At 36.9% G+C, this 72089-nt stretch overlaps 4 protein-coding genes and 1 pseudogene across 5 annotated transcripts in view; 1 reads left to right on the plus strand and 4 right to left on the minus strand.

Moving 5' to 3' along the window:
- Positions 1–3007: 3007 nt before the first annotated feature.
- On the minus strand, positions 3008–7612 carry LOC103933390 (cyclin-A1-4-like). Its single transcript, XM_009343077.3, has 10 exons — positions 7219–7612; positions 6187–6610; positions 5854–5990; positions 4917–5009; positions 4673–4806; positions 4484–4559; positions 4267–4377; positions 3883–4032; positions 3636–3770; positions 3008–3380 (listed from the first exon to the last, which is right to left on the minus strand). Exons 1-10 carry the CDS (start codon positions 7450–7452, stop codon positions 3309–3311), a joined length of 1566 nt encoding a protein of 521 aa, XP_009341352.2. The 5' UTR covers positions 7453–7612; the 3' UTR covers positions 3008–3308.
- Positions 7613–30829: 23217 nt separating this feature from the next.
- On the plus strand, positions 30830–36120 carry LOC103933389 (metal transporter Nramp5-like). The gene is made up of 13 exons (XM_048569372.1): positions 30830–30986; positions 31117–31195; positions 31477–31517; positions 31703–31781; positions 32108–32212; positions 32436–32545; positions 32897–33078; positions 33261–33330; positions 34034–34207; positions 34646–34750; positions 34876–35007; positions 35141–35236; positions 35766–36120. Exons 1-13 carry the CDS (start codon positions 30834–30836, stop codon positions 36090–36092), a joined length of 1653 nt encoding a protein of 550 aa, XP_048425329.1. The 5' UTR covers positions 30830–30833; the 3' UTR covers positions 36093–36120.
- Positions 36121–36711: 591 nt separating this feature from the next.
- LOC103933388 (SWI/SNF complex subunit SWI3C-like) lies at positions 36712–44544 on the minus strand. Of its 2 annotated transcripts, none has more exons than XM_048569515.1 (9): positions 44373–44544; positions 43709–44224; positions 42398–42936; positions 40136–40487; positions 39957–40030; positions 38986–39113; positions 38600–38673; positions 38324–38508; positions 36712–37410 (listed from the first exon to the last, which is right to left on the minus strand). In XM_048569515.1, exons 1-9 carry the CDS (start codon positions 44389–44391, stop codon positions 36949–36951), a joined length of 2349 nt encoding a protein of 782 aa, XP_048425472.1. In that variant the 5' UTR covers positions 44392–44544; the 3' UTR covers positions 36712–36948. The 2 variants fall into 2 exon arrangements, with proteins under 2 accessions (XP_048425472.1, XP_048425461.1); XM_048569504.1 differs by having other exon boundaries at positions 40124–40487.
- Positions 44545–57518: 12974 nt separating this feature from the next.
- LOC125470563 lies at positions 57519–57629 on the minus strand (annotated as a pseudogene).
- Positions 57630–70313: 12684 nt separating this feature from the next.
- LOC103938947 overlaps positions 70314–72089 on the minus strand; it is a 2547-nt gene continuing 771 nt past the window's right edge. The window contains exons 3-7 of the mRNA XM_048569414.1: positions 71887–71911; positions 71484–71769; positions 71291–71364; positions 71118–71209; positions 70314–70354 (exon numbers count right to left, since the gene is read on the minus strand). Of these exons, the coding sequence (XP_048425371.1) occupies positions 70329–70354; positions 71118–71209; positions 71291–71364; positions 71484–71769; positions 71887–71911 (503 nt within the window). The 3' untranslated portion in view covers positions 70314–70328. The remainder of the gene's footprint in view (positions 70355–71117; positions 71210–71290; positions 71365–71483; positions 71770–71886; positions 71912–72089) is intronic.

The raw sequence follows: 72089 nt of genomic DNA on the forward strand, positions 1-72089 counted from the left end.
AACTCATCTCACTGTCTTATTTCCCCACCCATCTTTTAATAAAAAATTTCATACCAAATTTATTCTCTTGTAAAATGACATCTAAGACAAAAGGAAAGAAAAACTCTGCTCTCTAGGTTGACATGTTTGTTCTTCCCCATCTTCTAGAACAACCCACCTCTCCAAATCTTCAAAAAATCAAGTCCCCATTACCTTTGGCCATTTTAATTTGATCTGTTTGTTTTTGTTGTCAATACCAGCAAACAACCTTGAAAACTAGGATAAAGACTTGTCTGTCCACAATCCACATGCCGATTGTTGTGGGAGGTGTAGATGAAGTGGAACACGGTGTTCTCAGGGCGGGTGGCGTGGTGGAGGATGGAAAAAATGCTGGGAATTGTGTAAAATGTACTTTATAGATGCGATCCTCGTTGTGCATCTTGATCAATTGAATCATGTCTTTGTAGATTTTGTTTTACTCAATAAAAATAAAAATAAAATGAATTTCAATACAAAGGTTATTTTAGGAATAATAGTTGGTGGGAAGATAACATTTCAAGTTTTTAACATTTTGTGGTGGGTGAGATTATAACGTGGGTGAGACTAACAGCACTCTAAAAAAATATGTAAATTGTGACATCCCACATCACCCAAGGGAGTGGATCCTCTATGCCTTATATGTATATTCCCAACTCCATCATCGCACGATATTGTCCATTTTAGGCCCCGACCACGCCCTCACGGTTTTGTTTCTAGGAACTCACACGAGAACTTCTCAATAAGTCACCTATCCTGGGAATGCTTTTGCCTGAACTCGCTTAACTTCGGAGTGAACTCCGAAGCTAGTGAACTCTCAAAAGGCCTCGTGCTAGGTAGAGATGGAAATATATAAGGCATAAAGGATCCACTCTCGTGGATGATGTGGGATATCACATAAATGGTGATCCATAGAATGATTATCAAAAGCACATAAAACATAAAAAATAAAAATAAAAAAATAAAATTAGACCTATTAAAAATTAGCCGTTACACATAAAGAAAAATAATACATGTAAACAAAAGTAGCCAAATTGTTTAACACACAAAATTAGTTAAAAGCAGTAAAAAAAATTAAATCCTAATAAATACCTATCGATGATTCCCCTGCTTGCTTTACGTTCCAACTAAATTCTGCATTCAACAACAATAAGAAAACAGAAAACAGAAAACAATAAGAAAACAAATTGAAAAAAAAATTGTAAAAAAAACTGAAAAACAAATCGAAAAAAAAAAAAACCAAATGGAGTTCCTGGAGTTCTCCACCGCTTCCCCTAACAGCAAGATGCTGACGTGGGTTGTAGTGGGAGAGAAAGATGCTGTGATTTAGATAACCAACCATGTAAATTGAGTAGGATCAAAAGCTACCTGTTTGTAGGCGACTTGATGTACCAGATAGGAAGAAATTTGATCAGAAAATGGGGAATAGAAGATAGACTTGGGTTATTAATGAATAGATGACACAAAATTAGCGATTTTTTTGGAGAATAATTTGTTTCGAAAGATGTGATCCTCACCAATTTCTGTCCCTCATTTTCGGAGGATTCAAATGTATTAATTGTATTGGAATGTGGAAATCCACTTACTGAAACTTAGGTGAAACCCAATTACTCAAACAATCTAATAATCTAGGCACAAAAAAATGCATATAAACTGATAGATACATACACACACACGACACATTTATGTAAACAGATTAGGCTTTGATATGCAACCCACTGCCAAAAAGGTTCACATCATATATAGCTTTGTAAGAAGCTAGTGAGCACAACAGTAATGGAAACATATCAAAATGAATGCCAATACTAAATAGAAAATTATGTTCATTTGGGAACACGTCAAATTGAAAAAATAACAATTAGGTTTGTATGCTAGCATAGATAGGTTACATTTTCACATCGAGTTGGTTCTCCGAGAAGATTAACATTGGCAATGGGGAGGCGTATTACTATTAAATATATATATGAATGCGCCTAACCTTGGACACAGTATCACCTTTTAATTATGTAGTTTGGTCTTTGGTGCATTTACTTCGACATTTACTCGTATATGGGATTTTAAACAATTTGTGCATACTTTTGGTATGTTGAAAGCAATCCACAATGTGCTGAATCTAGTGTTTACCTGCTCAAATTTTCGACATGTGCAGGTATGATTTGCAAGAGCGTTGATTAAGTGAATATTATAGAACCGAAACTGTCTTCTAGTAAGATTAATTTTGACCTTCAGTTTGGGTTCCAAGACGGCGTCCCCAGGTCTGGGTTCTGAAAATTGGCCTCTTTCCGATTATCCATCTGTAAATAGCGGCCTTATGTGGGCAGTTATTGTTGAACCACCAATGAACTCCGATCATGGCTCGTTAAACTGCTCTCTGGTTTAAATCGTGGCAAGTTGGAGCAAGACTGATAACTGAATTGGCAACTATCTATTCTTTTTCTTTTCCTCCCACGTTTCAAATTCTGTACTTAGGTTTTTACCTCTTCATCCCCCTTCAGTATCAAATCCTTGTTTTGCTATTGCCAATTTAGTCACTGAATTATCATCTAAGTAAAAATTAGGTTCCTAAACTATTATTTCAGAAAGACCAGTCCTTAAATTATAAAAATCTACCAATTACATCTCTAATATTAGATTTGAAGCTACTACATTCAATATTCCTTCAATTTAAGTCACGTTATTTGTACGTAACACGCACTGGAGAGTAAATTGGTAATTTTACGTAAATAAATAGTGTATGGAGTTAACTTTATAGGGTAAATTAGACATTAGATTCACAACCTATATGAAATGTTAAGAGCTTATATGCGAGAAAATGATGGTGTTACACTTTAAAGTGTGACTTAGTTGACGAAAAATTAGATAAAATAGCTTAATATAATTGTAGATTCAGCAATTAACAATTTTTAATGAATTTAGGCTCTTATTTTACCGAAAAAATAATTCAAGAACTTAAATTTTCACTGAGGTGAAAGCTTAGAAACTAAATCGGCACTTAAATATAAAATATATGTATATATATAACTATTGATGGTTCCATATCCAGCTTAGTATACAAATTCATTGAAGAAATCCACCGATAAAATGACTACGTGGGCAGAGTAATTCTCTATCCAGTCCAGAGTCCAGACCAACTATCTTTTCGTTCTACCTTGCAAGCAAAACATCATACAAACAAATACACAGCAAAGGTAGACTACAAAAATGAAGTAGACCAAAGTAGCAAAAAATCATCAAGATTCTAACACTATTAGAGAAAAGGTCTCACAACTCATCAACACACGTCATGTGAGCTTCTAGTCACTGAAATCCTGGAACAACTCTGGAGGTATTGACAGAGGACAGTACTTCTTCGCCACGAATTTATACTGAAACAGAAAGAAATGTCAAAGATTGAACCCAGATACCGACTATCAGACTTGAAGATATTATGAGGCCATAAAACTATTAAGTTATCCCCACTTAAAATTGTTTTCATCCAACCTATAAATGCGATCATCAAAGGAAATCTAAGTTAAAAAAATAGGGTTGGGAAGCAATCACAACTCACGTTCTAAACTTCACCCGGACGGTTAGAAAAAAGGGGGGAGAGAGAGAGAGAGAGAGAGAGGGTTTCTTCATACCTTATGTTGACTGTACTTCTCCCTAACTGCAGGTAAGTTCGAACCACAGCCATTACAACACAGATGATGCAGTGCTTTGACACAATCACTCAAATCTGAGGCTTGGTAAAGGGTGTAGCGTCTCAGCGTAGAATTCTGGAACAGATAGAGAAATTATGCTCTATACTATACGTTTATAAGACACTTAAAAAATGAAGCAAAAATATAAAGTAAAATATTTCAAATACTCTCACACATAACAACATACCCAAGGTTTCTTCAAAGGGGAAAGAATATACTTTGCCAAGAAGGCAGCAGAAGCAGCTATTAGAGATGGGGCATAACAAAGCATGCTATATTCTACAAGAGACAACTCCGCGATGTAAGAGGCCAAGCACCAGAAATGCTCTGATGGAACCTAGGAAAAGTTGCAGGTTAGTAAAACTAGATTTATGAACCACAATAACATCAAAAGACATCAGCAGACAAAACATTCAATTATCCTGCCTACATTCAAGTAAAATTCAGATTAGAAGGCAACTTCAATTTTCAATGCATAACGATTTGTAACAAACTTCATAACAGAAAGCATGTTCGGACATCTTATAAGTGGAGGAAATTAAACCAAAAGGCGCTAGTCGAAGACAAATACCTCACTGGTCTTTTGAGCAGCAAAACAAAATCGCCTTAAAAAGCACATGGGCGTTGGAGATGTCATTTCAAACTTCAAGTGATTCAGGACAGAGGATTCCATTTGCAAAACCTGCATCCACGTATTGATAATTTTTTTTTTTTTTAGAAGAATTAAAAAGCCAACTCAAACAAGCACCTATCACTCCATCTAAAATTAGCAAAAATAAAATCCTGACCTCCTCTTTAACGTATGTGTTGTCCGTAAAGTAACAGAACTGTTCCACCTCAGGAGCAATAATCTCCTCGTATTTACTGGAAAGATTATCATTCACTACGTTAAAATGCATCCTTCAAATACTTATATATTTATAAAGTCAAACATATCCACATGCCCAAAGACAATATGAAGCAAATGAAAATCTTACGCTGCAATCATCATGCATGCAAGACCCAGCAACTGCAATTGTTTCCTATGCATCACATTGCCAGAAAGATAACGGTCTACATAGTTGATAGTTAGATATAGTGTTTCTGGTACCAGCCTGAACTCTTCAGCAACCTATAGATTGAAGTTATAAGTCACGATAACCACCAATCAAACAGAATTTTAAACATCATTGATCTGTAATGGTTGTTAAACATTAAACAAAATTCAGACAGTGGATTCACCTCTACTAGCCAATCAATCAGAATAGCACGCATGTCAGCATTGATGTCTTTCTGGATTGTTTCCATAAAGTCCATGAAGGGCCTTCTATTTTCCTGAAACCCAATAAATCAAACAAATCGCATGACACAAGTGGATGGAAGAAAGGGGAAGTTATAAGATAACTCGTTAAGATAGTTGCAAGAACTCATTGTATAGGCAAATTTGTACATAAAACTTGTTGAATAATATCCAATTTGAGGATGGGGTTCAATTTTAACAAGTAAGCTAATTCAGTAATTGGATATTAATTCTACATTTTATGAATTTCTTGTCCAAGTTAATACTCATTTCATCCATCAATATAATTTCCCATTATGTCTAATTTTTGTACTTTCGACATTCTGTAGACATAATTTCTCAAACTAGCATACACAATAAGTATCTTTCAGTGAGGTTTAACAATAAGTTACAGTTAACATCCACCAAAGAAAATGGCAAACAAAGTGATCGTATATCAGAATAATTGACAACTAGTTTATAAGATATTGATAAAGTTTGTTGGTTTACAATAACTCGTAGAAGCTTAATTTGTTAGTAAGCAAACTATGTCATGTTCTAAATTCTGAAAGATCTTCTCAAGAGTGGGGCTCTCATCTCCCAAATGTGGAATTTCAACATTCTGTTTAAACTGAATGTGCTTACAATTCAGAAGTGGTAAAATTGACAGAACGAAAATTATACGGCTGCAACTACAGAAATCAAAGTGCAACGTGTTTATGAGATTTTTCCAACTGCAACATGACAAATCTAAACGCCTATAATATACATCATACGAAGGTAAGTAAATGTGTAAAATGTGATTATCAGTGACATACAGTAATATACAGGAAGTTTCCAAAATTAAAAGCAATTATTATGTACAAGATCATTCATACTAGTTGGAAAATAATTTCAAACCTCAGATTCACGCAAGTGCTTGTATATGTCTGGAGCAATGGTTGCACAAAACTGTGGATCCAAAAGATTGGCATCAATATCAACGACTTTATCTGTTGCCTCCATATCAACAAATATATCTTTCTTCCAGATATTGCCTGAAATCAAGATTGAAAAGATATATTTAAGTAATGTATCATGGCTAACAACCACACTGATCGTCATGTATACCGTGTCTATTTTAACGGATTAAAATAGGGAGGATCCTGAACTAAAACAAATAGCAGAGAGAGAGATAGAGAGAGAGAGAGATAGAGAGAGAAAGAGAAGAAAACAATGTTTAAAAGAAGAAACCTTCTTTTCCTGGATAGTCCGAAATGAATAGGCTCTTAGTTGTTTTTTTCCCAATCGATTTAACTTCTGAAACATCCTCATTGTCAATATATTCAAATTCTGGACTCTTTAACGAATCACACGTAGACATGCTCTCATTCAAAGAAACTGAAGCACTAACTGATCTGCTTGGAGATACATCCCTGCTTCTGAATGCATGATTTATGCAACTGGGAGCAGGAAGAAAAGTACCGCTGCTGCTTGGAGAAGGATCAGTGCCAATTACTTTGATAGTTGGATCAGTTCCTGAGACTGATGTACCACTGAAAGGAACCAAGATGCTTGGTTTTGAACTCAACGATTCATCGCTCCACGAGACGCCAGTCTTACTCGTGCAAGATGACGCTTTCGTTGCCATCTTAGCAACTTCAGTTTGACATGGCACCTTCAAATGTACAACACAGTCAATCTTTTCTCTCAAAATATTATCGTCAATACACCAATACACCATAAATTGAAAGATCACAATGACTTGTTTATGTAAATACAAATCGAAAGATCACAATGATATAACCATAAATTGAAGGCAATTTGCATGTAACGAATCTACTAACATTGCATAATCCATCTTATCGTTATAAACATGCACATTTCATGTATCTCTCATCTGCATTTCCAACATCAAATAATAACATATTGTTTTTACCCAAACCTATTTTAGTAAATTAGTGAAATAGCTCCAAATATCATGTTGAAACTCAAAACACTTCAGTTTAACCCCTGAATTCTTTGGGTTAAAGAAAAAATAACAAGTCCATTAGACTAAATGAAGTCACATAGTTCTTCAATTCTTTGGGTTACGTACAAAATTCAGGGTACTAATTAATTTATCAACATTTCTTTCTATAAACAGGAAATTCTTCAAGAAACAGAAGAAAATAATTAAATTAAATTAAATAATACTAGTAATAATAGTAGTCATAATAATAACGACTTAATTATTATTAAACAGAATAAATTGATTAATGGAACGAGGACGAAAAGTAGACGAACCATGGGCTTCAACGAAGTGGAACTCGGTGGAACGATTTGAGACCCATTCCTCTGGTTCGTGACGTCAGCGAGAGCAGTTCGCTTCTTGGACACTTGGGTCTTGGCCGCCATGGGCTTCTTGTTCGGATGATGCGAAACGGAGGGCTTCTTGTTCGGACGATGCGAAACGGAGGGCTTCTTGGCCGCGGACGACGAGGATGACAACAGCGGTGGACGGCGGTTCCGGGCCGACATTTTCAGGCCAAACCCTAATCGAATTCCGTTGCAATAAGCCAATGTGGTTAACTTCCCAAAGAAGTCACAGAGTGAGAGCTTTAAGGGAAGCGGGAAGTAGTACGGATTTCAAAGGGCGGAGAGATCGCGACCGCCCGATGATTGTTGGCGGTGGAAGAAGAAATCTGAACCGTCCGTGTGACGCGGAAATGGTTCCGCATTAATGCATGAGAATAATGATTATTTAACTAAAAAATTGTTTTGGAAAATTTTATTTAAATCCAGATAACCTCTTTTTATACCCAATATAAACTTTAAATATGAATTTTCTTTTTGACCTTATTGCATAATTATTATCAAGTACAAGATAAAATTAATAATAAATCTAAAATTTATCAATAAACTCACACCCATCACACAATCATTATCCTAGGCACATGGGTTTGATTCACACTCCATGTTCTAAGAAATATTTACTATCCGAAAAGAGGAAAAAACGAGGTCTTTGTCTAAAGAAATGCCTTGAGAAAGGATGGATGTATAGAACTCTAAGACGTTAAGGGCATTCATGACGGCTAAACCCTAAGACGCTCTCATAAATAAGGGTATTGTCTGCACCCCTCTCCACCAACATACCCAACAAACTTGGAATTGCAATGGTTGCCTATATCCCAGTATCAAGACCAAAAGAATAGCTGAAGAACTGAAGGGAAAGGTAAGTAGCAACATAGACCTTTTTTTATGTCATTCGACGTAAGCTGGTTACCAGCAAATGCAAATAACTTTAGTTTGATCTCAACAGTTGAGTTGTTATGAACTCTATCCCATAACACATATTTTTGGTGAAAGATAACAAATTTAATGCAGTAAGAATTGACTTATTCAATCTCCCTTCCCAAGCTCAGATTCATAGGGGTGCTTGATGTGGTATATAATAGCACTCAAATTAAATCCTCTTTTTGACAATTGTAGTATAGATAATTGACTCAAAGACACAAAAATATGCTTAAAAACACTTAAACAAACTCAAAGACTCTTAACTAAACTTATATGACTCAAAACAAACTTAAAAGACTCAAAACAACACAAAACAATCCAAAAGACTCAATTTAGACTCTAGGACTTAATTTGGGCGGAAATAGAATTAGTTTTGACTCAAAAGACTCAAAAACACACTTTTGGACATATTTGAAATAAGTAAGTAAAAGGAGATTGGGTTTTGGACGAATTTAAGAGAAAAACAAGTAAATAAAACACTTAAAAGAGATTTGAACGAATTTGGGAATACCAATAGATGATTAGATAGCTAGGGAACACTTTTCCACACATGACATATTCAAACATAAATTGATTTCCAATTTCTTTTTCGATAAACCATGAACCTCAACACCCCAGATTAACCGTGACATCACTAATTAACCCTTAGATTTTCCTTAAGTTATTGGATTGGATGACATCATACGACAACCCAAAGCATTCTTCAAAAGTTCCCTACATGACATCATAATAGAGATACAATCAAAGATCATTACGTTCAATGAAAATCATAAGTATTGACAAAACACTCATAACTATGATATCAGGATACTCATGCTAGGAATTTACTTAACATGATTGTGAAAACAACCTTAACTACTTGTGAATATAAGTTTGTGACGATTATGTGAAACTCCCTTATATTCTAGCACTAAATTCAAGCATGCAAATTAAGTAGGCCTCCCTAATCAACATACAAGAATAAGTTATCCATCAAACGGTTAAGTAAATTGCATTCACCATTTATGAAATCACAACTGGAATTAATCAACTCATATTATAAACATATGCATGGTTTCAAAGCCTCCCCTAGCTAAAACGAGTTTAGCCTCTCATGTTCACAACAAAACAATGGAAGATTAAATTAAACATTGAAAACAAAAGATAGATTACACCTAAAAACGCTTCAATACTCCAACTTGAATGCACAAACATCCAAGGCTTCCTCTTCTTCTCTTCTTCCTTGCAAAGTTGCGGCACAAGAGGTCTAGGGTGATTTGTGGATGGATTTCTAGGTTGTGAATGGATTTAGGATGGTAGGGTGGTGCGGCAAAGGTTGGGGATGGTGTATGGATAATTGGATGAAGGTATGAATGTGTATGAATGGTAGAAGGATGGGTTAAAGGCTGCGGCAAAAGGGTTTTTTCTGTGAATGATGGCAGATTGTGTGTGTGAAGGATTAGGGTTCAATGAAAGGTGCGGCCTTGGTATTTATTTGAGAAAAAGAATCCCTAGAGTTTATTACATAGTTTAGGAAAGGATTTAGACCCCAAATCCATCAGGAAAAGGAGTCATAAAGTCAGAAATTAAAAGGGAAAAAGAAGGAAACTTGCGGCCACTAAAGAATAGTAAAAGGGAATGTGTTTAAATGCTGAAATTAGGCAAGAATTAGAGATAGAAAAGGTATGTGAGGTGCGGCTAAGATTGGAGTGAAAATGAATGTGGTTTTATAACATAGAATAGGAAACAAGGACCTCCCTTGCACGGCAAAGAAGGGAAAGTCAATGGGTTGCACGGCAAGGAATGCTAGGTTGCAAGGAAGGCTTGGTTTGTGTCCTAGAATGCATAGAAGTCTTCAATGTTTCTGAAACATGGGGTCTTTAAGGATTAGGAAAGGTTAAACCAAAATAGGAAACCTTGGCTTAACTTTCCTACTCCAAGTAGGAAACCTTCTTTGACTAGGATTCCTCTTTTGATTAGGAATCCTCTTGTGATTAGGAATCCTAACACCTTTAGGTCTTCAATTTCGTCCATTCCTTTTGCTCCAAGCATATGCTATCCATTCCAAGTCCAATTTTGCTCCAAAATGCACCTTTTTGCTTCCTTAGCCATATGATTCTAAAAACACACGAAAATAGCTTAAACTACTAAAATAACTATGAACTAACAACATAAATGCACGAAAACAAGCTAACTAAGTCGTCTAAATATGCTCTTATCAAATTCCCCCACACTTAGCTTTTGCTAGTCCTCGAGCAAAACAAAATAAAAGAAACAACAAACAAAACAAAACACATTCTAAACCTTCCAACATGTACCTCAGGGATTTCCAACGAACATGACACATTAAAGAACATCATTCCCATGGTTTTTGGCTTTCTTTACACTTTAACAAACACTTAACCATAGTTACCACTTACTAGTTCACATTTAATCAATTAAAACAACATTTTGAATGTAGTAACATGCCTTAGAGAATTCCCTCAATTCCTCACTAGAATGGTCTCTATTTTCACACAGATTTTCTAACTGCACACCCTACACTAGGTATATGTGAGAAGATTGATTCAAACATGAAGACTAACATTCACATATGTTATAACAAAGAAAGCAATTTCTGGATTTACGATAATGACATGTATATGATCTCATGAATGGAATGCTACTACTTAGAACGAGAACCAGTGATTCCATATGCTCATACCACATTCAGACTCCACATATTGAACACATAACATCAAGATAGAAGTTGAGGGTTGTAACGGGGCTAAGGGTATTGGCTAACAAAGAAAGGTAAAGGATAAATAAAGGTTCTTAAAGCAATAGGAAGCAAAGTAATGAAATTGACACTTAAACTCACTTTTGATGGCAGAAATTAACTTTTAAACAGAAGGGAAGATTCATGCAACATTTAGGGTCAAATTCAAACTTTTGGACCCTTCCTTCAACAACCAACACTTGTGAGATCATTCTCACTTATTTTTCAACTCTTTTTCTTTCTTTTCACCACTTTTCTATTTTCTTTTTTCTTTTTCCACGAATTTTTTTTCTTTATTTTCTTCTTTGCCGTGCCCTATAACCTTCCCCCACACTTGCTTTCTTCAATATGTTGCTCAAAAGGAATCCATTCTAAGTCATGCTTCACCATCCTTTAAGAACGAGGGTATGAAAAGTCCTAATCTAGGCTAAGTACGGATAATGTGGTTAACAAAGAAAATAGGCTGAAAAGGCTCAAAAGGGGTAATCCTACAATAATTATGCAAAAGGGTTAGGCTTTTTGGCTTTGGCTTAACTAACAACTTCATCTTATTGTATGTTATGCAATCAATATCATGCTTTGAATGAAATGGGCATGAGTTCTAGTATTTGGAACTATAATGATAAGATGCATTCTAAGTAGCAACCAAGCAAAGAATGATGAGATCATGCAACGACTTTAGAAAACAAGAAATCACAAATTTACACTCTCCAAAGAACGTTTTAGGCTCAAGTCTCTCTGGGATGTAGCTTTAGTTTGAGTTCCTTCCTTCAAGCATGTTACAAAAACTAATTTTCTCTTTGTAATTACATGTGAATTTGTAAACTATAACCATAACCAAGCATAAACCAAAGCGTAAATCAAACTTCCATCCATGTTTACAACATTCTTTAATAGTCATGCAATTAAAAACCAAATCCTCATCATTGTGTTGGAAGGTACCCTAAGACACAAACAAACACACAAAAACAACTTAAAAACAAGTCTTTTTGGGTTTTTAAAAACTATTTTGCAATGTTTTTGTAAATTTTTGGATTTTATGAATCAAACATCCATGAAGCTTCAATTTTCAAAACCCTAACACACTTATTCCTATTTCTTCATCTGTTTATTTCTGTGAGTTGGGTTTTTTTTGGCAGTGTCTTTACATGCTTTTCTATGGTCCTCCGGGCATCGAAAAAACCACCACCGTTCTTGCCATCGCCCACCAGCTTTTTGGGTTTGCCTCCTGCCCACTTAATTATTTATTTGAAATTCCAAAGAGTGTGTATTTATGTGCTTTCAGCTCTTTAAAACTTATTTTCCCAAATTGCATTGTTTTTTTAGGGATGTCATGATTCTCAAATTCTTCAAATAGGTAGAGTGATTGCGATACTCTTTTGGGTTTACTAGATTTAGTTGATACTTAGATGGACTATGACCACTCTAGAGTTCAAAAGTCTTCAAAAGGGTTGAGTAATTGTGATTTCATTGGGGCGGACTAGGAGCTGGTTTGGTATTGCTTTACTTTGAAAAAAAACTGCTTCTGTTGTGCTGTGGGAATAAGCAGCTGTAAAATAAAGCAGCAGAGTGTTTGGTAAACTTTTTTGTAAAAGTGCTTTTGAAAATAAAAAAAAAACAGTATTATAGTGTTTGGTAGGCTTTTATGTAAAATAGATGTGAAAAAAAAGCCGGTTTTTCAAAGCTGGGTTTTGCAGCTTCTTGTTTTTGGCTTTTTTTTCACCCAAAACTATGACAAAAAACTGAAGCTGAATGTTTACCAAACACAAAAATAACTCCCAACTTTTTTTGATACCAGCTTTTTTCAGAATCACCTCAGTACCAAACCAGGCCTAGATTTAGCTGGTACTTGATAGGAGCATATTTATGCGACTTAGTTTGCTTGTTTTCGTGCATTTATGTTATTAGTTCTTAGTTATTTTAGTTCTTTAAGCTTCTTTTGTGTGTTTTCAGGTTCATAAGACGTATTTGGCGAAATGATGCATTTTGGAGCCTTTTGGAGCACTTTTGGGCACAAATTGGATAGCTTATGCTTGGAGCAAAAGGAATGGACAAAATTGAAGAGTTGATGTCGCAAGGATTCCTACTACGACAAGGATTCCTACTACGATGAGGATTCCAATTACGAGAAGGTTTCCAAATTGAAGGAGGTTTCCTACTCACTTGAGGATTCCTAGTTAGACAAGGATTCCTAATCACACAAGGACTCCTACTTGAAGTATACTTGAAGTAGGAAAGTTAAGCCAAAGTTTCCTATTTTGGTTGACCTTTCCTAAATCAAGAACGCTCTAAGTTTTAGCACTTAAGATGTATCTTGAGCACCCTTGGACAACAAACAAAGGTTCTTTGCAAACTTTCCCTTCCTTGCCGTGCAAAGAAGGTTGTTTTCCTTTCTTTGTCCCTATTTTCCATATGTGTTAGGACCTTTCCCTTATTCTAATACCTCTTGCTTTGTGCCTTACCTTTCCCTAAACTTTATGCCGCACATTCCCTTGTGTTTCCAGATTTTAATTTCTTATTTCCTAGTTTAATTCACTTTCCTAGTTCTAAAACTTTCCCTAAAGTCCTAATTTCTGATTTCTAGCAAGGAATTGACTTTTCCTTCCTTCTTTTGCACCAATTTCGTACCTTACCTTAAATTCCTTTACCTTGCTGTGCAAGGGGTTTAATTTCTGATTCCTTGCAAGGCAAGGACATTCCTTACTTGTTTAAATCTGTGCATCCCCTTTTTCTGATTTTATTTGGACTTTATTCACTTACCTTTTCTATTTAGACTAGGAAATCTGAATCATAACTTAATTAGGTATGTTATTAACTTCCCAAAACACATATATTCAGCCCTTGGCCGAACTCTAGAGTATCATTCACCACAGAAATTCGTCCATTCACTCCTACACGCAACAAAACATCCCAAAACACCATTCTGCAGCCCAAAAATACAAGCAGCCGCTCCACCTTCTTCCACCATCTTTGCTGAGTTCTCCACCACCTTCCAACCATCAAACACTCATCCACACTCAACCTACACCCCTTGCTGTGCCTCTACACCCCCCAAAATCCATTCTACATCATCAAAACAGCCCAGAAAACATCACCATCCAATCTGCTGCAGCAAGGGAAGGGAGACAGTTTCACACAATTGTTTGGCTCTTCATTTTGAGTTGTTGAACAATTTTAGGTGTATTCTATCTTATATTTCAATGTCTAATTCATGTAATCTTTGTTTTGCTTTGAGTATGATTGGCTAAATTCGTTTTGGCTAAGGGTGTATTCGAAACCATGATTATATATGTGAAATAAGTTGATTACTTCCAGTTATCGTTGCATAAATCGTGAATACAATTTGCTTAACCGTTTGATTTAGAACTTATTCTTGTATGTTGATTGAGAGTGCACGCTTAATTTGCATGCTTGAATTTGGTGCTAGGATATAAATTTGTTTCACCTAATTGTTATGAATTTATATTCGCAAGTAGCGAAGGTCGCTAGTCACGATCATGTTAAGTAGATTCCTGGCAAGAGTATCATGCTTTTCATAGTTACAAATGCCTTGTTGATGCTTATGATTTCCAAAGAACGTAATGATTCTAACTTGTGTCTTTATCATGTTGTTCATATAGAGAACTAGTTAGGAATAATTTGTTTGTGATGCATATTCATCCAATTCAATGATTCTAGGGAAATCTGAAGGTTAATTTAAGCGGACCTAATTAACTTGGAGTGTCGAGGTTCATAACTTATTGAATTGATAACTGGAAATTGATTTACGTTGCATATATTTCATGTGTGGAGAAGAACCCCTTAGCTATTCCATCATCCATTGATTCATCACAATTTGTTTTACAATCTGTTTTCTTTACAATCTGCCCATTAAGTTTAATTTCGTCCAAACACAATTCCCTCATATTTTGTTAAGTCTTAAGCATTATAATCTGTCTTATTTTGTGTTTTTAAGTATTTGGAGTCACAAACACTTTCAAATTCGTCCAAATCTACCTAGTTTACATTATTGTTTTGTTTGTTTGATTTTCGTCTAAAACCAAATCCCCAATTGTCTTAGAGTGTCTAATTGGTTCAAATATGTTTTAGATTGTGTTTTTAAGAGTTTTGAGTCAAGTTAGAACCAATTTTCGTCCAAGTTTGTGTTTAGGCTCAAAACTGCCCAGTTTGTGTTTTTAGGCAGTTTTGAGTGTTTTTAGCTTATTTTGAGTCTTGTGAACTTGTTTTGAGTTTTTTTAAGTGAGTTAAGTGTTTTAAAGGTTAGTTTTATTTATTTGAGTCAGTTTAAAGTGTTTAGCACCCCTAGTTAATCCCCGGTTAGAACGATCTCTACTTACATCATTACTACAATTGTCACAAATAGGGTTTAATTTGTGTGTCACATTCGTAATGCATCAGTACTAGGATGGACTATGATCACTCTAGATGTGGATTTATGGTTTCTTATTTTTTTTCAGGTAGTTAAACTGAATGATGATATTTGGAATTGTGAACTATACGAGTACCAGGACTATGTTTCATATTATTACTTGGAGTTCAAATTCTGTGTTTTGTTTTATTTATTAACCTTATTTGGATTATTAGTTCCCATGGAGATATGGTAGTTGGAAGATAATCCATGTGCTAAAAAAATTAGGATTTAGGCTCTTGTGGTGAAGTCTGTTAGAATTTAGGCCCATAATTGAAAATTTCGTCAACTCTCCATTAATTGTTAGCGCATAAAGGCTCACATGTAAAACTAAAAATATAAAGTTAGCCTCAAATGTAGCCCCACGTGCTAACGATTAATGAAGAGTTCCGTTTTAGCCTAATATGTGTTGTTAGATCCCACGTTGCCCAGGGGAATGGATACTCTATGACTTATATGTATATGCTCAACTCCACCATACACACGATATTGTTCGCTTTGGGCCCTGACCATGCCCTCACAGTTTTGTTTCTGGGAACTCACACGAGAACTTCCCAGTGGGTCACTTATCCTGGGATTGCTCTCGCGCGAACTCGCTTAACTTCAGAGTTCCGATGGAACCCAATGAAGGAAGATTTGTGAAAAACAAGTTCATTTGAGCAACATCAACAACATGCAATTAACAATTAAAAGGCGGAATCATGTTTATATGCACTCAAAAACAAAACTTAACCCATGAACTTCAAAGCCTAGTAGATAGGTGAACCAAGACTCAACTCAAAACAAAGTGAGTTGAGAAATCAATACCTTTGTAGATTCCTCTTTGCATAAGCAAAGGCTAATCACCCAAAGAGAGGGCCTTCATTCCTTGCATCTTAGATCCATGGATTTGGATGGATGAAAAGGTTTCTCCAAGTTCCCAAAATTGAGAACCTCTAAGTCTCCACACCAAGGCATAATGAAGAAGAAATGAGTGACCTTGAGGAAGTAAGATTGCTAGATGTTTTCCTCAAGGGTGGCCGAAATTTTAGAGAGAAAGGAGAGCTTGTGTTCTCATCCTTTCCCCAAAAAAAAACCCTTAATGAATTTTGGCTATTAAGTCATACTTATTCCTTAATTCATTTGAGTGGCAAACTTGTAAATAAGTCCAAAACCACTCCTTCTCTAACATGGCCGGCCTAAGGGGATTTATTGGGCTATTTGGGCCTTTGTGAATCATTATTCATTAAGTTGTCATACAACTTAAGTCAATGGACTTGACGTTCGAAGCCCATTGGGCCTTAAGGTCCAAAACTATCCCGAGGTCTTTTAACGAACTTATTCGTTTGATTAATTAACATATTAATTAATCCTTGCCATAAATAATTAAACCATTTAATTATTCTTACTCATCTCCGTTGAATCTTCAATCTCTACCTTACACGGTGTACGATCCATTAGGTTCCTTTTAGCGAGGCAGTGGGCGATTCAAACTCTTTCAAATCGATTGTGAATTGAAACTTACTTTCAATTCTCCCTTTAGTGCTTATTCGAAATTAATATATATCATGTATATATATTCAAATTTAGGAATATGATTAACTCCCACTAATCTTTTGTAAACCTAGTAAACAAAAGATTCATTTACATCTTTATGAGAAATCAAACGATTTGATCCTTTTTTTCATAAGATGCTTATAGCTCCCACTAACTTGCTGAGATTCATGATGGATGGATCTCTACAACTTATATGTCTTGTGATTCTTAGTTTTAGACATATATTATCAAGACTATCTTGATAATGGTTTCGGAAACCCATATTATGTCCAAACATTGAATCACCATTTAGTTGTTTCTTGCAATCTTCGAATTAATTGAAACTAAGACTATGTCAAAGACGGTTTCTTCAAAGTCAACCATTTTCTTTGAGTGTAGTCACCTTAAGCTAGCGATTAGCTATTAAGGTTTCATTATTTCGATTCAAATGGTACTTTACCATTTCCTTGAGTATATATCATATATATACACTCAGTGTAGTCATAAGGATTTTCATTCTTATTTCTTTCGAATTAAGAGGTGTAACTCTATGACATAGTCATAAAGTTCAAACCATTCAACTGAGACGATTTATAAATCCTTCTCGACTACCTTGGAGCTTGTGGTGTAGGAACTAGGTTGTTATTTTTGTTGATCATATCAAACAAATATTGCTTATTAGCACACAACCCCAAATCTTAACATGTTTAAGATTTGTCTTTCTTTCCAACTACATCTTATGGAGTTATGAAAATTTTGGAAGATCTTCTAATTGACAATCATATTGTTTTTAGAAGTATATATATATCCTATATATGGGTAATAGATAACATCCAACGAACTAAATTTTATTAAAGTTCGTTCTTCTCCTAATGGAGAAATTCATTATCTTATGATGCTATTTTCCTTGATATCTTTCAAGGAAACTCATCTAAAGTGTTATCTTTCCTTGGATCAAATCCAAGGAGGTAAATACTTTAGACGTCTTACTCATCAACTCACATTTCTTGAATTCTTTGAAACCTTTTGCAAAGTATTCGGACTTGTGTTTATTCAAAATAAACTATAGTCCAACCGAGAGTGATCTTCGGTGAATGTCATGAGTAGTATTATGTTGTGGATAAGAGCCACTAACATCTAAGTGAATTAATCTCAACAACTTTGTGATTCTTTCTTCTTTCCAAAAAGAATAAAGATTCGAACATTTCGCCTCTATACAATTTTAACAAGAAGGCATTGGATCCGGATCTAACGATCCAAAGTATCCATCTATTACCAACTCGTAATTTATGTTTTAGAGGTGTCACAACTCAGTTGGGATTAGTCACTCCCTTGCAACCTTTTGGGTTTTAAGCATCATCGTATTCTAAACAGTTAAACTACCACATCATCTCTACTATAGAGACAACCAATTAAATTACAATAATCTAATTATTGATTAATAAAGAACAATGTTTTGTCAAACAAAACATTTATCCATCTCTACTATAGTGACGGATTTAAGTTCCTTAAAATTGGAATGTAAAGACAATCTTTAGTATTTTCCAATTTCTTTGGTAGTTCATATGAGGAAGTAAGTACAATCCGCTTTCGCAGAGATCTATATTTTATTCACTTTCCGAATGTGAAGTACTTTCTCTTCTCTCATTAATCTTCTACTTTTTATTAGCACACTTTTACAACAATTGTAAAACATAGTTACTAATACAGAATCAAACATTCAAGTAGAAGAACCAACTGTTTTGAATTATTCAAGAACATTTTACAACACCTTCGAAAGGTGTGTTCTTGACACTTGCAAGACATTTCTTGCAAATACCCCTTCCAATGTCCATCCTTTCATAAAGAAAGTTTGTTCCCTTGGAGTTATTTTGCCTTCTTCATTTGACTTCCCTTTTGACTACAATAGTCATGGTCCCTAAACTCCCACTATCTCTCTTGAAACTTATTTCAAATGTGTTATACACATCAAACGATTTGGAGAGCGTGCGGTTATTGTTCACTATATAGTTTACAATAAACTTAGTGAACCATTAGGATAGGGACACAAAGGTGAAGTCCTTGCCTAGTTTCCGTCTCATTAAGTGGTTTAACACTTCAACACTCAATGATTCAAAATCATCATAAGTCCATATAAATGGACTATTTTTGTCAACCAACCATTATGTTCTAAACATAATAACAAACTTTCAAGAGTTGTTCAAGGCAACTCTCATTTCTTCATACAACAATTTGTAAGTGAAGAATCATGGCACATAAAGTGTCCATGCCCTTGTGCTTATTTCTCAAGTTCCTTGTTCGTGTAACAAAGAGACAAGCACTAGAGTTTGCATTGTCCTCTTCATGGTAGACTTATCTAACATGTTCTTCCATTGATACATTATCAATAGGAAGATTGTGAGGATGAGACTACTTAGGTACTTTTACAATCCATTCAAGACAATCTATGGGATTGTGATACCAAGTTCGGAAACTAAAGCGTTCGGTTTTTCTTTGTCAAGTTTTGGATAGCGTTTGCAAATATATTGGTAAACAAATACATAACGAATATAAATTGATTGATTTTAAGCCATTTGATTCGGGTCTTTAAATCAAATAGCACCACCCACTATTTTTGGCAAATTTCATATCCCTCATCGGAATTCGAGAGTTTTGTTGAACTCTTAGCAGGGTATGGGAGACTCACCATTACCAAGCCCACCTCAGAATTATATCATTTTGGTTAGCAAAAATAATGATGAGAGAATAACACTTTAGTCATTTACAACTCTTGTAATTACCCATCTAGTTTGGCCTCTAGAAAATGAATGCCTCAGAATTATATCATGTTGGCACCATTGCACTTAGTTAAGTTATTCCCACCATGCTTAGTTTATGTAGAGGTTCAAGCACAACCTCAGAATTATATCATGTTGGTCATACTCGTTGTCTACACTCACCTCATCATATGTTTATGGACTCCTCCTGGATGTAAGCACATACTTTGTACTTCCCCATGTTGGAAGTATGCCCACAAAGCCACTCATTTGATGTAATAGCTTTTTGGAATACTTATTGTGTTAAACTTTTATATGTTTAATAGAGGGCAAAGCTTATTGTTAATCACTATTTATAGTATCTTGTGTTTAAGCAATAAGGGAATCCAAGGAATGTATTTGATCTAAGAGACAAGTGATTTAAGTTAGTTAAATTAACGAGACCTTTCTCTTATGTTCATTCCTAAAACGTTCCTAGCCATAGGATTACCAATTGGGCATTGACAATCCGCTAAGGTTAGTATGTGTTATGTCGACTCAAGCGTGAGTATGAACTAGTCTCAAGTCATTTGGTGTTGGACACTAAGGCAAACACATAGGTGCTCGTAAGAGTAATCGAGTACACTGAACAACGATCAAACGAGAGTTCGAACATACATGTCATGTGAGAACTCAATAGTTGCAATATGCAAAGTAGTCCTTTGACCTGAGGCATCATTGATGTCTAATGGTTAGGTCCTTGATCTTTGATTATGTCAACGGCATTCCATTGGAGTGTCCACGGCATTGTTGGGGTCAAGCTATCTAGTCATGTAGGCATATGAATGCACAACAAGGGATCTCTAACCTTCCATGGTGGAAGGAGAATACTCTAAGATATGATTCGAGAGTCTTTGGCCAAAGCATACGAATATGACTAAGGAAGCTTGTTCCAAATCTTATTCAATTGAATCATATAGAGAAGTATCACATTGGATAGTAGACATGAAACAAACTATCACTTAAACAATGTGATTAAGAGTATTGTATTAGAGAAGGACCGTATTGCATTGAAGTTGTAACTGGATAGGTTCTCCAACCACTTCTACTTAGCTTGGGTAACCATGACATGCTGCTAGGCATCACCCATGGTTTGTGGAAGCCCTAAAGATTAGCAAACACTAATTTTAAGGGAGAATTGAAATGTGGTTTCAATTCACAATCGATAGTTAAGAGTAACATCGCCCACTACCTCGCTAATTGGAACCTAATGGATCGTACACCGAGTAAGGATATAAGTGAAGAAATTATATGAAATGGATAAGCAATTAAATGGTTTAATTGAAGAATGGTCAAGATTAATTAAATAGTTAATTAATTATACGAAACATTCGTATTGGGCGTTTAAGTTAGTTTTGGGCTTCGGGGCGCAAAAACGTTTTGGTCCACAAGGCCCATTATGTTTAAGTTGTATGACAACTAAAACAAAATGGGCAATTAAGCCCAATAACAACATATGGCCGGCCATAAGGGTGAGGGGTAGCAAACTTGTATAATTACAAGTTTGCCACTCACATGAAATGAAGTATAAAATCAACATTATAGCTTTGTTTCAAATTAGGGTTTTCTAATTGAATTTGGGTGAAACATATTCTCTCATTTTCTACATAGAGGCCGGCCACTTAGGGGAGGAACATCTAGCAATCTTTTCTTCCCTAAGTCATCCATTTCATCTTCACACTACATCTTTGGTGTGGAGACTTAGAGACACCAAACCTTTGGTGTTTTGGAGAACAAATCCTCAAATCCTCAAAGAAGAAAAGGAGCACTAAAAGGGAGGAAATCACAAGGAAGATCCAAGGAGCAAGGAGGTGACTTGAAGGCCCTCCACTTGGGTGAATCCCTTGTGCAATCAAGGATGAGCTTCAAGGGTAAAGAATCTCTAAATTCTTATTCTCTTTAATATTGTTAAAGAGTCTTATGGTTCACCATATACTAGGCTTTGAAAGTCATGGGTTTTATGAATTGTTTTTGAATGCATGCCTACTTTAAAGTGTTATTAGTTTGCATATGTATTCAAATGTTCTTACATGTTCTTAGATAGGACAAAATTTTTCCTTCACCCCATTATAGGGTGAAGCCGGTGCATGAGTCACAAACGATTGGAGCCCACCACGGTGGAAGGCCTACGAAGAGATATTCAAAGCATCTCTCGCTTATCAACTTAATAATGGTTTGTTGAGGGTTTTAGGTCTCATCACATATAAACATACATTTTAATCCAATTAAAACATTTTGGTCCTATTACAACTATTGGTCCATTTGATTGATTTAGTTGTATATAATACTCCCACTAAGCTTTTAAAACGGTTTTTAAAGCAAGAGTATATGATACTACTAACATAAAGTTTGCATTCATTGATGGACTATATAGTTGCCTTAGGGCCTTAGGATGACTATGAACCTTTGATTCGAATCAACACGAGCCTAGTGTTGAATCTCGGTCTAGGGATAGAGATTGATTTTAGTTACGCGTTTAATCACATTAAGGCGTGTTGTCTTATTGGGCGTTGGACCCAACTACTCCAATTTCATGCATATCGAATAAAACAAGAAAGGAGTACTTCAAAGTAAATAAGAGCTTATGCTCTTTTACAACAATTGATCAAATCAAATTACTTTAAAGTAAAGAAGAGCTTATGCTCTTTTACAACAATTGATCATATCAAATTACAACCAAAATTTAATCTACACATTCCCATGGTTCAAACAAATTTGAAACGGCCTTTCACATAGCTCAATTATTTTAGGCTTAGGTTCATAATCACCCTTTCTTTAATTAATTAACGCTTTAACTAATTAAACTTGAATGCAACATTTTCATTTGGTTTTTGTATCCATAGAATTGATTTAGATGGAGCTAAATGAAATGAAAATCCAATTCTCATTTAAAGAGACAAAACAATTTTGTTCTCTACCTAATTTGGGCCAAAATGCTATGACCTCAACTTGTTTGGGCCATAGTGCAATTAACCTCAACTTTTGGGCTATTTTGCAAAAACTTAAACTTTTGGGGTCACTTTGTAAAAACACAAAAGTCCACTACTTCATGTAATTACAACTAGAACCCAAAAATTTCCACAAAAGCTAAAACTTCATTAAAGGAGCAAAACAATTTGTCCTTTTAATGATTTTGGACCTTTACGTAAAAACGTAAACTTTTGGGTCAAAATGCAAATACACAAAAGTATCAAAACTTTATATAATTGCACAAAAGCCCCACAAGGACCCTAATTGAGTAGGGTGGCCGGTTTTGAAGCAAAGTAATAAAAAAAAATTCAAAGTTTTTGTAAGTGGGGTGTGTGTAATGGAATAAATCATTACACACCTACCCACTAAAATTTCTTTAATTTTTCAAAGCAAATATCTAAGATATTTAAACATAAGAAATATTTCAAAACAAAAACTTTATGAAATAAATCAAAACTTTGAATCAAAACACCAAACCTTTTGTTCTTGGCAAGAACATATCAAGAACAATGAAGAACATCCATGAAAACCCATAAGAGCTCCATGAACATTCTTCAACAAAAAACATACCAAAACCACTCAAACTTAAGGGAAATAACATACAACCATACTAGGGTACATAGGGGTTCCAAAAGTCACTTTAAAACACTTTTAACAAGTCAAATAAGAACCCAAAAATCCACCCTTTGGATTTGGCCGAATTTCCCCAAAAACATGGCACCAAATTTTAGCTCCAAAATTCATGCTCATATGAACTACATCTACAACATTTGAGATGGCAAATTTTCTAACAAAATTTACATTCAAAGAAGCAAGAATAAAGCTTGTAACAATTACAACATTCAAATCACAAACTATGAACTACAAAACCCAAAAGGATTCACCAACTACTAGACTTAGGCTCTGATACCACTTGAAGGAAGATTTGTGAAAAACAAGTTCATTTGAGCAACATCAACAACATGCAATTAACAATTAAAAGGCGGAATCATGTTTATATGCACTCAAAAACAAAACTTAACCCTTGAACTTCAAAGCCTAGTAGATAGGTGAACCAAGACTCAACTCAAAACAAAGTGAGTTGAGAAATCAATACCTTTGTAGATTCCTCTTTGCATAAGCAAAGGCTAATCACCCAAAGAGAGGGCCTTCATTCCTTGCATCTTAGATCCATGGATTTGGATGGATGAAAAGGTTTCTCCAAGTTCCCAAAATTGAGAACCTCTAAGTCTCCACACCAAGGCATAATGAAGAAGAAATGAGTGACCTTGAGGAAGTAAGATTGCTAGATGTTTTCCTCAAGGGTGGCCGAAATTTTTGAGAGAAAGGAGAGCTTGTGTTCTCATCCTTTCCCCAAAAATAAAACCTTGATGAATTTTGGCTATTAAGTCATACTTATTCCTTAATTCATTTGAGTGGCAAACTTGTAAATAAGTCCAAAACCACTCCTTCTCTAACATGGCCGGCCTAAGGGGATTTATTGGGCTATTTGGGCCTTTGTGAATCATTATTCATTAAGTTGTCATACAACTTAAGTCAATGGACTTGACGTTCGAAGCCCATTGGGCCTTAAGGTCCAAAACTATCCCGAGGTCTTTTAACGAACTTATTCGTTTGATTAATTAACATATTAATTAATCCTTGCCATAAATAATTAAACCATTTAATTATTCTTACTCATCTCCGTTGAATCTTCAATCTCTACCTTACACGGTGTACGATCCATTAGGTTCCTTTTAGCGAGGCAGTGGGCGATTCAAACTCTTTCAAATCGATTGTGAATTGAAACTTACTTTCAATTCTCCCTTTAGTGTTTATACACGTTTAGGGCTTCCACAAACCATGGTTGACTCCTAGCAGCATGTCATGGTTACCCAAGCTAATCAGAAGAGGTAGAGAACCTATTCAGTTTTAGGATTACAAATGCAATACGGTCTTTCTCTAATACAATACTCTTGACCACATTGTTTGGTTTGATAGTTTATTCATGTCTACTATCCAATGTGAATCTTGTACTTATATGATTACCTTGAATGTGATCTGGAACGCATTCCAACATCTCATTCATACTCTGGCCAGAGATTCTAAATCATATCATAGAGTATTCTCCCTCAAACAGTTTGAAGGTTAGAGATCCCTTGTTGCGCATTCACTTGCCTCCATGGCTAAGTGGCTTAACCTCGACGATGCCGTGGACACCCTGATAGAGTGACTTTGACATAATCAAAGATCAAGTACCTAACTACAAGACAGTTGTGATGCCTCAGGTCAAAGGACTACTTTGCATTATCCCAACCATGAGTTCTCATGTGACATGAATATGAGAACTCCTCGTTGATCGTGTTCAGTGAACTCATTCTCTATTGAGCACCTACATGCTTGTCTTGGTGTCACTCACACCAATGACTCGAGACTAGTCACTCTCCCTGAGAGAAGACACAGCACGTAGTGATCTTAACGGACTGTCAATGCCCAATTGGCAATCCTATGATCAGGAACGTTTAGGATGTGTCTACGAAAGAATGGTCTCATGAATCTAACTTCTTTAGATCGCATTCTCCCAATCACATATTCCTTGGACTTTATTGTTTAAGTATATAACATTTATATGAGACGGTCAAACAATAATGTTTGCCCTTAATATTAAACTAGATTAGTTTAACATGTGAAATGTCCATAAAGTATCATCATATGATTGGTTTTAGGGCACATTTCCAACATCCAAAGCCAGTGAGCTCCCAAAAAGCCTCGTGCTAAAGGAGGTAGGCTTGTACCTATAAGGCATAGAGGTCACATCCCGGCCCAGGCCCCCACCATAGTGATGCGAACTAAGTAAGCACACAAATTAAAACCCTCTTGTGACAATTGTAGTATATGAATAAGTAGGGATCGTTCTTAACCGGGGATTAGGAGGGATTGCAAAATCACTTGGAAACTGACTCAAAAACGTAAAATAAAGTTTGAAACACTAAACTAGACTCAAAGAATGCAAAATTAACAATAAAAACACTCAAACAAATCAAAAGACTCAAAACAGCCCCAAAACACTCAAAACTGCCTTAAAATCACTTTCTGGGCAGTTTTGAGCACTTTGGTAACTTTGGACGAAATTGAGTAATAGAATGAATCCAAATGCTTAAAAACACAAACTAAGATACTTTCTAACTAAATTGGACACTAAAGTAAAGGGGGATTGAGGTTTTGACGAAAATAAATTAAATGCACAGATTGTAAATTTAAGGCAGATTCTAAATATAAATTTGATGAAAATATGGATGATGGAATAGCTAAGGGGTTTTTCTCCACACATGTCACACTTGCATACAAGATGATTTTCAGTTGGTCTTTCGATGAATTATGAAACTCAACACTCCGGGTTAATTAGGTCCGCTTAAATTAACCGTCAAGTTCTCCTTAAGTTAATGAATTGGATGGGTTAGCGCAACGCAATTCAAAACATTCTCCAAAAGTCCTTTACGTGAAAAGCACAATAAAGATACAATCACAGATCATTAAGCATCATGAAAACTATAAGTGTTGACGAGGCATTCGTTACTATGATGAGCATGAAACTAGTGCCAAGAATTCATTCAACGCGATTGTTTATAAGCAACCTCCACTACTTGTGAATATAAGTTCATAACTATTAGGTGAAACTCACTTATATTCTAGCGTCAAATTCCTGCATGAACATTAAGCGTGCACTCTCAATAAACATACATAAATAAGTTATCAATCAAACAGTTAAACAAATTGAATCCACAACTTATGAAATTCCAACCAAATGTAATCAATTCATATTGCAAGCATAAACATGGTTTCGAATCACCCCCTAGCTAAATAGGGGTTTAGCCTCTCATGTTCACAGAAAGAGAAATAAAATTGAATTTAAACATAAAGAACAAAGGATGGATTACACCTAGAACGCCCAACGAATCCACTTGAATTTCTGCACGTCTAAGCCCTCCTTCTTCTTCTCCTTGCTGCGGCAGTGAGGTTAAATGGATGATTTGGATGTTATTTTGGGTTGGGGATGGATTTAGGGAGGATTGGTGGTGCGGCAATGGTGGGAAGTGTGTGGAATATGGCTGGAATGGAAGAAAAAATGGAATGGGAAGCTACGGCAGAAAAGAATTATGGGATATGGTGCTGCGGCTGTTGGGAATTATGGGAGAATTTGGGAGAGTATTAGGTTACGGTTTGAAAAATGAATGGGAGGAAAAGGGGTGACGGCTTAGGGAATTAGGGTGCATGATTATGGAATGCACGGCAAAGGTCAGAAAATAAAATGGGATGGTAGTGACGGCTAGGCTTTTTAGGGTGAATAATCAAGAGTTTTTTATGGTGAATGGCTGAAATCTCTAGGGTGAAAATTAGGTGCGGCTTAGATTCCTTTTTAGTTTATTAGGGTCCAATATTAATGGGAGGCCACGGCTAGAAAGGCAAAATAGGTTTTGTGGCTGCATGATGCGAGAAAAAGGATGGGGTTTTGCGGCTAGGTTGAAATTAGGGTCACCAAAATAAAATGGGAGGCCACGGCTTAGTAAAAGAATTAGGTTTTTGTGGCTGTTTTGTTTTATCATATTTTTTTTTTGCTGAAAAATATGAAAAGAAAAATAATAAGAGATCCCTAAGGTGCGGCTAAATGGTGGAAACCCTAGGGCTTAGAAATTCAAACCCTCTTTTTTTTTTATTAACTAAAATTCACCTAAAGGCTGCTAGAATTTAGGAAATAAAATCAGAAATTAAAGAGGGAATAATTAAAGGGTGCGGCTAGGGTTAGGTTAGGAGAGGGAAATAGGGTTTAATTGCACAACATTGGACAAAAGTGCCCCCTTGCACGGCAAGGGAAGGGAAAAGGTTGTGTAATTGGGCTAGGGCCTTGGTTTTGTGTCCTAAAATACGGACGTTTAAGTTTAGGAAAGGTTACCAAAACGGGAAACTTAGGGTTAACTTTCCCACATCAAGTAGGAAACCTTGTTTGAGTAGGATTCCTCGTTTTGGTAAGAATTCATCGTTGGAGTAGGAATTCGTCGTTTCTTCAAGTCTTCAACTCATTCATTCCTCTTTCGCTCCAAAAGACTCCAATTTGCATCTTCTTGCACACTTTGGCCTTATAATCTGAAAATACACAAAAGTGGCCTTAAACACTAAAATAGATAAGTAAACACAACATAAATGCACGAGAACAAGCTAATTAAGTCGCATGAATATGCTCCTATCACATAGCCCTGGCTTAACTCCACCATAGCACAATATTGTTCACCTTAGGCCCTGACCACGCCCTCACGGTTTTGTTTCTGGGAACACACGTGAGTGGAACTTCCTAATGGGTCACCCATCTTGGAATTGCTCTAGCCCATTCTCGCTTAACTTCGGAGTTCCTACGGAACCCCAAGCCAGTGAGCTCCCAAAAGACCTCGTGCTAGGAAGAGATGGGAATATACATATAAGGCTTACAGGATCCACTCCCTTGGGCGATGTGGGATCTAACAATCCACCCTCCTTAGGAGCCCAACGTCCTAATCGGCACACTTTCGGTCAGGGATTGTGTTAGATCCCACATCGTCAGGGTGGTGGATCCTCTATGCCCTATATGTACAAGCCCACTTCCTTTAGCACGGGGCCATTTAGGAGCTCACTGGTTTCGTGTTCCATCGAAACTCTGAAGTTAAATGAGTTCGCGCGATAGCAAACCCAAGATAGGTGACCCACTGGGAAGTTCTCGTGTGAGTTCCCAGAAACAAAACCATGAGGGCATGGTCGGGGCCTAAAGCGAACAATATCGTGGTACGGTGGAGTTGGGCCCGGGATGTGACAATTTGGTATCAGCCAATCCCTAGCTGGAAATATGTCGACGAGGACGTCAGGCCCCTAAGGGGGGTGGATTGTTAGATCCCACATCGCCCAGGAGAGTGGATCCTCTATGCCTTATATGTACAAGCCCACCACTTTTAGCATGAGGCCTTTTGGGAGCTCACTGGCTTCGGGTTCCATCGGAACTCCGAAGTTAAGCGAATTCGTGCGAGAGCAAACCCAAGATGGGTGACCCACTGGGAAGTTCTCGTGTGAGTTCCCAGAAACAAAACCGTGAGGGCGTGGTCAGGGCCCAAAGCGGACAATATCGTGGTACGGTGGAGTTGAGCCCGGGATGTGACAATTTGGTATCAGCTAATCCCTAACCGGAAATATGCTGACGAGGACGTCAGGCCCCAAAGGGGGGTGGATTGTTAGATCTCACATCGCCCAGGGGAGTGGATCCTCTATGTCTTATATGTACAAGCCCACCTTCTTTAGCATAAGGCCTTTTGGGAGCTCACTGGCTTTGGGTTCCATCGGAACTCCGAAATTAAGCGAGTTTGCGTGAAAGCAATCTCAGGATGGATGACCCACTGGAAACTTCTCATGTGAGTTCCCAGAAACAAAACTGTGAGGGCGTGGTCGGGGCCCAAAGTGAACAATATCATGCTATGGTGGAGTTGAGCCCACGATGTGACAATTTGTTTTTGGTGATTTTTTGCGTATGCGATCTCGGAGTATATACAAACAAGTTTGAGAGGTGGATTGTTTAAATTGATTTTGGAGACTGCAAAAATCATCGAAGGAATTAAATATGTCACGTCCCTCACCTTTGCTTGACAAAATAGTATATTTTGCCCTACAAATTATAGACCTTAAATCATAAATAGACCTTTATGAGACAAAACCCAGGTGATTCGTCGCGCAAAGGTTGCCATTTTACAGCCTATGTCTTTTCCTTGGCACGAAAACTTTACCAAACGACTGAAGCTTTGCCCGTTGAACTCTATCCATCAGGCAAAAACCTCTGCAGAAACCAAAACATTGGCCCTTTTGGCCCAACAAACAGTTGTATTATGACGGGTAAAGGTTATTTGCCCCACGAAATACTATTCGTTGGACAAAATTTTGTCGAGCAGATGGTAATTTCTGGTAGTGACAATAGTACATTGTATAATACATTTGACTGATACATATATCGGGTGGCTAAATTAAATTGCAAAAATTATCTTCGGCTTAGTGATTTCTCTTTGTGGGAGGGTAATGGCCCGTCCTGGCAAATGGACTGTACTTTCGACGATTATGTAAGTGTAGATTAAATAAGCGACATGTGTCGCTCTTTTTTCTTCCTTCGTTTTTTTCCACCCATTCAAAGTTTTATTAGACAATTGTGTATGCATGCCCTAGTTTGTACCGCGTTAGAGTTTTGCAGTTTAATGAAATTCATTTTCCCTAAAAAATAAAAGCCATATTAGTTGCTATAAGATATACTCATCTGAATTAAAAACAACAGATTATTTGGACTGCAGTCCGTTTAAAAACAACAAAATCTTCATCCTTTATTGATCAAGCATGCTTGTTCTTGTCTCTTCATTACTAATTAATTGTTATCAAGTAATAGGAGATGCTTAGATGATGTTGGTGAAGAGAATCTAAGGAATAGTCATCTGTACAACTCTTTTTGTTAATTCTTTAAACTGTTAAAGGATACGTATATATATGGGGATGCCAAAGCTTTGATATTTTGAGGCTTTTTTTGGCTTTTCATATCTATGAGTACAACTTTGAGGATAATATGTTAAAATGTTTTTTTTTTTTTTTTTTTTTTTTTTTGCGTGTCAAACGATTTGAAGAATAATTTTTGTAAACCAAAGAAAAGAAACTTTTACGCCCAACTTTTTCATCTTTTTGTTTTGTTATGGCTAAATGTTTTTCATTTATATTGTTCCTAAAGTGAAAGTCAAGGCTTTTCAAACTAAACTGGAAAGAAAAAATCCATATAATTAAGAGTAATGTTAGTTAGGAAGACTACATATTTATACCATTTAGTGTACCATATTATGTGACAAATAATTCATATAGTCATTAGTCAATAAGATGAATTCAGTAATTTACATGTCATGTATACATCATTTGTTACATCAAATGGTACATTACTATGATACAAAAATCGGAATTTGAATCATGCAATGGCCTAAACAAGGAGTTTCCAATTTTGCCCTTTGAATGAGAAATGGTGTCATTTTTATTATTACTATTACTCTTTCATGCAATATATATAGCCACCTCTACATATATGTATCTCCTCACATTCAGGCAGTATTAATTTCACTACTCAGTTTAACTAGCTGCTGCAGACACAGAGACAAAGAGAGAGAGAGAGAGAGAGAGAGAGAGAGAGATGGAAAACCAAAACCAAGAACAGCAACAGAGAGCAGGTACAGATGGTGCTTCCACTCGCATAACTGCAGCCATCTATTCAGAAGGCACACCACCCAGCAAACACTTTGATCTTGACCTTCAGCATACTATTGACCCCAAGGATGAGCCTCAGGTCTCTCTCTCTCTCTCTCTCTCTCTCTCTCTCTCATTTTTATGAAGCTTTTTTTTTTTTTTTTTAACAAAATAAAATGTTAAGTTTTCATCTTGTGTTTTTGTTGATTAATTCCGGTGATCATCATTAGAAACCTGGATGGAGAAAGTTTCTAGCACATGTTGGCCCTGGATTCCTTGTCTCTTTGGCTTACCTTGATCCTGGCAATTGTGAGTCACTCTTTCTCCCTATGTTATATACATGAAAGGTTTTCGCAGGTTCTGAATTTGAACCGCTGATTAAGTTGTTTTTATCTGAATGTGCAATTCAAATTCACAGTTTGACAATATAAATCTAGTAAAGGCACATTAACACATATATAGCTCAATCAACCTGCCATAACAATATTTTCATGTGTACATGCGTACATACATACATATATGTATGAGACTTTATGCTTTTGTTCTTCATTTGTTGATTAAAGTTCATGTTGTTTATGATGATCTTACAGTGGAAACTGATCTGCAAGCTGGAGCAAATCACAGATACGAGGTAATAAAATAAAATTCAGATAAAAATGAAAAAAATAAGACAATTATTAAAAACAAGCATTAAGAACAGATAAAAAAATACTGAAGATCGATCAAATTCTTTATATTTATTTGGCATTCAAAACAAAAGGTCGAAGCAGTGGTCTTAATTATAAAGATAATATATTGCGGTGCATGTATTCTCAGCTGCTATGGGTGATTCTTATTGGGTTGGTCTTCGCTCTCATAATCCAATCGCTCTCAGCAAACCTTGGCGTGACAACTGGTATGTAAATGGACAAATTATTTTAATCTAAAAAAATAGCATATTTAGAATATAATATATTTTATAGAAAAAAATAATTAGGGGAAATTCTATAATAAATAAATAGAAATTAAGAACAAGTTTTGTTTCTTATTGTTGTTGTTAGCTAAAATGGATTGGAGGATCGAGATAAGATAAACAGCTGATGCGATAGATGCTAAGAGATCGATCGAGGAGAGAAAGCAAACACAAGATTATATTATTCTGGACAAAGGAAAAATTGAAGATCTATCTATGGTTGTTTTATTTCAATTTAAAGAATAATTTTTATTTTTAATAAATTTCAGGGAAACATTTGTCAGAATTATGCAAGGCGGAATATCCACCATTTGTCAAATATTGTTTGTGGTTGCTAGCAGAAGTGGCCGTCATAGCGGCTGACATACCCGAAGGCAAATATATTCATTTCAAACTTAATTCATGTTTGCGCATTAACATGTGTGTGTATCTATCTATATACATATATAGTATAAGTGACGATTCTTTTAAGGGGTATCGTATGTATGTGTGTGTGTGTGTGTGTGTGTATTGTATAAGTGACGATTCTTTTAAAGAGTATCGTAGACTAAGCCTGTATGAATAAATTATAACGACGATTCTTAATTTGGAATGCAGTGATTGGCACGGCCTTCGCTCTTAATTTACTGTTCAATATTCCAGTTTGGACTGGAGTACTCTTAACTGGTTTCAGTACTCTCCTCCTTCTTGGCCTGCAGAGATATGGGGTAATTAATTTAATTGGTCATGTTAACTGCAAATCCAACTCTTAAGAGAATTAATTAGTTTAATCTTTTGTATATTATCTTTTTTAATTATTATATTAAATCACCATGTCAGTATACTAATCAAAATACTTTTGGGGTGAAACCCCATCATTGATATAAAATCAGATACTATTTTTTTAGATTGATTAATATGTAATGTATTTTGTCTTATTCACGTGTATTGAATTTATTTTACGGATAGAAAATATTTTGATTGGAGAATTCTCGATTTTTGTCTTAGAACGAAGATCAATATTGAGGCCTGGATCAATATTGATTGTATGTTTGTGGTTGCATTATGTGTATGGGCAGGTGAGGAAGCTGGAAATACTGATAGCAGTGCTGGTGTTTGTGATGGCTGCCTGTTTCTTTGGGGAAATGAGTTATGTGAAGCCTCCGGCATCGAGTGTGCTCCAAGGCATGTTCATCCCTAAGCTCAGCGGCCAACGAGCCACCGGCGATGCCATTGCCCTCTTGGGAGCCCTTGTTATGCCGTAAGTACATGTTTCGACAAATGCTTACGTCGTCAAATTATGATTCAATCAATGACAAAAATTAAATTAAAAACTGCTAGTATTATGTCATCTTACTTTTTATACATGTTCTTATATTATGTTGCTTGCTACGCCCGATCGCACGTTATATTACACTTACACTTAACTATATATTTTGGCAGGCACAACCTTTTTCTCCACTCAGCTCTTGTGCTTTCTAGGAAAATTCCGAAATCTGTCCGTGGCATCAATGTAAGTTCCATACATTAATTAATCAGCTTTTCTATTCAATTAGATTACAGTAAATAATTTATACATAACCTTAAATGGCATGAAGATCCAAGTAATTGGTTGAAAATCTCGAACTGATAATACTTGAATAATTTATAGAACTAATTATCAACTTAATGCTACACTGTTTGTCACCTTGCCTAGAGCACTTATGTTATCAAAGAAAAATTTAAACCATATTATAAGATGTCATCTTCCGTGAATCCAATTGTACTTGGGTTTTTATGAGTATTAAGCAAAGTCGAACCAAAAAAAAAAAGTGAAAGTTCCAATTATTGGCCTTTTAAGTTACAAATAAATCCAAAATATTATTAGAATACTGTGGATATACTAATTGTATACACACACACACACTCTAATAGACCCGTTCTCCTAAACCTCAGGGTCCTAGAAAATAGTGGTTACACATCGTTCAATTTTAGTCCAATAGTTGGTGGTTAATCGTTCAATTTTATTACAATAGTTGGTGGTTATTTAACTTTTGTTGTTATAGTTTTTGCTTCACTGTTGAATTAAAGATCGAATGGTGGATTACATCAATTTTTATTAAGCCTAGGTATTGGAGAACGGGACTATATAATATATAGCCTCCATTACTGTACAATTTTCTTAATTAATGCCTCGTGTACTTTATATTTAACATTAATTAATTGATTTTTTGCAGGATGCATGTCGATATTTCTTGATAGAGAGTGGATTTGCATTATTTGTAGCATTTTTAATCAATGTTGCTGTTATTTCCGTATCCGGCACCGTCTGCCATCAGAACGACCTCTCTGATACGGAGGACAAAACATGCAGTGATCTTACTCTCAACTCTGCTTCCTTCCTTCTCCAGGTACGAATTAACACCCCTCGCCCCTCTAATCTAAAGGACACGCATGCGTTTTCATATATATGACCAGCTTCATAGAAGATATCTTGACTACTGTTGCAAAAACAGACAAATACGTACCAGACTATCATAGGGATCACGTATTCAAATATACGAGGTCTTATATATTTCGTCGTCATTTCCATTTTTCGCTCCAAAATACAAAAATTACATACAGTATCTGCATGGTCCCTACAATCCTATCATTCCATTTTTGCTACATTAAACAGAATATGTGCTAAGGAGAAAATCATATACGCCTAACTAGTAACGTTCTCTTACCTTATAAAATCTCTCATTATATAAACTCATCTTATTTATAGACCAAATTGACAGTTTATCAACGTAACATACAATAAAATACTATTTCCCAATATAACACGAGATAACTAATATGTGCAGAATGTGTTGGGACGATCAAGCAAAATCTTTTATGCCATTGCACTATTAGCCTCAGGCCAAAGCTCCACAATCACAGGCACTTACGCAGGACAATTTGTCATGCAGGTTAATTTGAAATTTAACTTTTTCCTTTGTAGAGGAGTGCACTCTTCTTTGTGCATTCAAGTTCGAATTTCTATTCCCACAGTTTAAAGTAACGTAGAATAACTAAAATTGATGGTGATTTGCAGGGTTTTTTGGACATTAAGATGAACAAATGGGCTAGAAACCTACTGACCAGGTGCATTGCCATTACACCAAGTCTCATTGTTTCCATTATCGGAGGGTCTTCTGGAGCAGGCAGACTCATTATCATTGCATCGGTTCGTAATTAACTAAAATTTATTCAATTTTCTTCTCAAATTATTATATATATATATATATATATGATTTATATCCATAAATAATACCCAAAAATAATTAACTTAAGAGCAAATTTTTTAATGCATTTTGCAGATGATACTATCTTTTGAGCTCCCATTTGCTCTAATTCCGCTCCTCAAATTCAGCAGTAGTGCCACCAAGATGGGACCTCACAAGAATTCAATCTATGTGAGTAGTTAATTATCAAGTCCTTTGAGTTTAACTAGCTACTAATTAAGTAACAATCTACCGGACACAAAAAGTTTAAGTTGTTAAGAACATCAGAGCGACAAGTGAGTGATGAGGCTTGGAGACTAAAAAAATTGTATAGAAAGAATCGTGAAAGACGGAAAGATCCTTCGTATCAAGTCATACCATTCCATTATATTGACAATTTTAAAAAACTATTCATACTATGAACATAGCATGATGGCGGTCGTGTAAGCCTACCCCCATCGTCTAACGGTTCAGGACATCTCTCTTTCAAGGAGGCAGCAGGGACACGGAAGTCCGATACTGTATTTATGGGTCCATTTGGAAGTAAGAGGCTCCTCATAGGTGATTATGGCCCTTTCATAATCACTTCCAAACAGAATGGGCCCTATGTAGCCACTAAACCTGGAAAACTCATAGATAATGTATCAACAATGTATATCAAACTAACCCGCTAGTAGCTAGTACTGATTGAAAGTAACAATGCAGTGAATTTTGAATGCAGATCATTGTGATTTCATGGATTCTAGGTATGGGAATCATAGGCATCAACATCTACTACCTCAGCACAGGATTTGTGGGGTGGATAATCCACAGCAGTTTACCCAAAGTTGCAACTGTGTTCATTGGAATCTTGGTGTTCCCTCTCATGGCCATTTACATCCTTGCAGTCGTATACCTAACCCTAAGAAAAGACACAGTGGTTACTTTTATTGAACCCACAAACAACGACCCCGCAGCCCAAAACCAAATGGAAAGTGGGCTTCTCAATTCTAGTGACCTCCCAGTACCTTACAAACAGGACTTAGCTGGCATACCACTACCACAATAGAGGATATACATGTACATGTATATATTTATATGGCCGTGTTAGTCGAACTTAAGACCTGTTGGAGGAAATCGACCAGCGTTGCCACTTAAGGTTTAGAACTGGAAGATAGAGGCTCTTCAGCAAGCAGTAGAGCTCTTTTTGTATAATTAGTTGATTTTTCATCAATGTAACATGCGTGCATGTTATCTCTATCATTCCAATTTTATCGGATGTCCCCGAGAGGACTATGCGGTTTATATCAAGCATTTGAAGTTCTAGTATCAAGTATCAATCTACAATACCCAGCACATTCTCTGCGTAATATCACCAGCACTCTATTATGATATTCCTTCGATATTTTTAGAGTACCACCAAAATACTTGGTGTTAGATATTCTAATGAGAACTCTATCGAAATTTATTCGTAGCATAAAATAAAAACTAAAACCAAAATTATTATTAAACGGATGCTATAATTATTATTATTTTGTTGGTCATTATATCAGGAGCATAATTTACAGACTTAAAAATAACTCAACCATACTACTAGAGACATTTGAAATCTTCATCCTCTCAGAAACCTTTCACCGGCATGCCAGAGTTTTCGAAGGTGCATTACTATTTTCTAAACAAGAGGAAGAAAGTAGAAATGGGCAAGGAAATATTTTCCGAACGGGAAAAAAGGGTATCGGCTCCAAACATCATTTCACAACACAATTCATTTTTGGCTAAATCAATTTCAATAATCAAGAGAATGCACATACAGGCCCCCCTACTATCTGCCCAAAGTATCTTCTATGTAAACTAAAATAAAAATATGAGTCAGATTGATTGTGAATGCATCTATGTTATCCACTACCTCTTCCTTTCGGTTTCTTTCAACCTAGACCGGAGCTGGTACCTGGTACAGGCCTCAACATTGGATGATTTAGCGTCGGCTGGGCAGCCCCTGTGGCATTAAACATGGCATTTTGAGCCGATGAGGATGGCTGTATGGATGTTAAAGGCATCCTCGGCCCCAACCCTAGCATTGATTGACGTGGCACAAATGGCATGTGGGGATTGACTGATTGGTTGTTGCTGTATCCTGATATGCTCATTTGTGAAGCTGAAGGTGACATAATCTGTTGCCTATTGTTACCAACGTTATTATTTGACATGGAAGAACCAACACCTCCTAAACTCATGGGCGAAGCTCCAGCAGGTCCAAACTGAGTTGACATAATGCGAGCACGTTCACTAACCATCCTCTGCCTTGTCTTCTCCACTTGTTCACATTCTTTCATTAGGAAGGTTTCCACTTCTGCAAACTGCTTTAACTTCAGCTCCAATCTCTTCAACTGTCATAAATTGCACGCTAAAGATAAGAATACTAATCTTATTCAGTATGAGTATGACGTCATACAATATTAATTAAACCCTGCTTAGTAAGATATAGGTAACTCAAGGAACCAGACACTAGTAAAAATGTCAGGTGTTATGTTATGGAAATGTACGGCAATGTCATGCCCACATAGGCTTTTGAATTTCGGATAATATCCAGTGACCAAGGATATGACATTATCCCTGTGATTGTGTGAGATAGAGGACAGAATATGAAGTCGATAAACTTTTCTAATCATATAATAACGTTAATAAAAGTTGAAAGTTCAGCAAATAAAGCAGCTCCTGTCAAAATAAAACAAGTTTCTCAGAGCAAAAACACAATGAATTTCTGTGGATACAAGTGGGTACTCGTTTGGCCCATTTTCAATAGAGATGATCCATCTCGGGGTTGTACGCCCTGGATAACTTTTGGTCCAATACCCAGGTAAAGCTATCAACAGACACCAGACAAATTGAAATAAAATATCCAAGATCCTAAATACTGAATGACAATCACAAAGGACAGCTATACATGATTTGTGTTACGATTGGATTAATACGCGAGACAATAGTTCTTTAAATCTTCCAATTAACACATCAAAAAATGGTTTCTTAAGTACGCAGCTAAAGTCAGATTTAGAAAAGGACCTCTTAGTTTTGGTTCATAAGAGGTTCAACTCCATCTTCACTTATCTTCTTTTACTGCTTTCTTTTTTCGTCAGATAAGAAAAGTCTCATCTTTACCCATTAACCAACTATCAGACAGCAACTCATACTAGGAAAAACGGCACAAGTCTTGTTTCTTTTCTTTGTCAACTAATACAAGAAAAAGGAAAGAAAAAAAAATCTAATAAGGAAAGAAACAGTTACATTTACCAATATTTATACCTGATGATTTATGATATTAGCAGATAGCCTCTGAATTTCCCGTTCTTCGTGATCAGCAAACAATTTTGCTTTTATTGCAGCTGCAGCAAGCCCGGCCTTGGCAGCAGCTTTTACTTTTTCTGTAGGTATTGGAACCACACCTGCCTCATTTTGACCCCAAGAACCATGGCCTGCTGAGTTCTTTTCTGTAAATGAATCCATGAATAACTGGATTAGTTGAGAGAGAGATAACGAGTGAGAGAGAGTATGAAAAAAGAACATAAAGAACTGGCCTACCCTTTTGCGGAATTGAATTTGCAGAATTTCTATAAGTACCACCTTCTGTACCATGTATACTCTCAGGATTTATCCTTCATTGGTCAAAAAGAGATTTTAAGCAAACAGGAAAAGATTCGCAATATCAATAAAGAAAATATACCAATTACAATGAAAAACTTTTTGGAGTTTCCAATGTGTTCACTAGATTAGCAGTACAAGAGACCCCTCATCCTTTACTAAAAAAATTTAACCAGGCAACTTGACGGTTAAAAATAGAGAAGGGGGGAGGGGTGGTAACTGCGGATATTTAACCACTAAAAGTCCTATGAGCTCCCCAGGGAACTATTTTAGTATGAAAAATATAAAATGAGTCCACTGTAAACATTACAACAAAGGAAAAACACCTCTGGCCTGATCCTTCCATTATACTTGCAGAGGCAGATACACCATTATCCTCAGAAAATACCGTCAAGGCTGCATGGGCACAAGATGCAGCTACTCTTGGCCCAACAGAGGAGGCCAGAAACGAAACCTGCAAAATAATACACATGTTAGCTATGTAAGAACACAAGTGAAGTCTGGAATACCTTTCTCTCGCATTAAATTTGCATTATAATGGAAAACACAAGTGAAATCTGGGAGAACCTTTATCCCTATTGATAAATTCTGCATTCATGAATCTAGCTAGCGCCCCTCTAGACCTTTTTCAGCATGCCCTTAAAAGATTAATCAAATTACACAAGAATTCTGATAACACTATGTTAAGAGAGCGTGTAATCTTGTAATCTAATTACTCAACCCTCTATTATCAGTTTTGTCTAGTATTCTTTTTCTTTTGTCATTTGTTCTTGCACTAGTTGTAGGCTCACCTCAATACCACTCTCTCAAGAAAGTAGAGTTATTATTAAGTGAATGCTTTGCACCCTCAGAATGAATGTTTACAATGCATGGTCCTAGTCCCAACCACGCAATAAGAACAAAAAACTGAACCAAGAAAAATCTTTACAAGCTCCCATAAGCATGTATGCATTCATTATCTGAGTTGGTAACTTAGAATCAAATATACTCAGTTTATTACAATAATTGCCACTATCAAAATATTTATCCTGAGTCCAGACTGCAGAGTCTAGCCGCATCTGTTTAAAGCATTTCCATTTTCCAAACAGATGAAAAGTCGCATCATGAATAAATAAATAAATAAACATGCTTCCATTCTCTTTGCTATTAGGGGTGTGTCAAAGATACACAAATAAAGAACAAGTAATCTTGCTTCTTTTATATAACTGGGACGGTACCTTTCCAGAATACCTGCCCATATGTTTCAAGGGAACTATAAGAAAATAAAGGATCATGAAACATCAGATTAGTCACCTACCAGGGCCATGACTGGATTCCCAGAATTCGCAAAAGGGAACCTACTGTCAGAATCAGCATCTTGTAGGAAGGATCCTAAATACAAATTGTGAAAAGATAAGTTGGCATGTAATTTAGAAAATACATTAGGATTACTTGAGGATGAGAACCATAAGTAAATAAAAAAACCTGCTGCATTACCATTTGAACTTGAATGAAATCCTCCACGACCATCTCTATCCGACGAATTGGAAGACAGGGACACACCCGGAACTTCAATATTTTCAAGCAGGCCATCCTCCACAGGCAAACGAAGAAAATGAAGGATGCATTGTGCTTTTGACTTTGAACCGACATACTCAGCAATTTCGTTCCAGTTCTCATTGTGTATTTCCATTGCCTCGAGCAGCAATAGGGTTTCTTGATCGGTCCAACTTTCCCCATCCAAATCACCATAATCTTTTGTTGAATCCATCCGTACAAAATCTATGCTTGAATGACCAACAACATATCTTCCCTCATGGAAGCAATTAGAGCACAGCAATACATCAACCTGAAGCATAAGACACCAATTAACTACAGTAGAGAATAAGAATTCAACCAAACTATACTTATCCTAAGAATTAATATAATTAATTTGGTTCAGCTACAAGGATCCTTTGTCTCCACCAGTGTTGCCCCACCTTGGGCGGCCTAGGCGCTTGGCAGCTGGACACTGCCACGATTAATCTCTAGGCGTTTAAAAAATAAGAAGGGGCACCTAGACCTACGTAGGCATCTACCTAGCCCACCTAACCCGCCTAGACCTGCCTAGGCACCCCCCCCCCCCAGGTCGTGATTCTCACTTAGATAGAAAATAGATAACTTTCATTTTGCATTTTAGTTTTTCAATAAATTGTAAGAGACTTGTTGGATGCTTGGATGAATGGTCATTATATGAACGGTCATTATATGCTTGTTCCCCGTGTTTTCAATATGTTCTAGTACTTTTTAATTTATATGTTATTTAAATAAATTTAATTATAAACCGCCTAGGCCCCCACCTAGGCTCTAGGGCCCACCACCCCAACTAGCCCCTTTTATAACCTTGGTCTCCACTCAGACTCGTCAAGGTGATGTATTATCTTTAAACATATACAGGCAAACTTCAACGTCATTCAAATATAGCTAGGGTTTTCAAATGTGTTTCTAATGCCTGAAAGTTGAAACAAACCTGGAAGAGAATTAGTGCCTTGAAGACTGTTGAAATTAAGAAGTCAACTTTTGGTTTGTGCCCATCAGGTATCAACAAAGACTAGTCAAATTCATACGTTTGCAGCTAATCTTTTTTTAGAAAAAATCACAAAGTAAGGAGCGTTCAGGCAGTGTTTAGCACAAATAAATGGGCTACTTATTTTAAAATTACAATAAAATTTTATTTCTTTCTATAATCCTTTAATTTAACTAATTGAAGCCCGTAAAACAATATCACTTATACTCACTATCTGATGGAATCAAATAGAAGCAACTTTTGAACTAAATAAATCCCATTTTAGGTTTTTCTGTTTCATAATATCTTTCTACTGAGTAGGGAAAAAATATAAAAGATGAATAAGTTAATTTATCAGGGGAAATCTTGGGGTAACAAAGTTTCTTAATAAAAGTCAAAATCTCATTAAGTTTGAATTACCATGAGATTAAAAGTCAACTTACCTGTCTATCTATAATCAGTTATGAACTACCTATCAGATGGTTTTAAAGCTTTAGAGGTGTACTCGCATCCAAACTTGGCCCCCTCTTGCTAACTTGAAGGCATTAACTACATATCAGATGATTTTAAAGCTTTAAAGGTGTAATTGCGTCCAAACTTGAACAAAGGCTTGAACCAGCATTGCCATTGATAGAGCCACGAGCTAATGTGCTGGCGTTTACATAAAATAACATAACAGGCCAGAATCGCAGGTGTCGAGGACATGCTTTTAATAGTAATGCATCCAATATGGAAAAGGAAAATGTGGCAGCAATTACTAAATGTGACATTTGCGCTAAAAGTTATCATAAGAACCAGTATAATGCTCAATATCAAATCATGAAAGTTCAATTGCACTTGAGGATGCAATTGCACTTGAGGATGCCAATAAATTGAGTCAGTTTATATAACTAGTTAAATTTTCATTGAAAACTTATTGTCATATCTTGCAGTTGGCCTGGGAGTCACATCAACATGAAAATAACATGCCAACAAGTACCGCAGAGTATTGTTCTTGTGCAAAAGGGGGGGTTAGGAAGCTATCTAAACCAACATTCTGCCATTTAACACAAAAACTTCATTTCCGTACAATCAACTGTGTGTTAAATTGTGTCACATGTTGTCATAGTAACTACTTACTGCAGTTTCATTCATCCTTTGAAGAAAAAACACCACCCATTAGATAGAATTATGGACAGAAAAAACACAACATGAATGGGATGAAAGATATGTACCTCTTTCTGTGACTGATAGTATACACTGGGAAGAGAAGAAGAACAGTAATTGCAATGATTTTCAGATAGACGCTTCCAAATTGTGTTGTCCAAATCAGGGACATCATCATCACCATGACATGGCAATGACAAATAAACCTCAGCCGCCTTAAGCCTACATCTGGGCTTGTCAAATTTGATTAAACTATCAATGGACTTCAGAGCAGCTGATGGCACTTGAATCTCACCATTTACCTCCTCCCTTAAGTAGGAACTGCCATTGCACGGCTCATGACTGGGTGCTTCAGCACAGTAATTAATAATTCCCCAGTGATCAAGAAAACGAATTATTCGAGTCAAATCTTCGGTACTTAGACGACCTAATAATTGTTGGAAATCAGAAAATGCAAGCCTCTTCTCTGGATTTTCCATGTATTTGGCAACAATTTCATTCCTACAATGCATGTATAGCTCAGGAGTATGATCTGATGATTTTCCTGAGAAAAAATGTGGCACCACCTGTCTCTCCAGTCGATGCACTGTGGCAGGTGAAAACCAATCTGCAAACAGGAGAATCCCAACAAGCAGAAATCCATATTCAATATGCATCTATATATGCAAAAAATGCATTATAAACGTGTACAGCAGTTTGCCACAAAAGAAATCTCAAAGCTTTAAGGTGCAGATAATATTATAACCATATACGATACTCGCTTCATATAAAGGAATCCAAAACCTTCGAAAGGTTAGCTTCGTCAGAACCCAAAAGTAAACCTTTTGTTTGGGAGAATATCAGAAAAAAGCCTCTCATTATGTCCTTTTCCAATCACATAACTGTCATAACGTCAGTCCAGTGTTAGCAAATCAAACAAGTGGCAAGTGTTGAGTAAGGTCAGTTCAATTAGCCTACCATGAAAGTTCCATAAGACACTAGCATAAAAGTACAACAAAGATTTTCCAGAAAAACCAATCTCGAAAAGAGTTATTAAACATCCACACTTCCCAGCCACTTTCTTGCACAACAAAACAAATATGAAATTCTGCAGCTAACAAAAGTCTGATGAAACTTGAATTCCCATTAGTCATTACTTCAGAATATGATCCAACAGATAAACCAAATAAATTGCACAAACCCAGCAGCAATTTTGCAGTGAAATTCGAGGAGACAACAATTAATGCAACCCAACAAATACCCAAAAAACTGTAACATATGGAGCTTCAACTATCCAACCATAAAATACCCAGAAATTCTACTGCTTTAGCAACTGTTTGCCACTTTCTTTAGCTCACAAGTAACTGAGACTGAGAGAGAGTTGGATAACACATACACACCTGCGTGCATTGGAACCACATGAACTCTGTTCCCATATCGCTTCACAACGCCACGGCCCTCCATAATCGACGGCGGTATGACCACGTAAGCCGCCCCGGAGCCATCTGCACGGTCCGGATCCAACGCCGGACTATCGGCAGGCACGCCGGACAGCGCCTGGAGCTGACCGTACGACACATTCTCCAATACAATCGGACTGGCGGGCCCCTTGGCATCCCCGCCGCAATGATTGGCTCGCTCGAGGGCGACAAGGGCAAAAACGGAGGAATGGGGCCGGTTGACGGTGCGCAAAACGACGGGAGGGAAGTCGCTTACGCGGACCCCACCGTCGAGGACCTCGGTCTCGTGAGGGGCGGGATCGGGTGCGGGAGCGGATTGGGGGTTATGTTGGGGGTCCTCCGAGTCGTCGTTCGGGTCGAGCTCGTTGTCGTCGGCGTCGTCGTCTTCGTCGTCCTCGCGCTTGTTCCGGCGAATTTGGGGGTCGCGCTTCCGCTTCCTCCATTTGCCGCGGGAGTCTGTGGAAAATTCAAGACAATGATGGAGTGAAAACAAACAGAAATTATGGAGCGCCGATTGCTGTGTGTGTGATTAATTGAAATGTGAGGGTCTGAATTTCTAGAGAGAGAAAGAGATGTAGAGAGAGGGCTTAGGTTTGAGTTTTACCTGAAGGAGAAGCAGGCATTTTTAGGAGAGAGAGTGAACTGGAGATTTGTGGGGACTTTGATTGGCGCAGAATTAGAAATCAAAGGCAGAGAGACACATGAGAGAGAGAGTGTGTGTAGTGCTTTGCCTTTGAATTGTGGAACTTAATTTCCCGACTCTGAAAATTCTAGTTTTCAGGATTTCCTTTTCCTTCTCTCTTTTATTCTTTGTTTTTCCCTTCTTTTTTTTTTTTTTTTTTTTTTTTTTTTTGGGTTTAATTTCTTGTCTTTTTTGTCATTTGCTTCTTTAGTTGTGTCACGCGTCGTACATGCACAATCATCGATTCATAACTTTTTTTTTTTTTTTTTTTGTAGTGGAACTTAATTTCTCGACTTTGAAAATTCTAGTTTTCAGGATTTCCTTTTCCTTCTCTCTTTTATTCTTTGTTTTTTTTTTTTGGGTTTAATTTCTTTTCTATGTTGTCATTTGTTTCCTTAGTCGTGTCACGCATCGCACATGCACAATCATATATTCATAACTTCTTTTTTTCTGTACTTACGAAGCGCGTTATACACACTTAATTAGTCAAATTCAATTCCTTACGCATGTAACTTCTTCTTTTTTCGATATTAACAATGTACATTGTATATGCACTTAATCAGTATTATAGAATGCTAGCAACTTTTCTCATTTGAATCTTCTCATTGTACATTTCCAGCTCTCCTTCTCATCTTATAATGCTACATGGCAATTTGGACGGTCAATTTTCTAAGTCATCCTTTAAAGATCAAATCTACCCAAAATCAATCTAGATCTTAAACCATTTATTCATCTTAAACTTTTTAATAGATAAAAACCATGTTATTAAGGTTTTTTTTTTTTTTTTTTTTGAGAAACGATACGATATTCATTAAAAATCAAAGAATACGTACAACCTAAGGATAGTGTACATACTGAGCCTCGATAAAAATCTCGTCAGGGCTTTGAACCTGATCTAAGGGAAAAAGAGTGTCCCACACAGCAATAAAACCTATCACCAGCTGAGCAATAAAGAAATTACAATCCCTCCTCTACTAACTATTGGTTTGGTACTGAGGTGCTTTTATAAAAAGTGGGTATCAAAAAAAGTTGAGCTCAAAAAGGTGTTTGGTAAACACTTAAAAACAACTTATTTTCACAGTTTTGAGTGGAAAAAAAAAACTGAAAATGTGAAGCAACAAAAATGAGCTTATACTCACAGCACAGCAGAAGCAGTTTTTTTTCAAAGCACAGCAATACCAAACCAGCCCTAAGACATCTTGAAGTAAGTCTGGAGGCTCCTTGAACCACATAATCTCCTGAGAACTCCCAACACACATACGAGAAAGGCGATGAGTAGCTAAATTACCTTCCATCTGCACATGATTAAACCTCAAGTCAGCTATCCCTCTTAGGAAAAATCATATATCATTTATTACAAGACCCAAAGGTGAGCAATCTTCTTCTTGATCCTTCATTGTCGCTAACACCAAGCTAGAATCTCCTTAAAAAATAACCTTCCAACCAAAGAAGACAATCATTTCGAACTAATAAAACTGCTTGTCAAAGAGTTAATAATTCTACATGAAATGCAGATTGAGTCAACACAAATGGACCTGCAGAAGCCACCAAAAATGCCTCCAAGTGATTACGAACTACGATCCTAAAGCCCCCTCGACATCCATTTCGACTCTATGCCCTATTGAAGTTGCATTTTACACACCCAACTTCGGGTTTTTGCCACTTCTGCACCTCTTGCCGAGTCTTCTTAGTTGCTCCCTTATGCCACTTTTGAAACTCAATCAACCAACCCTCAGCTATAATCACAACCTTCTGCGGCGAAAGCATCCTACCGTTCCAAAGCATGTCGTTCCAATGCTTCCAAAGAGCCCAAATCAACATCAAGCAAAATTCAAACCCAGGTAGCTGCAGCTGCACCGATAACCAAGAAATCCATTGCATTAGAGATATCCTATGATCCATCTCCACCCTCAGTCCCAAACTCCGAAGCCACACCACCTTTGCCAATGTGCAATCTCATAAAACATGCTCAACAGACTCGACTTGCCTACCACAAACAACACACAAATCTTCAATCATCATGTGTCGTTTATAAAGATTCGAGCGTGTATGTAACTGATGCAAACTAAATAAGCACACAAATTAAAACCCTCTTGTGACAATTGTAGTATAAGTATAAGTAGGGATCGTTCTGGACCAGGGATTAGGAGGGATTGTTAATCACTTGGATTTGACTCAAAAACGTAAAAACACAATATAAAACACTATACTAGACTCAAAGAATGCAAAACTAAACTTTAAAACACCAAAACAAACCAAAAGACTCAAAACTGCCTTAAAAACACAATCTGGGCAGTTTTGAACACTAGACACAACTTTGGACGAAAATTGGTTTTAACTTGACCTAAGACACTTAAAAACACAACTAAAGTGATTTCTAACTACTATGACTCAACAAAGTAAAGGGGGATTGGTTTTGGACGAATTTAAAAACAAAACAAACTTTTTGAATTAGAACAGATTGTAAAAACGAATTTAATGGAATTGAATGGATGGGAAGCTAGCTAAGGGGTTCATCTCCACACATGTTATACTTGCACACAAAACGATTTCTAATTGCTTTTCAATAAACCATGAATTCTCAACGCCCCAGATTAACCGTGAATTGCACTAATTAACCCTCAGATTTTCCTAACGTTATTGAATTGGATGATTGCATACGACAACCCAAAACATTCCCCACAAGTCCCCTACATGATTGCATAATAAAGATACAAGCAAGAATCATTAAGTTTTATGAAAACCATAAGCATTGACGAAGCACTTGTTACTATGATTGCATGAAACTTATGCCAAGAATTTACTTAACGCGATTGAGATCATCAACCTTTACTACTTGTGAATATAATTCCATAACGATTAGGTGAAATTTCCTTATATCCTAGCATTAGATTTACGCATGATAATTAAGCGTGCACTCTCAACCAACACACACAAAGCAATGTAACTCACATAGATAAGTAAATTGAATTCACAACTTATGAAACGCAATTGGAAGTAATCAAATCATATTGCAAACATAAACATGTATTTCGAATCACCCCTAGCTAATGGGGGGTTTAGTTCCTCATACATACAAAACAAAGATAAGTAAATTTAACCATTGAAATCAAGGAAAAGAAACACCTAAAAATTCCAACAACTCAAACTTGAATTGTATGAACGTTTAGGCCCTTCTCTTCCTCTTTGTTGCGGCACAAGGTCTAAGGATAGTGTTTTGGAGGGTATTTGTATGTGGAATGGAGTGGGGGTGCACGGCAAAGCTTTCTTGTTGTTGGAATGTGTATGCACGGCTTTGGGGTTGTGATGGTGTAGATTATGGAAGAATTTCTGTGGTGAATGGAGGTGTGGAATGAATGATTGTGTTTAAATGGTTTAAAATAGGAAAGAAGGCCCTTCCTTGCCGTGCAAGGAAGGGAAACACCAAGGGGATACACGGCATGGCTTAAGGTTGCAAGTTTTGTGACCTAGAATAGGTAGGAACCTTCTTTGACTAAGATTCCTCATTTGATTAAGAATCCTCTTCAATTTCGTTCATTCCTTTTGCTCCAAACGTAAGCTATCCATTCCAAGCCCAATTTTGCTCCAAAATGCTCCAAAATGCACCTTTTTGCTTCCTTAGCCATATGAACCTAGAAACACACGAAAATGGCATAAAGGACTAAAATAACTAAAGAAACACAACGTAAATGCACGAGAACAAGCCAATTAAGTCGCATAAATATGCTCCTATCAGTAAGTAATGATCTTGAACACATCTAAACACGCACGCCAAACATAGATCTTAACCTTCCCCAATACACATGTATCCCATAGCTTCTTCTAAAATTTATCACCCACACCACCAAAAGATAAACCCAATGCTAATGCACTTCCTTCACTAGACCCTAGGAGGGCTCGTGCTACATGATAAGCACTCCTCACTGTCAACTTACCATTTCGTTCGTAGTGCCATATGCGACGATCCTCCACATTCCTCAAGCTAAGAAGGATGATTCGAAATACCTCAACTTTCTTCAGAGAAAACAACTCATCCAATAACTATCGTTCCAAATACGTATACTTCTTCCATTGCCCACCTGCCACCATGTTCCCTTCTGAATCACCCCCCACGAGGCTACAATGCTACGCCACACAAATGAGTTGTTTGCATTCACCCGAGCCTCCAGGAACTCCGTCGTAGGAAAATATCGAACCTTCAATACTTGAAAAGCCAACGACTCAGGTTGATGCATAAAACGCCAAGCTTGCTTTGCCAACAAAGCCAAATTAAATGCATAAAGATCCATAAATCCAAGCCCTCCCTCACTCTTTGGTTTAGTAAAACAACGTTAATTAAGCCAATATATTTTCCGTTTGCCCGGATCCTCACTTCACCAAAATTTTGCAATCATCATATTCAACTCTTCACAAAAAGATTTAGGAAGAAGAAAACATTGCATAGAATGCATTGGCAGAGCTTGGGCAACTGTTTTCACCAACAACTCCCACCCTGCACAACTTAGTAAGCCTCATCTCCAACTTTGCAATTTCTTCCAAAGCCTATCTTTCACATATGAAAAAGTTTCCTTCTTAGACTTCCTAATTAGGACCGGCAGACCCAGATATCTATCGTGAAAATCCACCATCCTCATGCCAAGGCAATTAGCAAGCAATTGCTTATCCACACTAGTGAGATTAGAGTTAAAAGAGACACAACTCTTCTCAAAATTCAATGTCTGCCTCGAGGTCCCCTCATATGTTCACACCACATGCTTAATTTTCTGACATTCACATAGGGTACCACGAGCGAACAAAAAACTGTCATCAATGAAAAACAGATGATGAATACTAGGAGAATTACGACATACCTTAACTCCCTGCAGCTCCCCTTTGTTTTCCACCTTTTATAGTAGTGTCAAAAGACCTTCGGCACAAAAAATAAACAAATAAGGTGAAAAGGGGTCCCCTTGCCGAATACCCCTTCCCCGAATTCACATAGCACACTGATTCCCCATTCAGCTTGAAGGAGTATGTCATTGTTGTAACACAAAGCATAATCATACTAATCCACACGTTAGAGAACCCCATACGAGACATCATAGCCTCAAGAAATCTCAATTCCACACGGTCATATACCTTACTAATATCCAATTTCAACGCCATGACCCCGAAGATCGTTTTATGCATATAGTGAGCAGCTTCAGCAGCTACTAAGTAGTTATCAGAAATCAGATGCCCTGGAATAAACACACTCTGAGTAGGCGCAATGATGCGTGGGAGAATAACTTTTAATCTATTTGTGGGAACCTTCGCCACAATCTTCTAAAGGACATTGCATAAACTAATAGGTCTTAACTGTGTCATCTTCGTTGTATCCTTCACCTTGGGGATTAATGTCACGTGACTATAATTAATTTTCCTCAAAAAGAGACTCGAGAGAACTATGCTTCGGATCGTATTACACACATCCGGACCGACCACCCCCCAGTGTTTTTGATAAAATCCAGGGGACATACCATTAGGACAGGGGCTTTCGTATGATGCATTTGAAAAACAGTGCATTTAATTTCTTCATCCGTGAAAAGGCTCTCAAGTGAGGAGTTCATCGTCTCCGTTACTGATGGCAAAATGTGACCTAGTATCTCGTCCAGGTTATGCACTCCATTAGAAATAAAAAGTCGAGAGAAATAAGACACCCCTATATCCTTCATCCCTCCTCGATCTTCATGCCAGACCCCATGATCATCCTCCAAGCCATACAACCAATTTCATTTTTGTCTTCGATTTTCCTTTGATGAAAATATTTTGTATTCCGATCCCCAAGTTTAACCCAATTCTCCTTCGACCGTTGCCTCCAAAATTGCTCTTTCTGTTCAAGTAATCGATTTAATCTGCCGATAAGTTCCTTTTTTTTGCTCAATAGATTCCTCCGTAAAAGGGTGTCGTAAGAGACATGTCAGCTTGTCCTTAACTTCCCAAATCTCTCTCGGTCCTAATCTGGCATTACTACGAGCCCAGTTTGTTAACTGCATTCTTGTCCTTTTAATTTTCTCCATGACTTGGTACATTGACGAACCATTGATGACACATTCCCACACATTCCATATTACTTCGGCACACCCCTTCTGCATATTCCAAAACTCCTCATAACGAAACTACTTCCTCTCCCGAATTATCATGCGGCCAGACCAGTTTAACAACAGCGGTACATGATCGGATGTGGATTTCTTCAAATGATGCATACTGAACCGAGGAAACATGTTAATCTATTCCTGAGTGCCCAAAGCCCAATTTAATCTCACCTTTATTCCCCCCCTTTCGTTGTTAACCATTTAAATTTATTCCCAGATAAGTCAAGATCAATAAATCGACAACTCTCCACTGCATTACAAAAACCCTCCATCTGTCTATCTTGTTAAACATTACCTCATTCCTACTCACTAACTTGTAGAATTTCATTGAAATCTCCAATGCACACCCACAGCTTGGACTCACTACTGCAAATAGTCTATAATAGCTGCCACGATTTATATCGATCGGCCTAGCTGGAAAACCATAGAAAACTATAAAAGGCCAATATCCTGAGTCGCCCAGAAACCGACATCAAAATCAATATAGTTATGAGAATAAGACCATAAACATAAATTTATTTCTTCCTTCCATAAAACGTACAAACCTCCAGAGCCACCTCTACTATCAACTGAAAAACTACGATCAAATTCAACTTTAAACGTAAATGGTCCATGTGACGAGCATTACTTTTGGTCTTGCATAAGAACACTACAATGGGATCTTGACTAGAAATTAAACATTAAAGCGTATGAACTGCACGAGGGTTTTCATGCCCCCGGCAGTTCTAACTTAAGCAACTCATGGCTGACGGCGGGGTTGATCTTCGTCAACTTCTGCTGATGAACTGACTAACTCCAAATTGGGCACTACTTTCCTTCGGACTCCTGGCCTTGACGCCACATCATCCTCTTCTCGTACCAATCTTTTCCTAATTTCAGGCAAAATTACAGCATCACCCATGTGGATATTGGCCTACATGCTACTAGATTTCACTCCCCCCCACCAGCTCAGTACTTCCTACATTGCTTCTTTCTCCTACCCTTTTGAAGAAGCTCAATGATGGGCATTAAATTGAAAGGATCTGAGCCTAAGCCCGACACCTCCTATTGCGAGTAACCCGAGTCTACCCCTATCTGTGCACACCTTACATTAGACCACCCACTAACCATCTGCTGGCCCATGTCAACCTTTTGTCCACCTGGAAACCCAATGAAATCCTCCCCGTGTGCATTAATTGTCCCACCCAATGACTCAGTTGGTGGAACCGAAAGAAACTCCCCACCCACAACTGGCAGGTCAAACAAATTGACTCCCAATAACTTCAAATCACATCATTCCTTATTTGTAGGAGTTGACTGGAAAGGAATAATGGCCAATTCCTCAATCATTTCCTCATCAGGACTAACAACAATGTTCAAATCTAGCAAAATAATGGCACCATTAATGTTATGATCCTCCTGCACCACATTCTGTCATTCACCATCTGGCCATGCCTCCATAGCCACAGTTGCACCTTCCTCCACTAAGTTCCCATCGTCTCATACATTACTGATCAAGCTCTCAACTTCCTCATCATGCACATGAGCTTTCATTGACCACCCATACGACGGCTCCAACCCAAAACGCTTACTATGCGGACGATGATAATCATCTCCCAAAGTATCATTCTGGAACCAACAGCCATATGGCTTCGAGAGGTCGTCGTCATTCTTCTCCCCCTTAAACTGGACGCACTGCTCCTCCATATGACCAATAATCCCACACAAGTGAAGGAAGATTTGTGAAAAACATGTTCATTTAAGCAACATCAATAGCATGCAATTAACAATTAAAGGCGGAATCATGCTTGTATGCACTTAAAAATAAAACATTTACCCATGAAATTCAAAGCCTAGTAGATAGGTGAACCAAGACTCAACTCAAAACAAAGTGAGTTGAGAAATCAATACCTTTGTAGATTCCTCTTTGCATAAGCAAAGGCTAATCACCCAAAGAGAGGGCCTTCATTCCTTGCATCTTAGATCCATGGATTTGGATGGATGAAAAGGTTTCTCCAAGTTCCCAAAATTAAGAACCTCTAATGATTCATCACCAAGGCATAATGAAGAAGAAATGAGTGACCTTGGAGGAGTTTGATTGCTAGATGATCCCTCCAAGGTGGCCTAAATTTTAGAGAGAAAGGAGAGCTTGTGTTCTCATCCTTTCCCCAAAAATTACCATATGTAAATTTTAGGCTATAAAGTCCTTTATATAGGCCCTTCAAATAAGTGACCTAATGGACCAAAAACCCTATTCTTCTAACATGGCAAGCCTATAGGGTTTATTGGGCTTTCAAGCCCTTTGTTTATTCAAGTTGTCATACAACTTGAGTTAATGGGCTTGACATTCAAATCCCATTGGGCCTTGCGGCCCAAAACTAACCCGAGGTCTTTAACGAACTTATTCGTTTGATTAATTAACATATTAATTAATCCTAGCCTTAGATAAATAATTAAACCATTTAATTATTCTTACTCATCTCCGTTGTTTCTTCAAACTCTACCTTCCTCGGTGAACGATCCATTAGGTTCCTTTTAGCGAGGCAGTGGGCGATTAAAACTCTTTCTAATCGATTGTGAATTGAAACTTACTTTCAATTCTCCCGTTAGTGATAATACACTTTTAGGGCTTCCACAAACCATGGTTGACGCCTAGCAGCATGTCATGGTTACCCAAGCTAATCAGAAGAGGTGGAGAACCTATTCAGTTTTAGGATTACAAATGCAATACGGTCTTTCTCTAATACAATACTCTTGACCACATTGTTTGGTTTGATAGTTTATTCATGTCTACTATCCAATGTGAGTCTTGTGCTTATATGATTACCTTGAATGTGATTTGGAACATATTCCTAAATCTCATTCATACTTTGGCCAAAGATTCAAAATCATATCATAGAGTATTCTCCCTCAAACAGTTTGAAGGTTAGAGATCCCTTGTTGCACATTCACTTGCCTCCATGGCTAAGTGGCTTAACCCCAACGATGCCATGGACACCCTCATGATGGAGTGACTTTGACATAATCAAAGATTAAGGACCTAACCACAAGACAACTGTGATGCCTCAGGTCAAAAGACTAATTTGCATTATCCCAACCATGAGTTCTCATGTGACATGAATATGAGAACTCTTCGTTGATCGTGTTCAGTGAACTCATTCTCTATTGAGCACCTACGTACTTGTCTTGATGTCACACACACCAATGACTCGAGACTAGTCACTCTCCCTGAGAGAAGACATAGCACGTACTGATCTTAACGGACTGTCAATGCCCAATTGACAATCCTATGATCAGGAACGTTTAGGATGTGTCAACGAAAGAATGGTCTCATGAATCTAACTTCTTTAGATCGCATTCTTCCAATCACATATTCCTTGGACTTATCGTTTAAGCATATAACATTTATATGAGACGGCTCAAACAATAATGTTTGTCCTTAATATTAAACTAGATTAGTTTAACATGTGAAATGTCCATAAAGTATCATTATATGATTGGTTTTAGGGCACATTTCCAACAACAAGAAGTAGGTTAATGGTAATTTCTCATACCGCAAATCAACTCGAACCTCCGTTCTCTAAATGGAAAGCAGGAAACTTCAATGCAACGGTGCAGAAACATTCACAACAACTCTAATACGTAAAATACTACCAAATAGCTCCCCCTTTGTACTCTGATCGATTAAAACATGAACTTTAATCTGATTACCGATAAACTCACCCATGTGGCGAGACACATACGTGATAGGAGCATATTTAGGCAACTTAGTTGGCTTGTTCTTGTGCATTTACGTTGTTATTTCTTAGTTCTTTAAGTCTTTTAAGTTATTTTCGTATGTTTTCAGGTTCTAAGGGCTAAAGGAGCAAAGAAGTGCATTTTGGAGCCTTTTGGAGCACTTTTGGGCTAAGGATGGATAGCTTATGCTTGGAGCCAAAGTGTTGGACGAAATTGAAGGCCTTGTATGCACTTTAGGACATAAAACAAAGGGCCTAGCCCATTCTAACACCATAGCCGTGCATGCCCCTTCCAATTACAGCTTTCCCATTTGTGTCAAAGCCGTGCATCCCCTCACTAACAAATAATTCAGCCACATGTATTCATCATGCACAACAAATACAAATGTATTCTTCCATTCACTCTTTAATCATTCACTCACATGCTTTCCCATTCAATAATTCAGCCACATGCACCCATAATCATTCACTCCCCTAGCCGTGACATGCATTCATTATTCAGCAACTTTTCCTAGCTGTTTTTCCATTCATTCCCTTCATTATTTCAGCCACATGCACTCTTAATCATTCAGCCACATTCTCTCACATTCTCTCCCATTCTCTCCGTATAAAACCATGGAATCCATTATTCCAAACGTGGAGAGGATTCTAATGAGTTAAATTGAAGTCCAAATGAAGAATCTAGGAAATAATTGGCTGCTGGAATTTCAAGAAAAGATGTGAAGTGTTAAGAGATGCAATTCGGCCATATTGGGTGATTCTAAACAAGGCAAAAACATTGAAGTCAGATTATGTGGTTCTAACACCAAAACATGCATTCACATGCATGATCACAACCTGACCGTGCACTCCCATGTGATTCCAAGTCAGATTATGCACTTCTAATACCAAAACATGCATTCACATGCATGATTCACAATCTGACCGTGCATTCCATTACCTTTCTCCACTTCATCTTTGCAGAAATCCACATGCATCTCAATTAAATAAACCCCATGCTTGCACATTTCCCTTTTGCCATGCACCCATTATTCCAGAAAACCACTCATCCCATCATTCCATGCCATTCCAGCGCCCCCTTTGTCCATGCCGTGTGCTTTCTTCCCCTTTCCAGATTTGTACAAACAATTCCAGGTTGTCCAATTCACTTTTGCAGATGTCCACTCCCTTGTTGCAGACATTGCACATGTATCTTTGATTAAATAAACCACATACATGCAGATCTTGTCCATGTCGTGCATTCCCATGTTATCCCATCATTTTATGCACTTCTAGCACCAAATCAGATTCCTCACACCTTATGCCATGCACTTTCATACTCCTTTCCAACCTGTACAACCACTTCCAGATTGATCACTCACTTGTTGCAGCAAGTGCACATGCAGCTCAATTAAACAAACAACATTCATGCATATTACTCTAATGCCGAGCATCCACCACACCAGAAAAAAACTACTCATTCCATCACCTTCCAACTACAAAAACAACTCATCCTTGCACTCACAGATCCACTCTTCAAAAGGCAGCCGCATGTGCTCCCATAAATTGGATATAAAACTTTGCAAACTGGCTGTTTTCAAGGATTATTCATTCAGTCCATTATTCACGCATAGCCACTCCAATTTCACTTCATTTTCTGTCCATTTCTGTCCCATTGGCAGAAATCATCCAACCATAGCCATTCTACCCTCATTCACATCACACTTGGAGAACCAACACCGAAGGCACTCTTCAAGGAATTCAACATCAGTTTTGCTTCAAGGGTTTCTTCTTATTAATTCTATGTTCATTCATGTTTTATATTTTTATGCCAAATCTTTTGTAAACATGAAGTGTAACTAATCTCTCCTCTAGGGATTCGATGTAGCCTTGCAAAGTTTGCCATGTAATTAAGTTAGAATGCTCAGTTTGTCCATCTATTTCTTGTTTCATTCTTTGATTTAATTGTGACTTTGTGAGTTGATTATAATGTTTGATCACCATTTGAATTAACCACAGGTTGTTTAGCCAAGATTAGAGCACACATCATGCATAATCTTGGTAGATATGTGAATGGATGAAGGGAATACTTTGCAAACAACCTGCCAAGTGTTACCTTTGGTTTTATGAAAGTTTCTTGTGCGTAACACCTTCTTGATTAGGAACCAACGTTGCACATCACAACTAGGTTCATGATTAGGAACATGTGATCAAATCCACACATCATATGGTTGATCATATCTAAGTGAAACAAACTCAAGAAATTGGTAGATGGCTGAGTATAAACTAACTTAACAAACATGGACTTAGTTGAGCAATGGTGAAACCGAATCCCTAGCTTCATTTCCATTGGAACTATCTCATTGTATTAGTTGTTGATTCATTGATTTGTGTTTACTTCATTTTCTTATGCTTTCAAGTTACAACAACAAATCTGCCTAAGTTGATTAGTTTGATTCATTTCGTAGAGTTCTTGCAAAACAAGTAATTGCATAGGTCCAATTAGTCCCTGTGGATTCGACACCCTTGCTTGTGCCATTGTACTAAACATATTCTAGCATTAGGAAGGAAATAACTCAACAAAAATGGCGCCGTTGCCGGGGACTGATTTCAGTCCCTTGTAATTGCTTGTTTGCTATTTAAACTTTGTTCTTTTCATTGTAGGTAGATTCTTGATTTTCATTCAAACTTGTGTTATTTTGTTTCAGGTAGTATATGTCAAATAGAATTGTTGAGCTAGGCCAAAGAATAGAACGGTTAAAGGGCCACACTTTGAACAACTTTGTGCCATCAAGTTCATCCATTATCCGTGAGGAAGAGGAAGGGAATTTACCTAGTTCAACAAGTAAAGGATCTGAGCAATTTAATTGGGAAAGAGAAGAAGAGATGGCGGGCAACCAAGATGAACTTCGAGCTTTGGAGGACTTTGCTCAACCAATCATACCAAATTCACCTTCATGCATCTTGCTGCCCACAGAAGCTAGAAACTATGATCTTAAATCTTCACATTTCCATATGTTTCCCTCATTTTATGGCTTACCTAATGAAGACCCTTTAGCTCATATTAAAGAGTTTTACAATGTTGTGAGTGGTTTACCTTTGCAGGGAGTAAGTGAAGCAAATTTGAGGATGAGAGTGTTTCCTTACACCTTGAAAGATAGGGCCAAGAGTTGGTTGATGACTCTAACACCAAGTTCCCTCACCACATGGGATGTCGTGGCTAAGAAGTTCTTGGAGAAGTTCTTTTCCACTCAAAAGACAGCCACATTAAGGGGACAAATCTTCAACTTCAAACAAGATGATGGAGAACCTTTCAATGAGTGTTGGGAGCGTTTTAAAGGCCTATTGCTGCAATGTCCACACCATAGGTTACCTTTTCACTTACAAATGCAAATTTTCTATGATGGACTAACCCAAACATGTCAATCAACTGTTGATAATGCAGCAGGTGAAGCATTGAAGAAAAAGAATGCGCAAGAGTCATATAACATTTATGAGATGTTGGGGTCTAATGCTCAACACAAAGATTTAAGGGGTAAGAAAGTTGGAGTCTATGAAACAAGTTCTAATCATGAGTTCTCACTCAGATCTTAAGGTTTAGTCTCTCAACAACATATATGAGTGAACTTATGTAAAGGGAATCAAAATTCTCACATATGAAATCTGAAACGGAAGCACAGTTTCTGAGTAGATCTCATGAAATGAATCAAATGCTAAGAATATAGATAACACACACACTTACCATCACCCATGAATACCTCCTCAATGATCAGCTAGGTCTTTCTCAAGATTGTAATGCAAGGCTTAGGGTATAGGTTACGAAAGAAGTGATATGAAATACTAGAGCTTGGGGTATACCAAGGTGTCTTTGAGGATCATGCTCTTCACTGGCATTTGTCTTCTTTTGTTTTTGGCGTCCAGGCCCTATGCCTTATAATGCGGAGATTTGGGACTTGTATCCACTTTAATTCTCTTCCTTTTTTTTTTTTTTTTTTTTTTTTTTTAAACTTTATTTTTGGACACAACTTAACATAGGTGCCCTCGGTACACGCCACAATCTTGTTCTATAACTCAATCTATCCTTAGTCTTCATCACATTGGTATTCCCCAAACTAGAAGGTATGGCTTGTAATGGGCTAGAATGGGTAGATTATGGTGTGGGTGATGAAAGAATTAGGCTAAAGTGTTTGGCTGCAACAAGGGTGAATGGAGCACACAAATGGGTAGGATTTAAGCCTTTTAGTAGTTAAAACATGCATAGCCTAACATCATTGATGCGAGAATTATACGCACACAAATTAAACCCTCTTTTTGTCAAATTGTAGTAAAGATGTAAGTAGGGATCGTTTTAGACCGGGGATTAGGAGGGATTGCTAAACACTTGGAAACTGACTTAAAAACTCAAAAACAAAGTTTAAAACACTAAACTCGACTCAAAGAATGCAAAACTAAACTTTAAAACACTAAAACAAACCAAAAGACTCAAAACAGCACCAAAACACTCAAAACTGCCTTAAAAACACTTTCTGGGCAGTTTTGAGCACTTTGAGTACTTTGGACGAATTTGGGTAACAAATTGAATCAAAACACTTATAAACACAAACCAAAACACTTTCTAACTAATTTGAACAATACAAAGACTCAAAGGACTCAAAACAAGTTCAAAAGACTCAAAACTGCCTAAAAACACTAACTAGGCAGTTTCTGACCTTAAACCCAAATTTGGACGAAATTAAGTTGTAACTTGACTCAAGACTCTTAAAAACACAAACTAAATTGATTTCTAACTAATTTGGACATTAAAGTAAGGGGGGATTGAGTTTTGGACGAAATTACACTAATTGCACAGATTCTAATTAAAAACAGAATGTAAATATGAATGTGATGGATTTGAATGGATGAGATGACTAGCTAAGGGGTTCATCTCCACACATGTTACACTTGCATAATAAAAAGATTTCCAATTGCATTTCAATAAACCATGAATTCTCAACGCCCCGGGTTAATTAGGTCCGCTTAAATTAGCCGTCAAGTTTTCCTTAAGTTAATGAATTGGATGATTGCATACGACAACCCAAAGCATTTCTCACAAGTTCCCTACATGAATTGCATAATAGAGATACAAGCAAGAATCATTAAGCAACATGAAAACTATAAGTGTTGACGAGGCATTCGTTACTATGATTGCATGAAACTTATGCCAAGAATATGTTTAACGCGATTGTTTATAAGCAACCTCCACTACTTGTGAATATAAGTTCATAACTATTACGTGAAACTCACTTATATTCTAGCGTTAAATTCATGCATGAAAATTAAGCGTGAACTCTCAATATGCATACATAAATAGGTTATCAATCAAATAGTTAAACAAATTGAATTCACAACTTATGAAACGCAATTAGAAGTAATCAAATCAAAATGCAAGCATAAACATATATTTCGAATCCCCCCCTAACTAGGGGGGTTTTAGTTCCTCATGATACAAAACAAAGAGAATCAAAGAAACGCCTAAACATTCCAACAACTCAAACTTGAATTGTATGAACGTTTAGGCACTCTTCTCCTCCTCTTCGTTGTAGCACAAGGTCTAAGGATAGGTTTGGAGGGATGGGGAGTTATGGATGGTGTAGAATGATGTGTTTAGGATAGGGATGGATGTAGGGGACCTCAAGGCTTCTTTTTGGGTAGAAAATATGAAGAATGGTGAAGTATGGATGTGTTATAGAGAGGGGATGAATTTCTGGCGTGAATGGTGAATGAATTGTGTATGAATGGGAATGACTCCATTGTGGCTGCAATGGATGCTTATTTATAGGTGAAAAGGAGGGAATATGATAGCTAGGAACTTGGTGGAAATCTGGAATGGTGATGGGAGATGCATGTGGCTGATTTGTGAAGGGAATGCATGTGGATTAAAGTGGAATGACAGCTAGGTTATGATGATGAATGCATGTGCAAAGTTGGTTGAATGATTATGGGTGCATGTGGCTGATTTATATGAAGGGAATGCATGTGAAATGAATGTGTGAATGATGGCAGATTGTGTATGTGAATGATTAGGGTGAATGTGCATGTGCTTTGACAGCTAGGTTGAATAAATTAAAGGGAGTGCATGTGGCTTGGCTGGAATGATTGGAATGCAATCTAAAATGGGATGTGTTGGTGTGAATTTCTGGTACAAAGGGCCTCCTTTGGTCTTCAATTTCGTCCATCTACTTGGCTTCAAGTATATGCAATCCATTTAACGCCCCAAACTACTCCAAAATGCACCAAAATGCACCCTTTTGCATACTTTGCCCTTAGAACCTGAAAACACACAAAAGAAGCATAAAGGACTAATATAACTAAAGAAACATAACGTAAATGTACGAGAACAAGCCATTTAAGTCGCATGAATATGCTCCTATCAATCATCTCATTGAGTTCATTCATGAATGATACTAAGCACATGGTATCTGCAAAGGAGAGTAATTCTTAGTATCCAAACAAAATAGAAGTAATGAGATCATTTAAAGTGAAATTGAAAGAAAAAGATAGGAGTAGAAACACTTTAAACCCTCTCAAAGAAGCAATTTGGACTTCAATTTAACTCCCTAGAATCCTCTCCACGTTTGGAATAATGCTCAGCTACCAAAAGGAATGTTTTTACTTCATTTGCCTTCTCATTGATCCAAGTACACACTTGGCTGCACACTAACACCAAATAATGTAAAATGCAACTAGTTTAATCCAAAACAATCACAAAGACGCCAAATAAGGAAGATATAAATGCATGCAAAATGTGACTTATCATCCATTCATACACACTACACAAAAAATCCTTTACCGTACAAAACAACAAGCATTTCCAGCATTTCTCCTCCATTGTAGCCACTCCAACCACTCCCCATCCCTCCAAAACACTACACTACCATCACACATCCATTCCTCCATACAAATACCACCCCAAAACCTGTCCTTAGACCTTGTGCCACAACAAAGAGGAGGAGAAGAGGGCCTAAACGTTCATACAATTCAAGTTTGAGTTGTTGGAATTTTTAGGTGTTTTCTCTCCTTGATTTCAATGGTTAAATTTACTTATCTTTGTCTTGTACGTATGAGGAACTAAACCCCCCCCCATTAGCTAGGGGGTGATTCGAAACCATGTTTATGCTTGCAACATGAATTGATTACCTTTGGTTGGAATTTCATGAGTTGTGGATTCAATTTGTTTAACTGTTTGATTGATAACTTATTTATGTATGTTTATTGAGAGTGCACGCTTAATTTTCATGTATGAATATGACGCTAGAATATAAGTGAGTTTCACCTAATAGTTATGAACTTATATTCACAAGTAGTGGAGGTTGCTTATAAACAATCGTGTTAAATGAATTCTTGGCACTAGTTTCATGCTCATCATAGTAACGAATGTCTCGTCAACACTTATAGTTTTCATGATGCTTAATGATCTTTGATTGTATCTTTATTGTGCTTTTCACGTAAAGGACTTTTGGAGAATGTTGTGAATTGCGTTGCGCTAACCCATCCAATTCATTAACTTAAGGAAAACTTGATGGTTAATTTAAGCAGACCTAATTAACCTGGGGTGTTGAGTTTCATAATTCATCGAAAGACCAACCGAAAATCATCTTGTATGCAAGTGTAACATGTGTGGAGAAGAACCTTCTAGCTAGCATTCATCCATATCTTCATCACATTCATATTTACATTCTGCCCTTAATTGCAATCTGTGCATTTTAGTTTAATTTCGTCAAAACCTCAATCCCCCCATATTTTGTTTAGTCCTAGTCATTACAATCTATCTTATTTTGTGTTTTTAAGTATTTGGAGTCTTGTGGGCTTATTTTGAGTTTTTGTTAAGTGAGTTAAGTGTTTTAAAGGTTAGTTTTATTTATTTGAGTCAGTTTAAAGTGTTTAGCACCCCTAGTTAATCCCCGGTTAGAACGATCCCTACTTACATCATTACTACAATTGTCACAAATAGGGTTTAATTTGTGTGTCACATTCGTAACGCATCAATATGAAAGAGGTAGACCCTTGACTTGCACCCAAAAATCCTAAGACACCAGGGGAATACTTGCCGAATGCCTCCGCCATCACCAGCAAAGCGCCGTCATAAAGCCACTACCCTTCTTTCAGCACCATCGCATTTTCCCTTTGACTATCAAAACCAAATGAGAGCAACCCCTCATCTATCTTGACTATCGTAACTTTTGCCTTAGGGCGCTAGAGGTTCATTATTTGTCGTTTGAACCATTCTTTGTTGAAGACCTTTTGTGTAAGCACCCACCCCACTAGGAAGACCTTATTGGCCCTGAGGAGAGCACTCTTACGATCATCTATCACCACCACCCTCTGTTCTTCAGAAGTGAGAGCAAATCTATCTGCAAACTTCATCACTATCTCCTCTATCACCCTAAACACCCCTTGCAAACTGCTTTGCCAAAAAACACAGACAACTCCCCCCCAAAAAGCTTATTGCTTGAGAGAACATCCACCCTTGGTGATCACAGAAGGTCTCCTTTACTGCTAATCAACCTAACTTTTGGTGTAAATCACTAGAAGAAAGACAACCTATGCCGCAATACCTAACCTTAGCATTCTCCTAGCGAAACCCTAAAGAGCAATCTTATTATAATATTTTATATCTGCCATTTTACAGTTGGTATGGTATTAAGTTAAACACATAAAATTTGACAACTTTAATTGAATAGTTAAACGATTTTTTATTTAATTGATTTTTTGTAGAATCAATCGTTATGTAAACTAGAAAGTAATTGTTTCAATCATTGTGCTCTTTGGTTAAACAAGCTAGTCATTGCATGTAACTTATGTTCTTTTATGTACTTTCAATGTGTGTAGCGCATACAGTTATAGCTCGTTTACTAATCTGTAATCAGAAGGAAAGGAATTGAATTGAGCATGAATTGATATGAGGTGGAATCAGAATTAGATTTTTATTGAAGTTGTTTACTAAAGTGTTCTAGAATATGAGAATAAATGGTAATGATTTCATATAAGCTGTTTACTAATCTACGTGAATTGGAATGAAAACTAATATAATTACTCAAATACCTTTGTCCTAAATTACTTATTTTATATACTTGTTAATAGAAAAAATCAATGCATTTTTCTGCCAATATTAAACATACTACAATGTACAATCCTTTTTTAGAATTTTAATCATTGCAATATTGTTATTTTTAATAAACTTTAATTCTTATTATTTTATTTTATATTATATTTTCAAGAGTGAAAAAAAAAACCACATATTTAGATAGGGAAAACTATCCAAAACACCCAAAAAAAAAGTTTCGTTTAATCATAGGGACATTTAATTTGGAAAATACCAAGGTTGCCCTTGAAAGCCCTCAAACACATTTGAATAAGGAGACAAAACATGTAGCAGCCAGGACAATATGCATAAAATTTCACATGGATCCACATGGCCTTCAAGCAAAGAACAGGAAAAGACAAGTTTGGCAGATGCAGAAACAGTATCAACAATTTCATAAACAATATCAACAATTTCAGAAACAGTGCACTATTCAAAAAAGTTGTTTGTCGTTTAGGACTTTGGTTTTGTATATAAGGGAGCCTTTCCTCCCATGCAACACACAACACCTTTCAACCTCTCAACCTCAACATCAAACACCTCTTAACATCTTAATACCTGAACACCCTACTTTCACCATATACTCATACCATCTTCATACTCTCAAGCATCCGTAGTCTTTATAGCATCCTTAGTAAACATTTTTGTGTAAAGACTTCTCTTTGTAAACATTCTATATATCAATAAAAGTTCAAATGTACATATTCAAGCAATCTCCAAGTCTTAAGTAAGTTTTCTTTTCTTTCTTTAGTGTGTTTGTTTAATTAGACTTCTAGTCCAAAACAGGGAAACACTATTGTAGTTATATTATTAACCTGCTAAACTGACGATCATACTTTGTTCGAGCACTCTGTTATAGTTGAATGCTTGCCATGAAAATAATTGGACATTAACTAGGGTACTTCTGAGTTCTTCGTACCTTTAAGTTCAGCTGTTAAGGCCTTATACTTGTACTGTGAGTGGCCGTCATGCTGAAACATGTCGAGTTCCATATGCAAGGTTTTATGTCTAATTATTATAATGGTTATCCGACTATTTAACCGGGCCTGCTATCTGAATCTGGTATCAGAGCCAAGTTTAGCATTTTAATAGTATAATTATAATAGTAACGTACCTTGAGGACGGAAGTCATTAACACAACTGATATCACACTCGTTCATTTTGTATGAACAACATATATTATTGTCTTTGTAGTCAACCACAACCATCAAGTATTTATTGTCCCAGGCACCGAACTATAATTAGCATAAAGAGATTAGCATATATATCCAAAAGAATTAGCAGTACTTTGAAGAAGGAAAAGTTTTATCTTGGTTATCTTGAACATCCTTCATTTTTTTCGTAAATATAATAATACAAAAGTGCAACATAAAGTTTTGGAAGCAAATAGAGCAACAGATCAAGTTTTAGAGACCTTGAGAGAAGAAAGAAAGTTTCTAAGAAACCAATTAGCCGTAACTCTAAAGAAAGGTAGGCTGTATTTTATGATAGATTATCTTAATTTAGAAATTAGTGAACCTCAAAAAAGAAAAATAACCTTAGACTAAAATAGTTTAGTTTGTTATTTTCCATTGAGAAAGCATAATCATATTTTGCATAGTGAAGAAAATCCACTAGCCAATAGTATTGTAGATCTTATTATTAGTCAAGCAGAAAATATAAAATTAGAAAATCATAAGCATAATTGTTTGATAAACCAGTTGTTAGAGCATTTTCAGAAAAATTTCATAAAAACAATTAGGCAAAATTTAGATTGTATTACATCTCAGTTAGAAGATAATAATAAAAATATTCTAAGGTTTCCTAGCAAAAGAGAGATAAAAGAGCATATTGACCTCATAGATAGTAAGTCTAAGCAAGTATAACTTAAATCACTAGAAATAATTGAGCAGTTAAAATTAGAAGTTCAAAAAATTCAATTAGTGCAAAAGGAGTTGAGTGAAAAAGTAGATAAGTTGCATGATAAAATAGATAAATTATTAGTTTAATGACCAATTCTAGAACTAGCAGAAAATATATCTAAGCTTTGAAAGAAGTTAGTAAGCTAGATAAAGAACCAGTAGGTTTAATAGAATTTTCAACACAAGTAGCCAGTAGTTAGGGGTGGTTCGGTATGGGATCCCATACCGAAACCCTTGTCCCGATTCCCAAACCGAAATTTTTGGGAATCCCAAATTCAATACCAATTCCAAACCAAATTTTCGGGAATCCCGAAATAATTTCGGGATTTCGGGACAAATCGGGAATCCCGAAATGCTTTTGGGCTTTTGGACTAAAATTTGACATATTATGTTTTTGGGCTAAAATTTGACATAAATAAAGTAACAAACTCAAAAGCAAAAATAGTAGTTACAAGCCAAGGTTTTAAAATAAATAAAGTAACAAACCCAAAATCAAAAAAAATTAGTTATGAGCCAAAGTTTCAATAATTAAGTTACAAACCAAAAGCTAAAAAGCAAAGCTTAAAGTCTATAAATATTGTTGGCCTCTTCGGCCCCTTCGTCCCCTTGATCTTGTTGATGCTTGTGGTTGCTCCCTTCTTGTTGGTACTTGTACTCTTCCCCTTGATGTTGATGGTTGAGCCCTTCCCCTTGCAACGGGTGGTCGTGGAGGTAGTGATTGATTTTGACGTTGTTGAACTTCAACTTGGAGTGGTCGAGGAGGTGGAGGTGGTGATAGGAGCATATTTAGGCGACTTAGCTAGCTTATTCTTGTGCATTTGTGTTATTATTTCTTAGTTAATGTTGTATTTCAACTCATTTTCGTGTGTTTGTAGGTCCAAAGGGTTGAAGTACCAAGAAAATGCATTTTGATGCATTTTGGAGCAGTTTTGGGCACTAAATGGATAGCACATGTATGGGCCAAGATGGATGGACGAATTTGGAGTTCAAGAGGCTAGAAATATGATAAGAAGATGAAGAAATTAAACTCAAGACAAAGTGGTTAAGGAATCAGCTCAAAAGAGGAAACATTATCCAAAACCTTATCTAACCTTATCTCACCTTATCCAACCTTATCCTATCTTATCCTAACCTAATCTTGTTCCACCTTAATCCTAGCTGCAAGTGGACCTAAAAACCTAATTTCTAGAAGCCTTATCTGACCCTAAAAGGGTGCCACACCCTTCCCCCTTTTATCTCTTCTAGAAAACCCAAAATCAGCCACAAAACACCTAGTTTCTAGAAGGCCCAATTTTGGACGAATTTCCTAAACCTTTTTCCTTTTGGATTCTGATTTGTTAGGCCTTAATCCTTGTGGATTTGGGTATACAAATCCTTTTATGAAACTAATTGGGCCAAACCCTCTCCTAAGTGGATTTAACTTGCTTGTGCCAAACCCTAGGGCCCTAATCCATAAAATCTGCTAAATGTAACCCTAATCTACTTAACCCTAGGACTATATGAACATAAAATTAGCCAAAAATTCGTACCACCCCTCATACTATACAGAAAACACCTTTCCGCAACACCCTAGCCTACATTCTCATCCTCCATCCCCTCCATACACCTCCATACACCACCTGCCGCACCCTACCACCATAATCAACCATCCTCCATCCCTCTAAACAAGAAAACACCATCCAAAACCCCCAATTCCACCACACACACCTTGTGCCGCAGCAAAAAGGAGGAAGAGGAGCCAATCTGTGCATCGAATCCATCTTGGAATTGCTGAACGTTTAGGTGTAATCTTTCTTATGATTTCAATGTTTAAATTCAATACTCTTTGTTTTGCAAGCATGAGGAACTAATCCCCTTTTGGCTAGGAGGGAATTTCGAAACCATGGTTATATTTGCATGATGATTTGATTACTTTCAGTTGTGATTTCATGAATGATGAATTCAATTTACTTATCTGTTTTAATTAAAACTTATTTATGTATATGAATTAAGAGTGCACACTTAATTTGCATGCATAAATATGATGCTAGGGTATAAGGAAACTTCACCTAATTGTTGGGAACTTATATTCATGAGTAGTTAAGATTGTTGGTCACAATTATGTTAAGTAAATTCTTGGCATAAGTATCATGCGCTTTCATAGTTACGAATGCCTCGTCAACACCTATGATTTCCATAGAACCTAATGATCTTTGATTGTCCTTCTATTATGCGCTTTCATATAGAAAACTTTAAAGGAATAATTTGATTGCAATGCGCTAATTCCATTCAATTCAATGACCTAAGGGAAATCTGGGAGTTAATTTAAGCGTACCTAATTAACTTGGGGTGTTGAGGTTAATAATTCATTGAATAAGCAACTGAAGATTGTGTTGTATGCAAGTATGCCATGTGTGGAGAAAAACCTCGTAGCCATCTCACCATCCACTTAATTCCATCAAATTCGTCCAAATCTGCCTAGTTTAATTTCTTGTTTTGTTTTGTTTATTTTCGTCCAAAACCAAATCCCCATTTATTCTAGAGTGTCTAATTGGTTCAAATATGTTTTAGATTGTGTTTTTAAGAGTTTTGAGTCAAGGTAGAACCAATTTTCGTCCAAGTTTGTGTTTAGGCTCAAAACTGCCCAGTTTGTGTTTTTAGGCAGTTTTGAGTGCTTTTAGCCTATTTTGAGTCTTGTGAACTTGTTTGAGTCTTTTTAAGTGAGTCAAGTGTTTTAAAGGTCAGTTTTATTTATTTGAGTCAGTTTAGAGTGTTTAGCAATCCCTCCTAATCCCCGGTGTAAGAACGATCCCTACTTATTTATATGCTACAATTGTCAAAAGAGGGTTAATTTGTGTGTTAAGTTAATTTCCACATCATGTGGCATTTCATTTTCTTGTGTTGTATTCTCCTCACCTCCCAAATTAGCCGTGCCTAAAACAATAAACTACAAATCATTTACATTGAATTATAGTCTAATAGATAATAAATACTAAGAAATTAAAAGAGGAAATTAAATTGTTTACTTACTTCTTTCTAAGCGTTCAAGCTCCTTGTAGAAATGGAATTCGTCAAGTGTAGGCTCCTTGTAGAAACAAAATTCTTTTCCTCTAAGCCAATCACTAGTACACACTAAAGCCTCAACCGTTTTAGGTGCTAAGGAAGTTCTAAAAGGATCAACAACTCTCCCACCAAGACTAAAGGCATTCTCACTAGCAACGGTGCTACTAGGAAGGGCCAAAACATCCTTAGCAACTTTACTAAGAGTTGGATATTGAGCACAATTTCCTTTCCACCAATCCAAAAGATTGAAACCCTCATATGTTAGGCTTTGATGTGGATCATTGAAGTACATATCCACTTCATTGGCTATCTCATTTTGTTGTGCCTCCGCTCTCTTTCGTTGGATCTTCTTTGTCATCCTTGAAGCAACATCAATATCTACAATCACACCCCCCACATCATCTAGTACAACACTTGATCTTTGCTCCACATTTGAGGTAGCACTACTACTAGTACTACTAGTACTACTACTACTAAGGACCACTCCCTCCTTGTATGCATTATACAACTCGGTTACATAGCCTTTAACCCTTACTTTCTCCTCCCTTATTTTGTCCCATCCATAGCCGAGCTCTTCTAGATTTGTCTCCAACATATCAAATTTGTACCTAGGGTCGAGTACTTGGGCTACAAAGAGAATAGGATTCACCTTTTCAATGTGACCCCAATATTTGTCAAACTTGAGCTTCATTGAGGTAGCCACACTTTGCAAAGTGGCATTAGAGGCGTTTAAAATTTGTTCTTGTATCTCCACTTGCAAGGCAATCACTGTGCTAAGTATTAAGTGTGACGTTGGAGTAAGGGTTGCACTCAATGTCAAGGTGGCATCATAAAACTTTTTAAGAAAGTGAGCAAAACTCATCGATCTTTCCCAATCATCCACCTCCGGAGGACCCACCCGCTTGGTCTTTGTTGTCACCCCATCAACCTCTTTCGAGACCTCCTCTTTAAAGTAAGCAATAAAAGAGTCACACTCAAAGGCCATCTTAGAGAACACTTCTTTAAACTTGAAAGCACTATTAAGCATCTCATATGTGGCATTCCACCTTATGACAACATCAAAAGGGATACTTGACATCCTAGCAAATCTCAACAAGACACAATATTCCCTAAAAGACTCCAACCTTGCCGGGGATGAGTGTATAAACTTCACACAATTTCTTATGGCATCAATTTCACAACTAAGCTCCGTCATTCCATCCTTAACTATCAAATTGAGGATGTGACAAGCGCACCTCATGTGCAAGTGAGCCCCGTCAAGTAAAAGAGTACCATTTGACTTGAGTCTTCTTTTCATGTATGCAATGGCGGTGTCATTTGCACTAGCATTGTCAACGGTAATGCTAAACACCTTGTCAATGCCCCAATCATTCAAGCAAACCTCTAGACATCTTCCAATATCATCACCCTTATGAGAAGTAACTTGGACAAAGTTTAGGATCCTCTTATGCAACCCCCAATTAGTGTCCAAAAAATGGGCCGTGATGACCATGTAGTTTATCATTTGAATTGAGGTCCAAGTGTCGATTGTAATACTCACTCTCAACCCCTCAATCACACTTTTTATTTTAGCCTTCTCTTCAACATACAACTCCAAAACCGCCGCCGCCACCTTATGCCTATTAGGAAGTTTGTATTTTGGATTCAAATCACGAATAAATTCTCGAAAGTCTTCTTGATCAACCACCCTAAAAGGCATCTCCGCTATTATAATCCACCTCACACATCTTCTATCAAGTCTTTTTTGATTGAAAGTGTGAGTGACAACCGGACCTCCCATCCTCGCTTGTGTCAATGTAGGTTGCTTCGGATCCACATTCTCAAAGAGACTAAAACCCGGGCATTTCCTCAAATGCTTAAGAATTCCTGTTGTCCCATGAATTATAGGGTGTGCCGGTACTAAGAGTTTGCAATGCTTGCATTCGGCCATGAAAGATTTCTCCCCATTATTATCGGTGATCGTTACCCTCTTAGCATCATTCCACGCCGGACTTGGACCCTTTCTCCTATTGCCCTTTTTCCGAGGAGGACCCTCCCATTGTCTCACTACTTCTTCTTCTTCTTCTACTTCCTCTTCCCCTCTTCCCCCTCTTCCTCATCTTCTTCTATTTGTTCTAATGCAATATCCTCCTCCATATCCGGATCATCATCCCAACAATCTTCATAATAATCATTATGCAAATAATCTTGAGGTAAGGGAGTGCCTAGTTGAAGGGTACCACTAGGTTGGGTTTGTTTTCGTTTTCCTAATACCGAGACCATAGGTGTACTAGATTGGCTACTAGACCCGTCCATCCTAACAAATAAAATAACAATGCACATTAATATATCACAACCACAGTTCAGCATATATCCAAATTCTAATCAATAAATAAAATAAATGGTTCAAAAATCTGAGCATTCAACATAGAAATATTTTTTGGATATAAACAGTATACATATTACCGATCTTTATCTCATATTCCTTCGCAGTGGGTGTCGCAGTAACATAGATATTATCTATATTTGGTCTTCAAATAAGCATACAAAACTATCTAACTACATAAGCAGTTAAACTAATATATGGTTTATGGTTTGTTATTTCATTAAGCTATATGAATAAAAGATATATTATCAGACCAAAGCACCAAACGAAACAACGTGGTATCTCATTTATGATGTATGATTACAATTTATAAAATCAGACCAAAACATCAAAATGAAATAACATGTCATCTCAAGAGTATCAATTATGCAGACCAAATGTCAGGGAACAAACTTTCATCCTAAGCAAAACTAAAAGAGTTAAAAAGTACCTCTCACGGGTGTAAAAAGTGAATGGTATGTTAGAAAGCACGCATCAAGATCCTTTAGAGTTGGTCCTATTGGAATCCTACAAATTGGATACCTGAAAAGGTCATACCAAAAACAATTAGTCACACGACACTGTACAACGAGTAAACGAAAACAGTGATCTATACTATAGTACCATGCAACAGATATCCAACTGGATGACAGTAGATCATAGCTTCTTAGTGTCTTTAGCTCAGGAAAATGGAGTATCTGTAGAAAGGGAAGTTCAGAACAACATCCGAAAAAAGGGAGGTCATGACTCATAAATAGCAAGATATATCACTATTGATGCTAGAGAGAAATGAAATTATAAGTTTATAAATTATAACCTTGTCAGCTAAAGGCTCACGGCAATAAGGAAGGTCCCGTTCAAAATACCCAAACAGTAAGGAACCTTGAGAATTTATAGATTCGCCCTCATCACTGGAACAGTCTTCGTGGGGTGGTAAATGCGGGTCTCTCAATGATAATCTTTCTATCCTACGAGGAATTTCACTAGTCAGAATTTGGTGATTCCATTGCTCACGCAAATATTTTAGCCTATCAGTTTCGTAATCACAGCTACCATCACTGCTAGAATCCCTGAAGTCACTATCACTGTCCTCATCTAGTTGCCTATCAATAAACGACCATCAATCTTTGAATAACATAAATGAATGAAATAAACCATTCATGTTTTGACAAAAAGCAAATATGTAAACTAAAGTAAGCAACGGGCAATAGTCAGTATACACTGATTCCGTTAAAAGTATATATTCTGATGCAAGGAGTAAACAAACATAGTAATCCATGAAACCCGTTTACCATAAGTGCACGCACCATACAATCAAGAACAACAACAAATTCTCAAATTCAGTTTTGGATTTACCTCTGAGTAAATGCAGGACAAAAATCATTTTGCAGAGAGATAACGGTACACTTATCACTGATTCACT

This window comes from the organism of the source record quoted next, unplaced genomic scaffold (assembly GCF_019419815.1).
Source record: "Pyrus x bretschneideri cultivar Hongxiangsu unplaced genomic scaffold, Pyrus_bretschneideri_v1 Contig100, whole genome shotgun sequence".
Lineage (NCBI taxonomy): Eukaryota > Viridiplantae > Streptophyta > Magnoliopsida > Rosales > Rosaceae > Pyrus > Pyrus x bretschneideri.

Bases quoted from the DNA above. Each gene is read 5' to 3' on its own strand.
- LOC103933390 (XM_009343077.3), bottom strand. From the start codon at position 7,452: ATGTCGGCCCGGAACCGCCGTCCACCGCTGTTGTCATCCTCGTCGTCC. The intron at 5,010-5,853 runs GTTTGAAATTAT...ATTGGGTTTCAG, and splicing joins AGCACTTGCGTGAATCTGAG to GAAAATAGAAGGCCCTTCAT. The intron at 3,381-3,635 runs GTATGAAGAAAC...TTTCTGTTTCAG, and splicing joins AGAAGTACAGTCAACATAAG to TATAAATTCGTGGCGAAGAA.
- LOC103933388 (XM_048569504.1), bottom strand. The intron at 40,488-42,397 runs GTACATATCTTT...CTTATGCTTCAG, and splicing joins ACTATCAGTCACAGAAAGAG to GTTGATGTATTGCTGTGCTC. The intron at 39,114-39,956 runs GTAGGTGACTAA...ATTATTTTGCAG, and splicing joins GGAATCCAGTCATGGCCCTG to GTTTCGTTTCTGGCCTCCTC.
- LOC103933389 (XM_048569372.1), top strand. From the start codon at position 30,834: ATGGAAAACCAAAACCAAGAACAGCAACAGAGAGCAGGTACAGATGGT. The intron at 31,518-31,702 runs GTAATAAAATAA...ATGTATTCTCAG, and splicing joins GAGCAAATCACAGATACGAG to CTGCTATGGGTGATTCTTAT. The intron at 33,331-34,033 runs GTAAGTTCCATA...GATTTTTTGCAG, and splicing joins AATCTGTCCGTGGCATCAAT to GATGCATGTCGATATTTCTT.